This window comes from Tursiops truncatus, chromosome 1 (genome assembly GCF_011762595.2).
Source record: "Tursiops truncatus isolate mTurTru1 chromosome 1, mTurTru1.mat.Y, whole genome shotgun sequence".
NCBI lineage: Eukaryota > Metazoa > Chordata > Mammalia > Artiodactyla > Delphinidae > Tursiops > Tursiops truncatus.
The window spans coordinates 160,781,004-160,852,583 of NC_047034.1; the positions used below are offsets into that span (position 1 = coordinate 160,781,004).

General features: G+C 50.4%; 1 long non-coding RNA gene, 1 other non-coding gene and 1 pseudogene across 2 annotated transcripts; 1 reads left to right on the forward strand and 2 right to left on the reverse strand.

Annotated features, from left to right (window-relative positions):
- Nucleotides 1–22,629: 22,629 nt before the first annotated feature.
- LOC117309972 (small nucleolar RNA SNORA49) lies at nucleotides 22,630–22,757 on the forward strand. The gene has a single exon (XR_004524248.1). It is a non-coding gene; the product is annotated as a small nucleolar RNA SNORA49 (small nucleolar RNA).
- A 21,615-nt stretch (nucleotides 22,758–44,372) lies between these two features.
- LOC101332318 (mpv17-like protein 2) lies at nucleotides 44,373–51,869 on the reverse strand (annotated as a pseudogene).
- Nucleotides 51,870–62,424, reverse strand: LOC141276317 (uncharacterized). Its single transcript, XR_012325657.1, has 4 exons — nucleotides 61,903–62,424; nucleotides 61,317–61,448; nucleotides 61,034–61,119; nucleotides 51,870–52,034 (listed from the first exon to the last, which is right to left on the reverse strand). It is a non-coding gene; the product is annotated as an uncharacterized lncRNA (long non-coding RNA).
- Nucleotides 62,425–71,580: the final 9,156 nt, after the last annotated feature.

Sequence of the window (71,580 nt, forward strand, 5' to 3'; positions counted from 1 at the left end):
CCTCTCCATCCTGCTGGCACAGACGTCAGGTCTAAAATCCCTGCCCCGCGTGCAGCCACTCCCCTGGGCTGCGGGAGCCTTTGACAGCCAGCGCCTGCTTCCCTAAGCCGGAGAGACAGGCTTTGTGCTCTGCAATTTTCTCCCTAAAAAATTGTTTCAAGAAACCAAATGGCTATCATTACACCAGGTGCAATTCTTTGCTGCATTATTTTGTAAGAGACGGAGGACAGGGCACTGGGAGAGGAGGTGGCGGGAGAAGTGAGGAAAACCATTTAGGGTGAACAGGCTGTAAAGTTTCAGCTCCTGGTTTTGCAGGGAAACTGGATTAAAGAATCAAATCAAATGAATTTTGCCATCAGAGTGAGAGATCTGTCTCCCCTAAAATGCTTTAATTTGACAGTTGGCTTCAAGGGGGTTGGCAGAATTCATTTTGTGAGCAGACAAGATCAAAGAAGGAAACAAAGCACAGCCCGCCATGAGAACTTTGTTAACCACTTGACATCACTGTGTTTCACTCAGAGTTGGATTTTTGGCAAAACTGAGAAGTCATTTTCTTTCCACTGACGTCTGATTTTATGGTGTCTGGAAAAGGTCCTGTGGGCGGGGGGAGTCAGCAGACGGGGGGTGGGGGGCCTCCCTGCTCTGCCCTCCCGACCTCAGAGTTGCCCAGGGAAAGGTGGCAAAGGAGAGCCCTGAATAGTAACGAGCTCTGGGCCTCGACCTGTCTCTCCACGTCGGAGCTTCCCCAGGGCCTTGAGCCCATGCCCCCGCCCTCACCGTCTCTCTGCCAGAGGATGGATGTGGAGCTGGACATTGAGCCCCTGACCCCATCCTGGCTGCTCAGATCAGCACCCTTCCCCACCCATGATACATGCACATTCAGCATCTCCCTGGCCGCTGGGCGTCCCAAGTGGGGCCTGAGCCCTGCCCCCACCTTCTCATCATGGCATCTCCAGGCCCATTAAATGGGCGATTTACAGACCTGACACATAGATTTGTATTAGCTGCACCAAGATCAATTTTAATGCCTCCTCTAAGATTATGCCCTCAAACGTCTCCTTCCCCTCGGAGAGATCTGAGTGCTCTCCCCTCACCAATTACCTGGCAGCCACCTCCTCCTATCAGCCTGCCCACCTCCCTGCCAACATACAGAGTGACTGTACTCTGTATTCATTCACTCATCAGTTACCATGGACGTATCAAGACGAATAGAACTCCCTTGCCCTCTGGAGGTTTATAATCTGTTTCTTACTCTACCATAGCCGGTCAGGGTGGAGGAACTGGGTTGGACCTCAAGAAGCACGTCTTGTGGGGAGGGGCAGTGCAGTGCAGTGGTTACAGGCAGAGACTCTGAGGGTGACAGACCTGGGACTGCATCCCAGTTCCACGGCTCACCAGCTGTGTGTCCTCAGGCAAGTAACTTAACCTCCCTGAGCAGCATGTTCCTCACCTGGAAAGTGAAGGTAACCGTATCTGCCTCGCAGGCCCTTGGGGCTGACAGAGACATGGCGAGGGAAGAGCCTGGCACAAGGTGAGCTCTCACTTCAGAGCAGCCTTTATCCTCTTGGAGGGAGTCGCGCTTTGCGGGAAGAACTAGGCAAATCCCAACTCCACTCCTTCTGCCTCATTTGACCTCTCTGAGCCTCGGTTTCCTCATCAGTGAAATGAGGAAAACACAGCCTGACCCTCGGGAGGGGATTGGGGGAGGAGCTGGAGGCACGGGAGGTGAATCGATCTGGACCCTGAAGGTCCAAACCCAACACTACCCTCCACCACGGGAGCCGTCAGCCCCTCCTCCCGCCTTCTTCGTCTCCACCTCGGTGTTGGGGTCGCGTGAAGGGCGGGGTGGGGGAGACGCGCAGGGATGAAGTCCCAGTCATGCCCTGAGCCAGCGTTTGATGCCTCAGTTCCCTGCCAAGTGTTGCCCAGGCTCTGGGGACCCCTCCAGTGATGGGAAGCTCACCACCCCCTGGACTGGGCGGCAAGAATCCCAGGGCACCAGAGGGGATGCGGCAAGGAGCCCTGAGCTGCTGCAGCCTCCAGGCACCAGCCCTGCAGGGCGCAGCCAGCCCAGGGCCACGTCCTGAGAGGTGCCCCCAGCGTCGCAGGAGCAGTTTTCTTCCTTTCTCTATGAAAGAGAGGAAATAAAAGAACCTATACTGTAAACACATTTGGCCCCTGATGTGGCCAAATGTGTTTACAGTACAGATTCCAGGGATGGTGCAGTGGTCTTGGCCACTCGGCAGTCATGTTCAGGCAGCACAGTGTGGTGGGAAGAGCCCTGCTCTGGGATGCCCATCCATCTTGCTGTGTGCTCTTGGGAAATCAAGTTCCCTCTCTGGGCCATTAAAACGTACGATCAGTGGGCAACACATAATTGTATAGGGAGGGGTGGAAAAGACACTGGACAAAAAGGGAAGAAGAAACTTCTTATACCTAGAAGGTGAGGAAGGGAAAGACCAAAGAGGGGTAACCACAGTGACCACGACCTTCCCCCAAACCTGGCTCCCAGGTCCTGACTGCACTGGACCCTCCACCAGGAACCCTGGGGCATCTCGACCCCTCCCACTCCCTCCCTGCAGCCCACATCAAACCCACCTCCAGTTTCATCTCCCTAGACTGCTGCCATCATTCTCTCTCTCCAACTCCATGGCCTCTTCCCACCCCATCATCTCCCGTCATCTCCCATCTGGACCTTTTCTTAGCCTCTTTCCCGCCTCCTGTCCACCGTCCTCTCCTGACCAGAGACTGCAATGCGCGATTCACCACAGTAATCCACTCAGGTCTCCTGAGTTCTGGCAGTCCCCACGGGCTCTCAGGAGGAGGACAGAGCTGCTCCCCGTGGCCGACCTGGTCCAGCAGGGCCCAGTCCAACTCCCCACCTCCAGCCTTACCTCCTTCCTCCTTTCCCATCACACCTCCACCCAGCCTGAAGCACCACCACTCAGGCCCTGAATTCACCACCACCACCACCACCACAGGGCCTTTGCACACACTGTTCCCACGGCCTGGAGCACACCTCCTCCCCATCTCCCCAGAGTTTCCCGTCCTCGCCCCTCAGATCTCAGTGCAAGTGTCCCCTCCTCAGGGAAGCCCTCCTTGACATTCCAGTCAAGGTCAAACCCTGGCGCAGGCTCCCGAGCCCTGGGAACCTCGTCCTGGGCACACTGGTCACAGGGCAGGTTCCAGGTTATTTGGAAACCGTCTGTACCCCCACTGGGCTGTGAGCTCAGGGCCAGGGAGTGTCATTGTTTCGTTCACTGCCGTAGCCCCTAGAACAGGGCCTGGCACATCGTAGGTGCTCAGTAAATACTGGTGGGAGGAAGGCATGGAGGGAGAAGAATCGGTGGAGTTCGCTCTGTTCAGAGGTGCCTGGAAAACAGAACAGAGACACAGGACTATAGGAGGGAGGACCAGGGGCCCCCAAGCCACAGCCGGGGACTCAGGAGATGTCATCTCCAGCCAGGAGCCCCTGAGGACGAGTTGGGGGACAGAGGATGAGAATCACTCTGGGAAGCCCCAGATGGAGGCCAGAGAGGCAGGAGGGCCAGGAGGGACATGGTCTCCCCAGAGGAACATGGTCTCCGCTCAAGGCTCCCATCTGCGGGAGGACCCGCCACTCTGATCACATCCCTCCCCTGCTTCCGAACCATCCATGGCTCCCAGCGCTGCCTGCTCAACCCACCTTCCCTGCCAAACCTCCCTCCATTCATCCCCACAGGCCCTGGGCCTCAGGCCCCCAGACCACACCCTGGTCCCTAATCTACCACATTCTTCAGTTCAAGTGTCACCTCTTCCAGGAGGCCTTCTCTGATTCCCTTTGGTGCTTGTCCCTCCTCCATTCCCAGAAAACCCAGCAGATGTCCCTCCTACAGAGCTTGTCTCAGTCTCACCACTAGATCGTGACCTATTGGAGGTGGCAGGAGGTTTTATTCTTCTCTCCCTCATGCCTGGCACACAGCCCGGCACACAGTGGCTCTCAAACTGGGCGGGACAAATGAATGAATGAGTGAATGAATGAATGAATGGATGGATGAACATTACTAGCCTCCATTTATTCAGGACCTGCTGTGTCCCAGGCACCGTGCTGACATACTACAAGCATTGTTTCATTTAATCCTCCCTACAACTCCTTTGTAGAGTGTACTGATATATGCCCATAGTACAGACGGGGAAACTGAGGATTGGGGGTTGGGTCACTCACCAAGGTCACACAGCCAGTAAGCTAAGGCAGTAGAACCTCCCTGCTCAGCTCCATCCAACGCCTCTCGCTCTCCTCCTAAGCGGAGTACACAGCTCACGGTCGTGTCCGGGGCTTCCCTGCTGATCCCTTCACTCACTGAGGACCCACGATGGCTGCTTTGGCTGAAAGTCATGACCACAGACATCCAGCCTCGGTTCTAGAGCAACAAAGAAGGACCCACCAAGAGTGTGTCTGCAAGAGTGTGTCAGAGAGTCTCTGCATCCACAGGAAACCCTCCCAGTCCCACCCACAGCTCTTCAACTGTCCCCAGCAACAGCGGAAACCCCTCCCAAGCCCACACGGACTCTGGGAGTTCCCTCTCCTCAGTCCTGGGGTGACCTATGGATCACGGGAACACAGGCTGTAAAATCAAGATCTTGTGTGTGTCTGCATTGAGCAGGGGCCACAGAGCCATTCGAATCCCAGAGATTCTGCAGAGGGGAGGAACTATCTCAGAGAAGAAGCAAAGAGAGCAAAGAGGAAACAGAGATGTGTCAGGGAGATTAATCCAGCACTCAGACATGAAAGAAGCATGTTCAGTTATATTCTGTTGCATTTCATTGAAATGTACATGTCGTACTTAGCAGCCTGCAAGCCTCAGATTATCCAGAGAGAAAGCACAAGAAAGACAAGAGAATAAAAACACACACAGAAAATGATCCTGAAATTGGAGAACCACTAAGAGAAAAAAAAAAGCCAGACTTGAGACGAAAACTGCTGCTTGGCACCGAGGCCTCTCAGCAGGTCCCTGTGGCCGTGCAGTCCAGCACCAACCCAGATGCCCTGGTCACCGGTACCAGGGAACGTCCCAGGCAGGAGTCAGGAGGCTCCACTTGCCGTGTGAGAAGCCTGAAGCCTTCAGAGGCCGTCAGAGGGGCGGAAGGATGGAGAAAAGAGCAAGAAGAGATCACACTGGACCCAGCCCAGGACAAAAGGAAACCCCAGTGACCCCTGCTGGGAACTGTGCCCTCCTCCACAGGCCTGCTGATGAACCTGGACCAAGGTGCCTCATGAATCAGACACCTCCTCCCTTCCAGCACCTTCTCTCCCTCAGAGAGAGGGTCTTGGAGAGAAGGGGCTTCCTGCAGCCTCCAGCTTCCTGGCCACTGATTCCATCCCATCATTTGGAAAACCATAGGACGTTGCACCAGGCTGAGAAGCTGGGAAAAGACCCCCCGCTCAGTGCATGCATGTGTGCATGTATGTGGGGGGTGTGTGTGTGTGTGCGTGTGTGTGTCCACTCACAGGCTGCCAGACCAGGCTCTCCCTGACCAACACCAAAGTCTCCAGCCCCAGCTGGGCCCGTGGCTCTGCCAGCCCAAGAGTCCCTCAGGAAACTTCTAGGACCTGGGCCTAAAAAGCGTGTCTGAGCTGTCTCCTGCTGTGCAGTATTACTGAGGTACTGCTCTCTCTCTCTCTCACACACACACACACACACACACACACACACACACGCAACACAGTCCATAGTCCAGGCCACAGGCCAGATTTCACCTTCTCTGCAGGAGTCCCTCCCCGGCCCAGCCCAGGTTCAAATTTCTGCGCCTCCTTACTGTGTAGCCTTGGCAAATTGCTCAACCTCTCTGACTCCAGTGTCCGCTTTCGTGACATGGGAATAACAGTCTGCCTCAGAATGGAATGAGATGGTGCAGGCAGTGCCTAGCATGGAGGAAGCGCTCAGTGAATGTGTGTTGTTGCTAAGATTCTGCACTGGTTCTTCATCCTTCAAAACTCAGCTCAGACATGCCCTCTGGCAGGGCGGCTACCTGCCGGCACAACTCTAGGGGGTGCCATTCACCACATTTGTGGTACATGTGTGAGTTGTACAGTGCACAGCCTGCACAACAGTACACTGTGGCCCTGGGTTCTGGGAAGATTTTCCTGACAGGTCCAACTTGGTCAGAGGCCCCTTCCTCCTCTGTTGTCCCCACCCCACCAGAGTGAGCTTCATGAGGAAACGGACCTGGTCCTGCCCACCCTTGTGTCCCTAGGATCAGCTCAGGACCTGATCTGAAGTAGGGCAAACACCAGCAGCCGTTCTTACAACTAGTAAATGGCTGAACAGGGGTTGACACCTAAGTTTAGGCTCCAAAGCTCTTAAGTGCAGTCCAGAGAGGTCAAGTAACTAAAGTACACCCTACTCTGTATCGACAATGCAAAGCCAGACACCATTAGGTGGACAATTAGACTTGCTCTAATTGTGACTTGCTCTGGCCAATGAGATGTGAGAGGCTACGGCGTCTGTCACTCCCAGGAGGGAGCTTTAATTGCCAGGGCCCAGTTTGCACAGTGATCTCAGAAAGCCCACGTGGAGGTAAAGCCGCGTCAGCCCAGAGCGGCTGCAGGGAGCAGAGCCGGCCACCTGCCCTGGGCAGGTCAGCACAGAGAGGGGGGCCTCCTCTCGAGTTGGGGATGCTACAGTCACTGGTTACCACAGCATAGCCCGGGCCCCCCAGAGTGATGCCACCGCTGGAACCAGGTCACCTGAGAAGTCTGCCCCCAGCCTCCAGGGCCCCATGGATGCTGGTCTCTGTGGGACAGGTCACTCCACGCCACCCTAGTCACATGTCTGGAGGGTCCTGCCAGTATCTGGGAGGCCGGCTCCCCAGGGTCTGACTTACCCAGACCTGGGCCAGACACACACATCCCATAATGATGCGCACATCGCCCGAGAGCATCTGGGCTCCTTGCTCCTCTCTGTTAACTCGTCCCTTCAACAAAGAAGCCCCTGGACACTGAGTCTGTGCCAGGCATGTGCTGGGCGCTGTGAATATCCAGGGAGCAGGACCGATGCAGCCCCTGCCCTCCTGGAGCTCACAGACTAGTGCAGGTGACAGTCGGTACCAGTGAACACCCAAGAAAAGAAATACAGAGTGCTGAGTGGGGCAAGGGGAACAATCAGGGGTGGGGAGAGGGCATGGGGGAGGGGAAGCAAGTCTGCAGCTGGGGTGGGCCAATCATAGTTAAGCTGAGACCCAAGGGTGAGAGGGACCAGCCAAGTGAAGGGAGGACAGGAAAAGGCATTCCAGGTGGAAGGAACTGCATGTGCAAAGGTCCTGTGGTAGGAAAGGCCTTGGGGAGAAACAGCAGAGCAGGAAGAGGGGAGGGAGATGAGGGGTGCACAGGGCCGGACCACATAGGCCTGCTGGCCGCAGGGAGGAGTCTGCACTTGATCCTGGGGTCAAGGAGAAGTCACTGAAGGGGCCAGGAGGGGAGGGTCATGACTAATTCACATTCAGAACATTATCTGGGCCCAGGGCTTAGCACAGGGCCTGGCACACATTAGTGCTCAATGAATGCTGGCTTACAATGGTGACACATGAGTGAAGAAAGGAGACACTCTTTAGGGCACTACTGACTCTCCCTGGTCAGTGTGCGTGCTCCCTACACCCAGCGAGGGGGAGCAGCTGCTGCTTGGGGAGCAGCTGCCGCTGCCTGGAACCCAGGCTTACCATGTGTCAGCTCACATGTCAGCTCATGTGTCTTCAGTGAGGACCCCACAATGGGGGGGTGCACAGACGTCCCCAGAGAGTTACTGATGTTGTTTTTACAACAAAATAGGTCCAAAATGAAAACACCCTAACCCTAATTTGAAGACACGTGAAACAGGATTCTCATTAGAAAGGGTGTCAAGAAATATTTCAATATGGAAATCAATGGACTCTCGAGAAAAGAATTACCAGCTGAATAATGAAGAAGGGCAAGTCAATAGAACTGAGAAAATATGGAGGAGAAAAGCCGCAACTCTTCCCCTGATTATAGGGTCGGAAACACTGAATTGATAAAACAATGGCATTGAATTATGAGGAAACGTGCAACTTCTTAACAGAGGGGGCAGAAACCAGCTAATGTGATAATGAACCACTGAGGGAGCATCAGAGCCTATGGCCAGGTCTGAGCATTTTCTAGGCACATGAGTGATTCCCGAAGCCCAACCTGAATCCCAAAGTGAGGCCTGGGGCTGGACCTCGACCTGGCCCCATCCTCTCTGAGCTGCGTCTCCCCAATACCTTCTCTGGACCACAGGTTGTTCTGTCCTGCCCACCTCTCCACCCTCAGTGTGCAGTCTACCTCTTCCAGGAAGCCTCCCCTGATTACTCCAGACCCCAGTCACCCCAACTCTAACCTCAGCCCATCTTCTCCCTAAACATCAGGTGGTCACAGCAGAATGTGAGATTAACAGATTACAGAACACAAAGGCAGATGGTAGATTCAAGTTCTCTCTCCTGTAGAAGGTAACCACATCTGGCAGTCCAACAGCACTTTTCAGTTGGCAGAGCCCATCCACGCCCTTCGACTTAGTGGACCCTCAGAATCCCAAATTGGAAGGACTTCCCTGGTGGTGCAGTGGTTAAAAATCCGCCTGCCAATGCAGGGGACATGGGTTCATGCCCTGGTCCGGGAAGATCTCACATGCCACGGAGCAACTAAGCCCATGTACCACAACTACTGAGTCTCTGCTCTATAGCCCGCGAGCCACAACTACTGAGCCCACGTGCCACAACTACTGAAGCCCATGTGCCTAGAGCCCGTGCTCCGCAACAAAGTGTAGCCCCTGCTCACCACAACTAGAGAAAGCCCACGCGCAGCAGTGAAGACCCAACGCAGCCAAAATTTAAAAAAAGATAAATAGGGGGCTTCCCTGGTGGTGCAGTGGTTGAGAATCTGCCTGCCAATGCAGGGGACACGGGTTCAAGCCCTGGTCTGGGAAGATCCCACATGCTGCGGAGCAACTGGGCCCATGAGCCACAACTACTGAGCCTGCACGTCTGGAGCCTGTGCTCTGCAATAAGAGAGGCCGCGACAGTAAGAGGCCCGCGCACCGCGATGAAGAGTGGCCCCCGCTTGCCACAACTAGAGAAAGCCCTTGCACAGCAACGAAGACCCAACATAGCCAATAAATTAATTAATTAATTAATTAATTAATTTTTTAAAAAAGATAAATTAATTAATTAATTAAAAAATAAAAAAAGAATCCCAAATTAGAGCTAAGGGTGTGAGTCTGGGGCCAGAATCTCTGGTTTCAAATCCTGCCTCCACCACCTCCTAGCTCCCCTGTGCAAGTTCTTTCCCCCATTTGACCCTCAGTTTCCTCACCTGTAAACTGGGGCTAACAATGCTATCTCTTTGTAAGATTGTTATAAGGTCTATACCTGTAAAGCATGTAGGACAGTGCCTGGCCTGTAAAAGTCCCTCCATCATGTCTGAGATCTTTATCATCCTCCCCGTTTTACAGATGAGCAAACTGAGGCTCTGAGAGGCTAAGGCACTTGTCCAGGACCACAGAGACGACGGCTGTCAGAGCCAACTCTTTAACTCAGATCCGTAGTGTCTGGACACGCATCCCACCTACCATGTGTCAAGGGCTGTGCCCTTTACGCCTCATCTCATCCCACAGCTGTCCTCGGAGGGAAGTCTCCTCATCTCCCATTTCACAGGTGAGGGAACAGAGGTCCGGGATGCACATGGAACTCGCCCAAGGTCCCACAGCCAGTAAGGGAAGAATTCCCCAGAATTCAGATCCAGGGTTCCCTGTTCCCAAACCTGCAGGGAAGGCGGTTTCCTCCTCCCTTCCTTGTTCCCAGGCTGCAGGGCAATCAACAGGCCCCAGCTGAGGGGAGAGGGCTGCAGGGACAGGGGACCAGCTGGGGCCTGTAGGGAGGGCAGGCTGGGCAGCCACCCCTGGAGCTCCAGAGATCGCCCGAGTTCCGAACTTTGTCTGCCGGAAACTCTGCAGACTTCAATCCTTTGCAAAGCCAGAGGGCTTAAGGCAGAGACAGTTCTCTGAGAGCCCCGAAGGGGAGGCGGAAGGTGAAGCTCATTTCTTGGGGTTTATGCTTCCTGTTCCTCTTCTGCAGAGTTGCTCTAAGGGGCCAGCGATAAACCCTGTGAAGATGGATTTGTCATAAACTCATTATCTTTCCCTCCCCGGGGTCGGAGGTCACGTCAATAACTTCCTGCCCACTCTCCGGTGCAGATCTGTGGCGAGGCTACAAGCCTGTTTTAGGAGCTATAAATCCATCCCCCTCCCCCCCTGGAAATCAATTGGAAACCTGTTTGCTAAATCAACCCTAAATGTAAACGCACTCAAACTACAGGCCTATTCTGGGCTAGGCTGGGGCTCCGGAAGGACATGCCCAGAAGAGGCGCCACCCTGGAGTCAGACCCAGGTTCTGTCCAGGGTCGGGGGGCACAGTGGGGACCGACCAAGCCAGGCCCCGTCAGGGACACAGAGAGCAGACGGCAGTGGGGAAACCTCAGCTGGGTGGGGCTCTGTGCTTAGCTCACCCCCTCCTCCCACTCAGAGGCCCATTCCCTCCACAAGTCTCTCTGTCAAAGGGGAGAAGATCTGCTCAGAGAGGGTAGGGGTCTCACCGGCTTCCCCCGAGAGTCAGGCTAGGGATGGGGAATATGGCCTGGTCCCTCAGGCCCACCTCAGTCCCTGAGACGAGGCTTTCTCGCTGCCTTGAACATGGAGTCCCAAACCCAGGCTTTTCCTTAGGGTACGCTGGCTCTGAATTAAACCAGGAGATTCATCCCCATAAGCTGCTCTGGCTGTTTTCAGAGAAGAGAAAACCTTCACATGCAGGGAGAGAACTGACCGTCCTCTCTTCACAGAAACGGGGGCACTATTCCTGTGAGTACTGCTAGGGTTCGCGTCTCCTCTTGGGTTCTAGAACAGAAGGGAACAGGCCACGCGTGTTTGCTGAGTGAATTGACTGATTGATTTAGGTGGGTCAGATCCAGATAGATGGAATTTGGGGATAACCTTTGACCAGATTTCTGCAACAGCAATATTCTCTGTCACCCATGGGGACAATTTTAAAGCAAGATTGCAAATTCTTTGATGTCTCCTCTCACAACCCTTTGATCAACAGTGAATGGTGGAAGCCATATGACGTCCAGGGCTAGATCCCAAAAGCTCCCATGTGAGAAGCCCAACCACCCACGAGGCTGCCATGATGTGAGGAAGCCCAAGCCACAGGGGAAGGCTTTGGTCAACATTCTCAGCCGAGCCCAGCCTTCAAAGCCATCCGGACTCAACCATCAGACACGTGAGTGAACGATTCTCTGGTTGCTCTCAACACCCAGCTGTTCAGGTCACTCCCAGCCATCTGAATCTTTCCTGCTGAGGCCCAGACATTGTGGAATGGGGATCAGACCGACCCCACTGCACCTCGTCCGAATTCTTGACTCACAGACTCTGGTTGTTATTTCACATGACTAAATTCGGGTGGGAGCGGGGTGGAAATTATTATATAACAATGGATAATCAGACTACCAACCTAGGGACAAAACAATATTCAAAGTGGTTTGACTCTGAGGCTCTACCTTAAAGTTCTCAGGAAGTTAGTGTTTTTATCCTGAGAAAGACCACCAATGCTGAGTGTGTTGGGTAGCCTTTGCTGTGTAACAAGGCACCCCAAACCTCAGAAACAAAACAGCAGCAAGATATTGTTTCTTATACACTAGTGGCTGGCTAGGTGATATCTCTGCTAGTTTCACCTGGACTTACCCCTGTGCTGCATTCCATTTGGCCTGGAAAGTCCAATCTGGCCTCCTTCACTCCCCTAGTAGTTGGATGTTGGCCAGAGGGCCTCAGCTCTCCACATGCCCACTCATCCTCCAGCAGACCAGGCCGGCTTCCTTACCTGGCGGTCTCAGAGCAACATTCCAAGAGGGTAAAAACAGAGGCAGCTACGCCCTGAGGCCTGCTCTCAGAAAGAATATAATATCTCTTCTGCTGAGTTCTAGGGTAAAAGCCAGCCACAGGCCTGTGTACATTCAAGGGGTGGGAAAGGAGACTCCATCTCTTGATAGAACAAATGGCAAAGTCATGCTGCAAAAGTGCACGCATAGTATCTGTGGAACCTAGAAAAATGGTACAGATGAACCGGTTTGCAGGGCAGAAATAGAGACACAGATGTAGAGAGCAAACATATGGACACCACGGGGGGAAAGTGGTGGGGACGGGGGGTGGTGTGATGAATTGGGAGATTGGGATTGACATGTATACACTAATATGTACAAAATGGATGACTCATAAGAACCTGCTGTATTAAAAAATAAAATTCAAAAAAAAAAGAAAGAAAAAGCTATTGAAAACAGAAAAAAAAAGTGCATGCACAGGGAGATGGAGGAACTGTGGCCCTATTTTACGACCTATCCCACTGGGGAAGCTCTAGGTGAGTCAGTGGGAGAAGACTGTGTGTTCTGTGTGAAGAGAGAGGCTCAAGGGTAAAGCTAAGGCTCCCAGGGGGCTTAGGACAAGGCAAGTCCAGCTCACCACTGCATCCCCAAGAGGAAAGAGGTACGTGTTCTTTCTGCATGGCCCACGTGTCGTCTGGCCAGTCCTGCCCCCAGTGTCAGGGAGCCAGACACTCCCCTCCCCGGTGTTATGTCTACATTTGCTTTCTATTCCCGGCCCCACGGTCTCCTGCCATGGGTGGGTTTTTGAACACACACAGAGGCAGCCCTGCTGAGCACCTGGGGAGGTGTGGGTGGCAGTGGGGTCTGGAGGGGCTTTGGCTGCCAGGCTGAGGGTGCTGAATGGGTCTCCGTAATAGAGATGAGTGGAGATCCATTCCCAGAGGCATACCAGGAGGAAGGAAGCGGGGGAGATAAAAGCAAAAAGAAAAGCTGGGAGATGGCGGGAGGTTAGGGCAGGTTGAGAAAGGAGATGCTTACGCCCCACTGGAAGCCGCCCATGGTCGGGGGAGAGATCCTTCCTCCCAGCCCCCACCCCAGGTGTCTCCCACCAACAGCAGGTGGAATAGGGATCCAAACCAGTCTTGCCTAAATCTTGAAGATCTGTGAGCCTGGGGACCAGGATCGGCCTCGCTCGGATCAGATACCAAATTCAGACTAAATCATAGTGGCCAGGGGAGGGGACAGGCCAAGCAAGACCAAGGGCACCCCTACTATCACCATTTGGAAAGGGATGGGGGGCAGATGGCTTGAGGAGGGAGTAGAACTCTCTCAATCCTCAGGAGGAAACAGATGAGGAAACTGGCTCAGAGCAGAGGAACTTCCCAAGGTCATCCAGTGATAAAGCAGCCAAGCTGGGACCTGAACTCCAGAGCCTCTGCTCCAACCACTGGGCAGCAGAGCCTCAGGCTGCAGACTTAAGAGACCCCACAAAGGCTGGAGGGACTGCGGAGCCCCAGGGACAAGAGGAAAAGGTCCTGAGTCCCGGGACACCAGGGAAGGCAGGTGCTCTGCCCTTGGTGCCCTCAGCCCCTCTCGGAGGGCTCGGCTGTGTAAGCGCATCCAGGGTGTGGTGGCTGAAATGGGGGCGCATCTCGAAGCTTCCAGTTCTCACAACCAAAGCCGATGCCAGTAAATTACTCCAAATAATGGGGCTGTTTGCTCAGGAAATCGAGAAGGCAGTACACAGTTGCCAAAGTAAACACAAACGGTGAACACGCCAGGCTTCTCAGCACCGCCAGGCCGCTCTGCAGCAGCCTGCCCGCCGCCGGCTGAGACGAAGCCACCAGGTTGTTTGTCTGTTGAGCTGAGCAACTGAGGGTCAGGGAATCAAAGAAAATCCAGAAGGGATAGGATAGGGATCGGATGCCTTGAGAACCACTGAATAGAAAACCCCTGGTTTACAGATAGGGAAACTGAGGCCTAGAGAGGAGGAGAGAACTGCCCAAGGACAGCAGACTAGAAGGCCGAGGTAGGTCAGGAATGTTCCCAGCACACTTGGCTAAGTGCAGGGTCAAGGTCATGGGGATAGGATGGAATCTGACAGATGATGAATAAGGAAACTGAGGCTCAGAGAGGGTAGGTACTTGCTCAAGGGCTCACAGTTAGTGGTGGAACTAGGAGTTGGACTCCAGTCTGTCTGGCATCTTTTAATTGTGCTCTGCTGCCTGCATCTCTTCAGCCTCTGGATCAGGACTTAAAGGGGAGGGGTTGGGAGAGGTCAGGAAGAGATTTCCAGAGGCAACGGATGGCATTCCAAGCTGAGGGAAAAGCACAAGCAAAGGCACGGATGTGAGACCCTGTTTGGTGTACGTACCAGTTAGTCCTCTGGGTGGCCAGTAAAAGTCCCACTCACCCTGCCTTGAACAGTTAAGGGACTCTACAAGCTCACATAACCCAAGATGGTCAGAGGTAAGACTGAATATCTCCCATTTGTCCAACCAGATCCACCCCACCCTGCTCCGTACCCCAGAAGGATGACCTGTATGGACTGCTGTTCCTCTGACTTGTCAACCAGTGGGGAGCACCAAAGGAAGGCTGGAGGCAGGGAGACCAAGATATTCATTGCTTCTCTCCCCACATAGGGCCACCAGGGGCAGTGAACACACACAGCGTCTATGGGCAGCCCTCCCCAAACAGCCCTCTGCCTCCAGGTTCTGATAACTGCTCACTCCCCACTCACCCTTTTCAGGCCCAAGGGTAATAATGGCCCCTCTGTTACTCACCCTGGCATATGCTGAACTATCTCTTGTGGTGTCCCTCCACACTGCCTTCACTCTTGTAAATTGTCCACTTATTAAACTTCCCTCAAATTGCTCAATTTTGTTTCCTACTGAGGCCCAGACTTACAACATTGACTTCAGGTATGGCTTGACCCAGCAGCTCAAATGATGTCAACAGAGACCCAGGCTCCATCCATCTCCCTACTCTGCCTTTTATGATACCAATTTCATCCTCAGGCTACCCATGTAGCCCCCTTCCCCCTTACCTTCCTACCCCATCCCCGCCCCTCACACTCTCATCTCCAGTGACCCACATTCTCCAAGTCTCACCTCCCCACATCACACCATTCAGGGGGAAGAGAGAGTCCCTTTGGATAGCTGAACGGAAAAACCTATTTGTTTCCCTGAAACTGGAACAAACTTCTCTACATCTCATTGGTTCTGATTTGATTATGTTCCCAGGCAAGCCAGCAACTGTGGCCAATGGCTAACTGCCTCAAGCCAATCAGGGCCCACCCTGAAGCTGAGCAGGCCAATCCCACCGAAACCACATGATTGAGGATAGATAAGGTGTCAGATCCATAGAGGGGGATCCAGGAGAGCCTGGAGATACTGGGGTGGGGGAAAGGCAGTGAGGAGGCAGTGGTCTAGGTGAGCGCTGACAGGGTCTGGCCTGCCACAGGGCTGGCAGCAGCGAGAAGCAAAAGGGCTCAGGGAGAGATGTGTAGACATCCATTCCTGCATCTCAAGGGCCCAGGTGCAGAACTGAATTCCAGAGGAGACATCTGGCCCATGTGTCTCAGGACCTGCCTCCCAGGCCTTCCCAGACCGTGTTGATGGACAAACAGCCGCTGTAGGAAGTATGAACACAGAGCCAGGGCCCAGCAGCCACCCACACCTGCAAGTCATGGGGACCAGGCCACAGATGGAGCAAAATTAAGCACCAGATGGACCTCAGACAGGGAAGGATCCTCTAGTGGGGAAAGACTGACAGCCACACAGGACAGGGGAAAGGCCTAGACTCCGGAATCTCACGGACCTTGGCCCTGCCCCTCATTTGCTGTGTAACTTTAGTCAAGTTACTGATCTCTCTGGGTCTTGGGTTTCTTATCTGTACAAAGATGGCTTAGACTTGATTAGAGGGACCAGCTGCCCAAGTCAGACTCTGGAAGCAATGCAGGCTGTAGCTTGAAGATCAGTCCCTGAGTCAGGAAAGGAGAAGTTCCTCTCAGTAGGCCACCACCCCACCACCCCCTGATCTACCAGAGAGGAAGTGCAGCACCTAATTGGACTGTTGAGGTGCTGGAGACATCATGGGCCTCGTTAGGTCTCTTGTTGAGCCTTATGTGTAAATTGACCAGAAAACCTGTCAGAAGTATCTGGGGACCCAAAGAGAGCAGGTGGTACTAGAGGCAGCATGACAGGGTGTCTCAGCAGCCCTACCCTGGGGACTTGCAAACCCAAGGACGCTTGTTAACTCAGGTCTGGCTGCTGATTGGAGCCCCTGGCGACGGGGAGGTAGTCCCCGCCTGCAGGTGCTCCTTGGGGATGCACATGCCTGCCTCCCTGGCTAGCTACCTGGCTGCCCTCCATCTGAGAAACAGCTTCTGGCCTGCTAGGGGGCGCTGTGGAGACTAAACTCCCGATGCAGGACCTCGGTCCACTCAGGGGCTGACCCCAGCGTTGGAAAGACACAGCAAGACTAGCTAATTAAATGGAAATGGAATATTCAAGAGGGAGCCAGTCTGGCCCCACAGTTGTGTCCCCTAAGCTGAATAGGGTATAACCACACCTTTAGGGGCCATTGTACTTCTCAGTCGCCCACACGAGCAGCTTTTGGCTACTTGAAGCTACCAATTTTGGTTCCAGGAAGTCTCTTGGGGTGTTTGGGCTTGGTTTACTGACAGCTCAGCCAGCTGTCCAGCCCTAGCAACTCTGGAAGCCCTTTTCTCAGACAACACTCCTAAGGACAAGACATTATATTTTATATATACATTATAGACATTATATTTTATATATACATTATATTTTCACCAACTCTTGGGCTGTGGCTAATGGCCTAGGTATCTGGTCCAGCACACAGGTGATGCTTGGCTGATATATTAAAGACACCCTTCTGTGGAGCCGTGAACTCTGCAAAGTCATTGCCACAGCCCAATGAGACATTTGTAAACCCGTGTGGATGCCATGCTCACGTGACAGTCGATGGAACAATGAGGCCAATCAGACCTGACAGCCCAGGCAGCCAGCATCACTGCTGGGATCCTTCACTGGACTGGGCACAGCAGCCCTGAACCATAACCTAATGGCTCCAAACATGGGTCTCCATCTGCATGACAAGGAGGGACCGTGGTACCTGTCAGCAGTCACCACTCTAGCTGCTCACTCTTTGCAGGAAGGGGACTGGCTTCTTTAGTGCCTATTACAGTGTTTGCTTCATGCTCGAAAAGTGCTGGAGCCTTAGCCCTGGGTTTCTCCGCTTCACCACAACCCACTACATTGTAACATCCATGTGGGTCCACCACTCTGCCCTGTGGGACTTGGGGCAGGGGAATCAGTGCAACTTTGCTAACGGTCCTACTGTTTGCTCTGTGGAGTAAAAGACGGTCTTGCTCTGGTCTAAGTCTCAAGTCTACTTCTGGCACCTGTGGAGTGGTGGCAGGGTTACAGGGTTACTCCTTCCCATCCTCTGTGAGGTTGGGAATCTTCCAGGGCTGGGGAACAGACAGGGGAGCTCTCAAAACAGAAGTAGAGCTGCAGGAATTGCAGTTTTGGTACCTCCAAGGATTCTTTCTCCACCATCTTTTCATCTCTCTTGTCTCTGCTTCATTCAGCAAAGTGGTCTCACCTGCTCTCATGAGACCCATGAGGACAAGAAATGTGGCCCCAAGCAGCTGTTTGCAGTTCCAGGATCCCCAAAACAAGAGTTTCTCCTACTAGCTCCAGCAGAAAGTCTCAGGGAAGGCTCTGATTGGCCCATCTCTGAGCCATCAATGGGGTCCAGAGCACAATACTCTGATTGGCCAAGCCTGGGTCACACGTCCAACCCTGGGCCAGATGAAGTACAGTTAAGGAATTAAGAATTCTCAGAATCACACGGGTTGATGGAAGTTCTCACAGAGTGAAAGAGGTGCTATTGCTAGAAAGGGGTCAGGGGGGCTGTAAAAAGTTAAACATTCTACTCACCCCTCACGCACTTGCACTCTCAGAGTCTGTTCCATCTGGTTAATTCCTCCTCAGCCTTTAAGACTCAGCCCTGCCTTCCCCTCTGCCAGGAACCTCCCTGGCTAACTTCAGACTCTCTCAGAAGCCCCTCTTCTGTGTCCCTGCAGCTATCACAGCCCCGCCAGCTGGTACAAATGCATCTCCCCCACTGGCCAAGACTCCTGGAGGGCAGGGCCCTGCATAGCCACCCTGGCGTGGCAGAGGTTTCAGAGGCAGCTGTGGGTGGAACAATTTGTTGAACTCCTCCCGACCTTCCCTAGGACTCACTAGTAGAGTAGACTGAAATCCTTCAAATAACTGCTCAGGCTGGGTCAGTCAATCCAAAGCCCAGTCAGTACCAGGAAGGAGAGGGAGGCAGAGCGCATAGAGCTGGCCCTGCAGGTGCCCCACAGGGCGGTTCTGATCACTCTGCCCAAATGGCTACATGGCCAAGAGTTCTGTGTCATCAGGAGCTGGCCAAGAACTTGGCTGCATACAGCAAGCCAGTGGGCAAAGGAAAGATCCCTCCTCTCTTGCCTAGTGCTGGCTGCTTTTCCACAAACAGCCCCACCCAGGACCTGCAGCGCACATCTTCCTCAGCCTCCTGGGAACTCAGACAAGAGCTAGCCAGGCAAACCCTTCAACCCAGCAATTCCACATCTAGGTATCAATACCAGAGGCAAACTTCCACATGCACACAGTAAGGCATGAACAAGGAGGTTCGTTGCAGTCATTTTTATAGAAAGAAAAATAGACACAACCTAAATCTCCTTAGGGGAATGATTTAGGAAGGAAGACAGGGAGGGAGGACATCCAGGCAATCGAACATGACCCACGCCTTGTGCAAAAGGAGGCAGCTCAGTATGTACCGACATGGAAAAAGGTCATTTATTGTAAATGCCGAAAAGCCAGATAACAAAGCTATACATATAGTATGGTACCTCTAATGCTTTTAAAAACACTCAGAGCAAACGGGCATAGCTCAGCGTACATTTTTATGTACAGAGATGCATATTCAAAGGGTCTGCAAGAATTACATACCACGCTGATAACAGTGTCTGTGGGGAAGAGATTGAAAAAACTGGAGGTGATTATGGAGGAGGATAGGACAGAGGCACTTTTCCTTTATCTGAGGGCTTGAATACGAAACAATGAGAATGTCTGTGCACAGCACTTGTGTAATTAAAAATAATTTTAAGTGAATGGGGAAAATGGCAGGATAAGCTTATTGCAACATTGTTATAATAGCAGATATAAAACAACCTAAATACTCATTTATAGGAAACTAACTGAATAAATGCTGGTGCCTATGGCAACAAAACACCAGGCAGCTGGGAAAGAATGGAGCAGGTCCACGTGGGGAGATGTTCGCAAATGGAAAAGCAACTTGAAAACAGTGTGTATTGTGATGATCCCATCTTTGTTAAAGAAAGAAGACTTAGAATATACATAAAAATGTATGCCGTATTATAAAGAGTGGAGCTTTGGAATTGTACAGACCTGGGTTGAAATCTCTGCAGAGTTACTAACAGAGTGGCTTGGGTGGGTCACTCCACATCTCTGAACCACAGCTTACCCAGCTTGTTCATGGAGGATTGATTGAGAAAATGTATCCAAAACGTTTGTCACAGCAAAGACAAGACAGCAAATTTATGATTTTGTTGTTGTTGTTGTCATTTGCGGTGTTTCACCTAGAAAGTGGATTTGGGGCGGAGGGAATATGGTGCTTTTATTCCTTTAAAAAGAATTTTATTGAGGTATAATTGAAATGCAATAAACCGAACGTATTTAAAGTGTAAAACTGGCATGAAACTATCACCGTAATCAAGATAATGAACATATCCATCACCTCCAATAGTTTCTTCATGCCCCTTTGTAATCCACCCTTCGTGGTCCCCAGCCCCAAGCAAGCGCTGGTTTGCTTTCTGACCCTATAGATTAGTTTTCACTTCCTAGAATTTAATGTAAATGAATTCACACCATATATGTGCTTTTTTATCTCCTCCTCCCACTCAGCATAATTGTGTGGTGATTTAGCCACGTTGATAAATGTATCAAGAGTTCATTGCTTTTTACTGCTGAGTAGTATTACATTGTCAGATTTCTATAAATCTTTTGTTAGATTCATCCCTAAGTATTTCATATTTTTATGTCATTGTAAATAGGAGATATGAATTTAAGTTTCTGATTGTTCATTGCTATCAAAATGATATTTTTTAATTTGTTAATGTGGTGAATTACATTTATATACATGTAACCCTATGTCTACTACATATATGATTATTATTACTATATATATTATAGTAGACATAGCGTTGTTCAGATTGTCTATTTCTTCTTGACAGAGTTTTGGTGGTCTGTGTCGTTAAAGGAATTGGCTCATTCCAGCTAACAAATTTATGTGCATAGTTATTCACAGTATTTCCTTATTATACTTATAATGTCTATAGGCTCAATACTGCTGATATTGATGATTTGCATTCTCTCTCTCCCTCTCTGGCCTAACTAGAAATTTACCAATTTTATTTATCTTTTCCAAGAACTAGCTTTTGGTTTCATTAATCCTCTCAATTACCTGTTTTCTATTTCATTGATTTATCCTTCAATTTTTATTATTTTCTTCCTTCTGCTTGCTTTAGATTTAATTTATTCTTCTTTCTCTAATTTCTTAAGGTTATTTTTAAAACATTCTTCTTTTCTAATGTATGTATTCAGTGCTATAAATTTCCCTCCTAAGCATTGCTTTAGCTGCATCCCATCAATTTTGATATGATGTATTTTCATTCTCATTTAGTTCAAAATAGATTTTAATTTTCCATAAGACTTCTGCTCCTTTGATCCATGGGTTATTTAGAAGTATGTTGCTTAATTTCCAAATATTTGGAGATTTTCTAAAAATCTTTCTGTTATTGATTTCTACTTTAATTCCATTTTAGCCAGAGAACATACTTTGTATAATTTATATTCTTTTGAATTAGTTAAGGTTTGTTTTTTGGCCCTAGACACAGTCTATCTTGGTGAATGTTGCACCATACTTGAGAAGAATGTGTTTTCTGCTCTTGTTGGGTAGAATAGTCTATAAATGTCAACTCCTTAAGTTAGTCAATAGCATTGTTCAAATCTTCTATATGTTTACTGGCCTGTGTCAATTGCGGATCAGTTTCACTCGACTTTTTCTCCTCCTTATGAGACCTATTTTCCTGATTGCTTACAAGCCATGTAATTTTTGATTGGGTGCCAGACATTGTGAGTTGTGTCTTCTTGGGTGTTGGACATTTTTGTATTCTTATACATAATTTTGTGCTTTGTTCTGGGATGCAAAGTTACTTTGAAACAGTTTGATCCTTTCAGGCAGTGCTTAACCTTTGTTAGACAGTCCCAGAGGAGTGTTCTATCCAGGGATAGCTATTCCCCATTCTACTTAGTGTCATGTCAGTCATAAGGTTTCCCAGTTTGGCTGGTGGGAGCAGATGCTACTCCTAGCCCTGTGTAAGTATGTGGCACTGTTATCTGGGTGATCTTTTCCCCCAAGCCACAGGCAGATTCCTCACATCTTTGTCCTGATTAGAACTTAGTTGAAAACTCAAGAGACCCCTTTGCAGATCTCTAAAGATCTCTGTGTATCAATATCTCTTTCCTTTCCAGTACTCTGTCTTGTGAACGCTGGCCACATTAGTCTCCCCAAACCCTCAGTTCCATCTCCTCACATCAGGGAGTCCACTGTGCTCTGTCTGGGTTCCCCTGCCCTGCACTACATCCAGATGAAAACTCTCTCAAGGGAGTAAGCTAGTGCTATCATAGGGCTCACCTTGGTTGTTTCCTGCCTCTCAGCGATTACTATTCTTCCTTTCCTGACATCTAGCATCTTGCAAATGGCTGTTTTATATATTTTGCCCATTCTTTGGTTCTTCTAGGAGGCAGGAAAAAAATCCAATCCCTGTTATTCCATCTCGACCAGAAGCCAAGTCCCTCTCTTTTACTTTCACACTGTGTGAATGTTTACAGTATGCGTGTATTATCCTCTAAATTAAAAAAGAAAGACATACTAATTAATGTTAAGATGAGGCGAGGGATTAACCCCAACCCGGCAGCTGCCTGTGATATGTCCCTTCTGCTGGGCTCTATATCCTTGCATCACCCTGAAGTGGGGATCCTGGGGCCAGCGTGCCCGCCATTGCTGGCTCCAGCTTCTAGCAAATGTGCCTGCCCATCTCCACTCTCATCTCAAGAAAATTGCTTTCAATTCTACAAAAGTGATTGTGGGAAAGTGCACATGAAGTAAGCCAGGTCCTTAAAGCATGGTGAGACAGCTTTGTCTGTTGGGTCGAGTGTTTTGCAAATATCAATTAGGTAAAGCTAGTTAATAGCGTCATTCAAGTCTTTTATAGCTTTACAACATTTCTACTTGTTTCATCAATTATTAAGAGAGTGATATCAAAATCTCTGACTATAATTGTGGATTTGCCTATTCCTTCTTGCAGTTCTTTTAGTTTTTGCTTCGTGTATTTTGAAACTCTGTTATTAGGGACATAAAAGCTTAGGATTCTTACGTTTTCTTGGTGAATTGACCACTTTATCATCATGAAATGTCCTTCTTTGCGCCTAGTATAGTCTATGCTCTGATATCTACTTTTTTTAATGTTACTGTGGCCACTGCAGATTTATTTTGATTGGTGTTAGCATGGCATGTATTTTCCCATCCCTTTTACTTTTAAGCTATCCGTTTCTTTCTATTTAAAGTGTACTTCTTGACTCCCTCAGCCTTACTCCAGGGACTTTCGCTGTAAAGTGCCTGGCATTGCTGGAGGGTACATGAACGAGCACACATCCTTCCCTAGGGAGACTGCTGTCCTGTGGGACCTACACGTGGAGCTGACAGCATAGGTCTGACGGTTTCCTTTTTGTACGTGCTGACTGGCAATACTCAAACAGGGTAGAGACATTAGCGATCAGTAAGCAAGAGATGCTGTGCATGCCCGAAAGAGCCAGAATAAAATGCTAAACTCCAGCGTAATTGGAAGACAGGCCACATGTCAAAGGAAACACAAACCGAACAGTTTTGTTATGGAATAATTTCTAACTGATAAGTATCAGAACACGTCAGAGGTTTCCTGTCGTTTTTCGGGAATGCTAACTTGGGGGTATAAATAAATAAATAAATAAATAAAGTGTACTTCTTGGGACGTCCCTGGTGGTCCAGTGATAAAGAATCTGCCTTCCAATGCAGAGAACACAGGTTCAATACCTCGCAGGGAACTAAGATCCCATTTGCCACGGGGAAACTAAGCCCACACGTCACAACTACTGAGCTCGTGTGCCTCAACAAGAGAGCCCGTGTGCCCACAAACTACAGAGCCTAAGTGCTCTGGAGCCCATGCGCCACGATTACAGAGCCCATGTGCCCTAGAGCTCACGTGCAATAACTAGAGAGAGAAAACCCACATGCCACAACTACAGAGAAGTCCGAGGGCTGCAAAGAAGACCCAATATAGCCAAAAAAATAAAGTAAGTAAATAACTTAAATAAATAAGTGTACTTCTTGTAGGTAGCATACGGTTGAATCATGCTTGTTTATCCAATATGACAATCTCTACCTTTTGATCAAGGTGATTAGACCATTTACATTTAATGTGATTATTGATACAGTTAGGTTTAAGTCTCTTATTATGCTGTTTGTTTTCTATTTTTTCCAGCTGTTCTTTGTTCCCTCTTGTCTCTTTTTCTGCCTTCTTTTGGACTGAGTTTTTTTGTGATTCCATTTTATCTTATTTCTTGATGTATTAGATCCATCTCCTCATCACGCTAGTGGTTTGCTTTAGGGTTTATAGTATACATATTCAACTTATCAGTCTGTCTTCAAGCGATGTCACACTACATCATGTATAGTATGAGAAACTTACAGCAATGTACTTTCTTTTTTCCCTTTCTGGCCTCTGTGCTATTTTTTCTCATATATTTTACCCTATGTGTGTTATGCAGTCTGCAAAACATTGTCATTACTTTTGCTTTAGAACCAGTCAATTATCTTTTAAAGAGATTTAAATAATAAGAAAAAAAGTCTTTTATTATTTACCCACGTATTTACCATTTCCAAAGATCATCATTCTTTGTGTGGATCCCGATTTCCATCTGGTATGATTTTCCTTCTGCCTGAAGGACTCCCTTTAACATTTCTCATAGTGTAGGTCTGCTGGCGACAAGTGTTTCCAGAACCTGGTCCTCAGGTCTTTTGCACTCAAAAGTCCAACACCACAATTTCCTAAGGTTAACACTCTCCAAAAATTTAAAGTGAACCAACATTTGCTGTGGGTCTGAAGTGGGGGAATGGAGAGCTGGATATAAACACTACAGGACCACTAAACTTCAGTCATACAAGTTCCTCTACGATTAATTCAGTAGGGGACCCTTCGAGCTGATGCTTAGGGAGTGGGAACGATGCATGTTGAGAATCTACTATGTGCCAGGCACTGTGCTAAGCATGACACACACCTTGTCGGCTTGCGAAGAGGATGAGATGAGCCCAGCACCTGGTACATATCACCCCTCAGCAAAAGGTAGCTGTTAGGATGACCTTCCTCAATAATTTTAACAACGTCGTGGGACAGCCATTTTGATCCCTGAGTTACAGATGAGAAAGCAAGGCTCAGAGAATTGAACCAGTGAGGGAACTGGGATTCAAACCCAAATCTGTGTGACTCCAAAGCCTGGGCTCTATACCACCTGCTCTGTCCTCCAGGGCCAGGAGTTGGCAGGGACAGGGCAGGACTGACCTTCAGGCAATGGAGCCCATGACCAGAGGAAGCATGGGAAAAAAATGTCCAGGAAATGGGGCTGCATTGAGCCAGACCCTGCACAGGAATCCATCTGAAGGGTCCAGGCAGGGGTAAAAAGAGGCCTTGGCAACAGCAGGGGGCGGAGGGAGCACTGAGAACAGGGTCTGGCGCTATTTGCCCAGAAACCCAAAGCACTCCACCTACCCAGATTTGTACCCCGGACACGGAGAGCTTGACAGCACTTTTAACAAATCAGTATGTTTTTGCCTCAGCCGAGCAGTGTGGCCAGTACAATGTGTGCAGGCATAAGAGGCATAAAAACTAAACTCTGAGTCTGCAGGTTTTACTGGTCTCACCCATGGTTGCCCACGGCCCGCAACTCAGGAGTCACCCAGGGACTGGCTGTGTGCTCTCAAAACCCTGTGCTCCAATCTCCCAAACAGTTAACATCTGTTTTCTCTTTATGCCTTTTTGTTTCTTTTTTTCTCTTTTTCTCTCCTTTTTTCTCTCCCTCCTCCTCCCTTGCTGCTTGCCCTCTCTGAGCACAGGGCAATGCCATCTCAGAAGTGTTGCCTTCCTTTAATCAGGACCTAATTCCTTATCACAGAGCTCAGAGATGAAGGTTTCCAGGAAGACAAAAATAAAGCACTAGCAGTGATTAACATTTCCCTGTTCTCTGGAAGACAGGAATTATTCCAGGGTGCAGGTTTTTTTTAAAGAGCTTTAGCATGGGAGACGCTGGGAGGCCAGCCCGTGGATTAGTGGATACCCCATCAAGCAAAGCAAGAATTCAAAGGAAACGAGGGTTGCCAAGCTGAGGCACAAGAGGGTGAGCCTTTAGGAAGAATTAGGGAAACTCCACGATGTGGGGGCTGGAGCCAGTCTGCCCCACCTCCAGCACACCAGGGCAGCTGGGTGTTATGGGTGCAGGAGGAGGGAGGAGGGAGGGAACAAGGGCATCTAGTCACTTCTGCCAAGTTTGCAAGACTGTTTCCAGTTGTAAACCCCTCCTAATTTTCTTTCCCTGCCACCTGCCATCACACTGTGGTAGTTAAAATAGTCTCCGTCCCAGAAGGTGATGAGAGAAGATCCCCATGGCCAGAGTGGAGGGCACATTGGGGAGAATCAGTAAATGAGGCCAAAACAGGCAGCCCCAGGAGAAGCTGTTCCAGTCCTGGGGAGAAAGGATTGGGCTGGGGGGGGAGGGGCGGGGGGAGGGGTAGGGGGAGGGGCGGGGGTGGAGAGAAGACAGATCCCGCCAGGAGGCGGCAGATGGTGTCAGTGAGACTTGGTGACTGTGGCCATGTGGAAAAGCACTTCTGAGAAATGGGTATGAAGACACCCCTACTAAGTGGCAGGACCACATCAGAACCTGGACTGTGCTCAAAAGATGAGTTTCTGAAGGGGATATGACGGTCAGAGGTGGAGGGGGTGGGAGCTGAGGGCAGAGACGCCTGCATGTTCCAGGCCGGGTCGTCTTCCCCATCTCCCACTCATGGTTCACCCTGTCTCCTAAGGGCTGACCTGCAGTCCAGGGCCCAGCCCATCAGCCCCTCCCTAGCTGGTGGCCTTATCTCTGAGCCTCAGTTTCTTCCTCTGTCAAGTGGGTTAATGCCCCCTTCCTCCCACCCTGTTGGGGCTGCAGTGAAATCATGGTAGTATAGGAAGCCGGGGGTGGCCCAGCACTGAGGTGACGGGGACCAGCATCTGTGCCCATCTGTGTGACGGGTCCCTTCCATGCCCTTAGGTAACATTGGGTTTTACCAAATCTGGGGAATTAGAGGGTCCAACACAAACTAGGACCTCAATCAATAAGAATGTCACATGAACACATCCGTTGATGGGTCTGAATTCTTGCTTTGACATTTAATAGCTGCATAACCACCGGCTAGAACATAGAGCTATTCACTCCCTGGATTCCAAGCAAAAAAATCTCAGTAAAACAGACTCAGATTCAGGGATGGGGCTGGGGACTGAATAACAGAAATATTTTTAATAACACAGTCGGGGAGACCGTCAGGTGCACGCAGACACCCAGGACCCAGCATGTTTGATTAAATTCTCTGCTGCCACTATCTTGAAATTCGTCATAACTTTAACTTGTGTTTTGTAAGTGCAGTCTGACAGGATGGTGGAGTACATACGTGTGAGCAGAGGGTACATGCAATGCGTGTGTCCTCTGTTTTTTGCCGCCCGTTCACGTATAATGTCCACGATGCCCCCATGAGTTCAGAATTCCAGGGACGCCTGTGTGGGGCAGCTCAGCGAGACGCACTGTGAGTACAAGGCAAGAGTGTTACGTCTACGGCTGAGTACGGGGGTCCTGACAGCCCCAAAAGGCCAGGCTTCTCACTTGAACGAGGACATTCTACAAGCGCAGAAAGAACTCGGTGGTATTCTAAGAAACATAAATGGTCAGAGAACCTTTCTTTCTTACTTGTGTTACTTCCCTGCACTGACCAACCACTGAAAATTATGACGGGAGGTGAGGAAAAGATAAAACAACTCCTGGTTCCTTTCCTTTCAGCCTTTCCTTCCTCACCAGTGAGCCAAAGGTAGAGGCTGTTGGTAGCATGGACGCATACCAAGAAGTGAAATAAAAGCTGTGGAGCTGGTTTTATGTAGTTTCCACTCTTCTGCGAAGAATGAAATACACACTCAGGAATGAGCTTTGAAATACAAATTGTGTCATTTCAGTGATTCCCTATACGAATGAAATGCTCTTCTATTTGCATTCAAAACTGGCATTGCACAAAATGAAGATGAACGGTAAAGTTCACACTAATAAATTCTAATTTTTCCTTACTTAGAACAACACTAACTAGGAAATAAAAAAACACCATGACAAGCGAGAGAAAGACTGCAGCAGAAAGGAAAAAGCTTTATATTTTCCAATGCTTAATGGCATTTTTTCCAGCTTTCTGAACAAGGGCCCCAAACATTCATTTTTCACTGGGCCCGCAAATGATGTAGCCAGTCCTGCAGTGAAAAGCCAGGCACCAATGCACTTCGCCTGGGCAGAGTGGCTGGGTTTCTGTTATATAACTTTTCAGCTGGTGGGATGCGCTAGTTAAGCGTGGGATTTTAGGAAACGTGAGTCCTGGAGGAAGTTTCTAATTACCTTTGCCCTGAAGGTAGGGAGAAGGTAGGCGGTGGGGAGCCGTGCAGGGGAGAGGAGCCCTGGGTCCCATCAGAGGCCGAGGTGAGACTGGAAGGAAGTGAGGCGGGAGGGAGGGAGGGGGCTGGCGTCTGGGGAGCACGCACTGCCGTGTGCACCCGGCACCGTGCTTTCCGCACGCGGCTCGTTTCATACCACAGCCATCCTGGGGGACGTGAGTTCACCCCCTTTACAGATGAGGACACTGAAGTTTTGAGTGGTCAGGAGACTCATCTAAGGTCTCACAACTAGTGAGGCGCAGAACCAGGTGCTGATGGAGGCAGGCAGGGTGCCAACCAAGGAGACAAAAATATATCACTCCCCGCTGGTCCCCCAGTCCCGTGGGAGACAGACGATGAGGATGCAGTGGGATCTGATGGGGAAGCACAGGCAGTGTGAAAGCAGAGGGAAACCCCAACCAGCCTGGGATGTCAGGGGGCTCCCCCAGGAGGGGCTGTCTGCTCTGGGGCCTGAGGGTGAGCAGGGGTTAATCCTGCCAGGAGGAGGAAGAGGGGACAATTAGTTCACAGGCTTCCCTTGCTGAGCCGCTTTCATTCTCTCCCCGGGGAGGAAGCACCTCAAATTCACTGTCCTGTTGACAAAGGCCCCCCCAGACCCGTGCCCCCATCTCTGGGCTTCCCCTCCTTCTCCTCTGTCTTTCCCCCTTCCCCAAAGCAAAGGCAGCCCCTGGGGTCCCAGAGCAAGGCCTGCTGTGTGTCAGGGGTTGGCGGGGGGGCGGTTCACTTGACCTCTCTGAGTCTCAGTTTCCTCATCAGTGAAGTGAGGGGCTTGGGCAAGGGAAGAGAGTTCACCTCCACGAGCCCTAGTGTGTGCTGGGCCCTGGCCTCCCACCCTCCCCAGAGCCCTGGGCGCCAGGACTACAGTTCAGGGGTTCCCTCTTGAGCCCTGAAGCACAAACTCTGTTCCCGCTCCACCCCTCCCCCTGCCTGACATCAGGGGTCACCAAGCAGGACCACCATCCTCCACATCACCTGCATGGCTTCTCTAGGACCTGCTGTGGCTCCCGCTGTCGGCTGCCTCAGGCCACCAGGCCTCCCTACTCGGCAGCCTCACCACCCGCCATCCCTCCCATCTCTCCCTCCCAGGAAACTCCAGGCAAAGCGGGTCTTCACTGTTTGCCCAACACCCTAACTCCACTCCCACCCTGCCAGGGCTTTGCTTCTGCCAGATCCGCCCTCCTTTCCCCTCCTCCCTCTGAGGAACTCTTATTCATCCTTCAAAGCCCAGAATTCACCTCTGTGGTGAAGCCTCTTCCAGGCAGACTAATCGCTCCTTCAACTGTGCCCCAGAACAGCTGGTAGAGGACATGTCCTGAGCCCACAGCTTGTAGAGAACATATCCTGAGCCCATAACAAGTGCTCACCCGTCACCTGTGTCATCTCGCTTAATCCTCACCCCAACCCTGTGAGGCAGGATCATTATTAACGCTGCTGTACAGATGAGGAAACTGAGCTCAGAGAGGTGTGCAACTTGCCTGAGGCCACACAGCCAAGAAGCAGTGGCATTCCCACCTCTCTGCTTTGGGTGATTAACGGTGTCCCAGGTTGTCTCCCCAACTAGGTGGTGAGCGACTCAAGCGAGAGTCATCCTGAGTCCTCCCTCTGTCCCCAGAACCTGAGAAAGCGGGGCCTGGCTGGGTCGATGAAGGTTTGCTCAGTGAACACATCTGCCCCTGGATTCCCGCCTCCCAGCTGTGCCCTGCAGCGCCCCTCCCCCAACACCCTTCCCAGTCCGTATGTGGCCAGTGCTCTGCGGTCCCCAAAGCCAGCTCTTCAGGGAGGCCTGGGGTTCCCCAAGAAACCCCTGAGCCTCTCTCCCCAGCTGCTTGTTTGGAGGTTGGCCCCTGATGAGGTTCACGTTCCCAGGGGCCCAGGACCTGCCTCTCTCGGACCCTCCTCAGAGCCCGGGCATCACAGGAAATGCTCAACACTCAGCTGAACGGAACATGGGTCAGTGACAAGTCCCACCACTCACGTCTGGGTCCCAGTTCCCCCAATGCACACGTCACCGTGTCCCTCCTCCACGGGGCCAGGGAAAGAGCCGGGACCCCAGGGTCATCCAGGCCTGGGCTCTCATCCCCTGCTGCCACTGGTGAGCCGAGTGACCTGGGACCAGTCAGCTCATCCCTCAGAGCCCAGACTCCCATGCAGAAAAGTGGGAGCAGCAGTGCCCATGGGGTGGGGGGGGGGCGGGCAGTGCGAGGCTGATGGGGTTCAGCATGTGCCCCGCACCGCACACAGTAAGCCCCACCCCCATCCCCTGCAAAGGCAGCAAACTGTAATTTGCATCCAGTTCAGAGCTTCCGAATGAATCCTTTATCCAGCAGCCACCGAACACCCCCAGCTGCGCCCCTCCCTCCCAGGCCCCAGCCCAGCTTCCAGCCCACCTCAGCCCTGCTGCTCTGAACATAATTTGTGTGGTGTCTGCACACTTTACATCCATTATACGGAATAAATCTCCCAGGCTGTTTAAATTTCAACTTTTTATTCCCCCCCCCCCAAAAAAAAAGCAATGGCTGCGTTTGGCAAAGGTCACTCATAAAGCACAGGATACAGGACAGGAAGAGGAGGTCAGGACTCGATCAGGGAGCAGGTGGCATTCGTTAGGGAAATCGCAGCTCTCCTTCCAAGGAGCACGCGCTCTTCCAGGGCTGCAAACCCAGAGAGAAGGCACTTTTCTCCCGAAGCCTCAGAAATGCGCGATGTGGGAGCTCCGAGCTGAGCGGCTGCTACCGCAATACCGTGAGCTCTGGGTGTTGAGCGCCTGCTTCCTTGGGCCCCGAGCCCCGCGCAGCCCGGAGTGCTATCCGCCCTGCACGGTGGGGGCCACGCGACACGGAGAGGAAGAGACTCGCCCAGGATGGCGCAGGGCACTAAGAGTGGGGCTGGGATTGGAACCCAGGTCTGCTGGCTCTCGGGTCCCTGCTCCTGTCCGGATTCTCTGCTCCCTGGGAACGCGGGAGGATCGCGATGGGTAAGGTGAGCAGATAAATCAGCCCAGTCCAGGTGGACGCCCACCAGGCTTTGGGTTTCATCTTGGTACAGAAACCTTAAGTACAGACCCAAAAAACACAGAAACAAAACACCATTGATTAATTAGTGCAGCCAACTGTGTGTTTGGCTGCAGGATGTGCGCAGAGCGCAGTCACAGAATGGATTCTGAAGTGATCCCCCTCTTCACCTCCAGGGGCAGCAGAGCCCACCTCATCTGAGACCAGCCCCATGACCCCCTCCCCACCTCCCTCCCCAGCTCTCTCTCTCCGGGTCAGAGGAGGAATGAAGGGGATGGGAAGCCAGGTCTATCTTTATCCTTGGGGTGTCTGTGCCTTTCCATAGGACGTGAATAACAGGATGACGGCAGCCTCTGTTCACTGCAAACGCCCTAGAGGCAGAACCTTCTCCCGGCCCAGAGCACGTGGGTGCTCGCACACCCTCCTCAGAGGTGAAAGGACTTCCTTGGGCAGAGCGAGGGCAGGTGGTCTGGCCCAGGTCACCCAGAAACCCAGAGGGACAGCAGACACCCCTCCAGATGGGCTGGAGGGACCAGCCTGGAGGGACCAATGAATAAATGCTCTGAAGAGGGGCACATGACCAGATGGGAGAGTAAATCCATGCCTCACTGCTTAGGTGCATGGATCCTGTGCAGACAGTGGAGGGAGGAGGGAGCAAGATTGGATGGACCCCCGAGAGCAGACAGAGGGAAGCCTTGGGGCGGGGGAAGCAGGGGTCTTCCTCGCACTGTCTCCTTCGGTCTGGCTGGCGCGCAATGGAGGAGCTCCATCACCATCACGACCCTCAACCTGACCTCATGAGGGTGAGAGGTGAAGCACAGAGAGGTTAGGTAACTTGTCACACATCACACAGCTCATGGGGGCAGAGCTGAATCCCAGCCCAGACACTCGGCTCCCACAACACGCCTCGGGCTGCTTCCCGAAATCTGCCGTGGGCCGCCAGGCTCGCCAGGAGACTTGGCCTCCTTTATAAACTTAATAAAATCTAGCTCTTTATGTCAGAATAAAACCTTGCCAGATCTTTCTAAATTGCTCCAGTGTTCGGCGCTGGGTTCACCATCAAATCGTTCCATGTGCTTAGGGCTGGGTGTTGGCTGGGAGCTCTTGTCTCTTCTGATGGTTGTTTCTGACATGTTTTAGTTTGTTCAGCTTTCCTGGCCCTGCCGTGCGTTGGGGTCCAAGAAGGCAGCTGCACTCTGTCCCCAGGCTGAGGACGAAAGGAGGGTGGGGCATCTTTGCAGGTGGGCACCTCCCCCTGCCACGGCTCCCAGCGCCCTCACTCCACCCTCCGGGACAGGGGCATCCAGGGCCCCCGTGCCCCCAGACCATGCCTGCAGCTTCCCCTCCGCAAACCCCAACTCTCCAAGAACACGTGCTGCTCCCCAAGTACTCCTGACAGGCCCGTGGCTCCCAGGCCCTTGCATAGGCTGTTCCCTCTCCCGGGAATGCCATTCCACATCTTCATGTGCAGAAATCCTGCTCATCCCCCAAGACACAGGCACGAATGGAGGGTGGGGAGGAGCTAACAAATTTACCCTCCTGCCATGTGCCAAGGGCGCCATGAGAGGTGAGCACCTTCAGCGAGTCCACTGCCACCTGGGCACCGATCACAGAGTGGGCTGCATTAGCCCATTTTACAGATGGAGAAACTGAGGCTCTGAGACACTGAGTAACCTATTCAAAGTCACCCAGTGGTCAGTGGCAGGGCTGGGATAACTCTGACTGGGTCAGCCGACCCACAGACCAGTCTTGCCCACCACCCCTGGCTCTGGGCATCCTCCTGACCCCGGGAAGGGCATCACTCCTTCCTTCGTGTCTCCTGGAGCATTACTGAGCATCCTTTCCTCATGGTCGTTCCCTGTCTGTCTGTCTCTATCCCTGACTGGTCCCTCCTCAAGGAGAGGAGCAGACTGAATTCTTCTCTTGCTCACTCTGTGGGTCAAGGACAGCCAAGTGGCCCCAACACATTCCCATGTCCTGGTGCCCAACTCTGCCCCAGAGGGAGACAGACCCAAGAGGATACAGCTGTACTTGCCTAGGTTAAGCCTCTGTGTTTGTGTCCAGTTCACTTTTCCTCATGTTCAGCTTCTCATGAGGGACTGGGGGGCTCAGGCAGGAAGTGTGGGTGAGTCACGTGAGAGCAGATTTAAGTTCAGCAGCAGCAGCCCGATGTGCCCAATAGTGGGACAGGTTCCCCTGTTTGGTGGTGAGCTCCCCATACCTGCAAGAGTTCAAGTTATTACAGGACAATGAAGAGAGTGTTTCCTGCATTACCAGGGGGAGCTGGACTAAGGCGGCTTCCTGTGCTAAGCTTCTGACTGCAGGGTGTCTATTTCAATGCCACGTTCCTCCAGATTGATTCTGTGATTCCAAGGGTTCGGTAAGTGAGGCTCCAGGTTTTCGCCAGAGTTTCCTTAGTTCTGCAGCTCTCGGGCCTATGAGTCCTTGAATGCTCCTGTGAGTCTAGAATTCTAGGATTCTGTGAAAGGGACCAGATGCTCAGGTTCTGTGATTCAAAGACTGTGTGAAAGCATCTGTGAGTCTGTGAGAGATGCTCTAATTCCAAGATCCCATGCATTGCAGATGCCATGAAAGGGGCTGACAGATCTGAAAATCCTGGGCTGGGAGAGAAGGAAGGTTCCCGGACGCTCCCCTCCCTGGTTTCAGCGTCTGCAGGGCGAGGACACTGGGAGCTCCTCTCAGCAATAACATGCGGGGTCCCCGGGAGCCCTCATCTCCATACTCCCCCTCCTCACCTGGCTCGCCCCCTCAGGTCCCTCCATGCTGAGGGGGTGACACGGGTCCTGAAGCCCCAGGGGCAGAGCCCATGTGACCAAACATTGATGGATGTGCCCCAGATGAGCCCTTTGCTGTTCTGTCCTTGTTTTCCTGTTGCTTTAATTATGAGAAACAGCCTTTGCTGAGTGGAATTTTCTGGTGTATCTTCCTCTGTATAAGCAGCTGAGGAAAGGAAGCCAGGAGCCCACTTTCATTTCTGTTCTGTTTTTTTGTTTCCTGGTCCTCTCGGCCTGCTCCACGGAGCTCTTCTCCTATGTTCACTGTTTAACCTGGGAGCTCTCAGTGGGCTCTGAGCACCGGCTGTCCTGTTGGGTTCACTCTGGCTCCTCTGGAAGGAACTGGATCCCAGGGAGGGAGACATGGGAGACAGGCAGGGAGGAGCCGGAATTCTGGAGGCTGGGTCCACAGTCGGTCCTCCAGGACGTCCCAGGGCGGCCCCCTCCCACCCACCCCGACCTCAGCGGGCAGGTGGGTGTCCTGGGCACCTGCGGCAGAGAGGGAACCCGGAGCCCAGAGCCCAGCAGCTTGGCCGTGGAAGAGAGAACCAGGGGTGCTGGGGTTAAATCTACCGCAGCCTGGGTGCAGAGGACTGCGTGTGAGGGAGGGGGAGTCCCTCGGGGCCAGGCGGCGAGGGCCCCCACCCACCTGCTCTCTGTGGTCCAGACGGCAGGAGCATCTCTGGCAGCTGCTGCCCGGGCCCCTCTGGTCAGATGTGAACAGAGGGGAGCCCGCACCCCAGGCCAAGGCAGGACAGGCCTTTGGGTCAAGGACCAGAGACCGGGCTGCCTCCATGTGGAGAGATGCTGTGCGCCCAGAGCATCATGGGACAGATCAGAACCGCGCAGCCTCATTACCCTCTGGCCTGTTTCCCACCTCACGGGGCTGAGGTGGCGGCTACAGTAACCGCACAGACAGCCGGGGTGACACAGGCAGCTGGGGTCAGGGCCGAGGGGAGAGAACCCAGGTCCTGGGGGCCTGAGGGAGGGGCTGGCCTGGGAGAGAAGGGGGAGGGGGGCGGAGGGGGGTTGTGTTCGGAGCCCCCACCCCTCACCTGTGACGGGCACTTCACACACTCCGTCTTCTGTAATCCTCACTCACAACAGCCCTGGGAGCCTCTGTTATTAGCCCCATTTTTCAGATGAGAAAACTGAGTGTCCACAATGATATGACATGTCCAATTCACCAGCCGTTCAGTGACAGGGCCAGAATTCCCACCCAGGCCTGTCTGGCTCCACAGCAGGTGGTTTTCCTTGTGCCCCAATCAAAGCAGACATGGAATACCCAACATTGACAGGCTCCATCAGGCACAGGCGTCAGGCCAGCAGGTGTAAGCTCCAGGAAGGGCCCTGGACTGAGAGTGGGGAAACTGAAGCTCAAACCGTGGTCTGCTCACTTCCTAGATGCATGCCTTGGGCCTCCCTCAGCCTCAGTTTCCTCATCTGTAAAATGGGAGTGATGACTCTAACTGTGGGGATAGCATGAGGGTTAGAATGAGACCTGTGTGCCTGGCACACAGTGGGCTGTCAATAAACATCAGCTGAGGCAGGATCTGAGGCTGGGCTCTGAGCTCTCTGCTGGCTCCTTTCCTGGAGCTCTCTGGTTCCTAACTCTTTGTGAATCCATTCATCTGTCCATCCATCTACCCATCCACCCATCCATCCATCCACCCATCCACCCATCCATCTCTCCACCCATCCATCCACACATCCATCCACCCATCCATCTACCCATCCACCCATCCACCCATCCACCCATCCATCTATCCACTCATCTACCCATCCACCCATCCATCCATCCACCCATCCACCCATCCATCTCTCCACCCATCCATCCACACATCCATCCACCCATCCATCTACCCATCCACCCATCCACCCATCCACCCATCCATCTATCCACTCATCCACCCACCCATCCATCCATCCAGTTGTTCTCTTGCTGACTTACAGCATGAACCTAGAACTGCTTTGTGCAGGAGGGAGACACTATGAGGGATAAGACTGTCACTGATGCCCGAAGGCCCTTCCAGCCCCATGAGAATGACCACAGGTAGAGGTCTGGTGGAGTCCCGAGGGAGCACTGCAGGAGGGAGGGGCGAAGTCACCACCAGCCTCAGCAGAGGAGGAAGGGCATCCTGGGCAGAGGCACGGCACGCGTAGAGGAAAGGAGGAACAGAAGAGCCTGGCTTATGTGAGGAAGAGCTCACTGCGGCTGGATCCCAGGTCCAGCACCCGGTGGGTGTGTCATGGGGGAGCAGGGAGAAGACACAGCCTGAAAGGAGGCAGGGCCAGACTCAGAGAAGCCTTGAATTCCAGGCCAAGAAGGTTGAACTTGAGCCCACAGGCAGTCAGGAGCCACTGAAGGTTCTTGAGCTGGGGCATGGCAGGAAAATTCACATATCAGAAAGCACCTTCCAGCAGCAGGACAGGAGTGAGGGGACCAGCTGGGAGGCTGGTGCGTCTCCTGGGCCCAGTACTTTAGGGCCTTCCTCTCACAGAGGGTTTCCTGGCACACAGGGACCACAGGTTGGATGACTCGGGTGCAAATAGCAGGGCGGATGGGCTGAGCAGTGGTTCAGGGTCAGTTCAAACCAGAGCCCAGCGCGTGACCCAACCCACAAACGCACAGCTCACACAGCCCCACGAGGTCCAAGGGACTCCTGGAGTCCGCGCCTACCCCAGTTCCCACCCACCCACCGCAACGGCCTCATCACCAAGGGGACTGTTCCAGCCCGTCCCCCTCCCCGTCCTTGTCAGCAGGTGCGCTCACTCCTCTGCCCAGAGAAACCCCAAGCCTCAAAACAGAAACTCCCTAGATTTCCTGACACCAAACATACAAAGCCCCTGGCACCCACACCGCCCTCCTCCTCCTTCTCCTGGAGATGGAGATGGTCCCCTCCCTCTGCCTGGGCTCAGACGTGCTGTCAGGCCCCTCCCACCCACCTCCTCAATCTGTCCAGGGGAAGAGGGAGGGGCAGCTTTAATCTCTTCGTCTATCTGTCTGTCTGTCTGTCTATCTATATTTATGTCTCTCTAGCTCTATCGGCTCCTTCCCTCACACCTGATTCATATTTGGTTATATTCAAGTCTCTCTCTCCTTATAACAAACAGCAAACAAACCTGAACCCCATGTCCCTGCCAGCTGTGTCCCTCTCTTTCCCCTCACAACCTAAATTCCTGAACCAGTCGTCCACACTGGTTGTCTCCCTGCCACACTCCTGTGCCCACCACAGACCCCATGCGGCCCCTGTGACACTGCTCTTGTTGAGGCCACTCTGACCTCCATGCTGGTTCAGCCAGTAGCCACCTCCAACCTGCAGCCACCACCACGTGACTGGCTTCTTCCCACCCTTAGCCCTGTCCATAACCACACAGAGGCCAGAGGGACCTTCGGACTCAAATCTGCTTGGGTCCCTCCCCTGCTCACACCCTGCATAGCAATGCCATTCTCAGGATAACATCCCAACTCCCTGGCATAGCTCTGCTGCCCCCACCACCATTTACTGGATGGATGGATAGATGGATGACGGATGAGTGTGGTGGACAGATGACTGGATGGTTGGATGGATAGATGTATGGGAATGGCTGGATAGGGGGATGATAAATGGATGGATGGATGGAGGATGAATAGAGGCTGGGTGGATGATGGATGGTGGATACATGAGCGTGTCAAGGACAACACATCTAACACTCAGAGCTGGTTCAGAACCCCCCAGATTGCACCAAACTATCCTGCGTGACCAGCAGATCCTCACCCAACGAGAAGATAAAATGTCACACAGGATGAAGCCATGCTGCTCCGGGAACTTCACCTGCCTTTTTCGCTGCTCCTCTCAGCCACACCCCTGTGAGGTGGGTCTCTTGAGCTCAGTCTACAATCAAAGATATGGTGGCTCCCAGTGGCTCCATCACTTCCCCGGTGGGCGGACGAACTACCCAGGCGGCCTGGCCCAGAGCTGTGAATGCAAGGAGGGCGCCCCTGGGGTTGTGCTGAAGATTGGGTGACAGCTCTCTTCCTGGCTGAAAGCCACCGGGTCACCTCACCCAGAATAAGCTCCGATGCTCACGGTGACACTAATACTAATACTAATACCACCATCCGTTGCTGCCGCATCTCCGGGCCAGCCCTCCACCCGCTTCACCTGCTTCGACCCCCGCCACTGACCCGCGAGCCGCTTGCTACTGCTCATCCCACATTACAGAGGAGGAAACTGAGGCTCACGAGGTGCAGTGAGCTGCCCAAGGTCCCCCGTCCCACCACCAGCAGAGCCAGGCTGGACCCCAGGGATCTCGCTCAGGCCCGTGGGCCCCCTCAGTGCCTCCCGAGCTCCAGTAGCTTCTCTGACCCTCCCGTGCATTCGCCGCCTCCACCCTCCACCTGCCCGATATTGATTTTGATTCAACCAGTCCCTTTAAATTGACTTGAAATGACCTCCCTTTTTCAAGTTGCCTCACCCTGAGCAATAACGTCCATGAAATCAAGGGTTTAATGCATTAATTACGTGTGAGTATTTTTTCTGATACCCATTAAAATAAATACATGACTGGTAAGATATAAAATACTAATGTTTGTCCATGCAGCACCCGCAGTCACCTCTCACACCCCCACTCCCTGGGAGACCCCGGGGCTGCTGCTGGAGAGGCCGGGAGGAGGGGGAGAAGGTGGCATCTGGGCAGTGGACGTGGCCTGGCCGCTCCCAGCCCAGCCCGGCCCAGGGCAGCGGCCGTTTCTTTCTCCTGGGGAGGCCCCACCCTCATCTGCCGCCCCAGGCTGGGTCTTGGAAAGGGAAACACCGTGGCAGCTGGATGGGGCCCACTGACCACAAGACCCAGGAGGGAGGACCCTGGGAGAAGGGACCAAAAGGCCGTGATGGCCTTAGCGGCCCTTTAGAATAAGATGCATGCGGGACGCTCATCACACCCCTCCTTCCTCCCAAAGGAAACCCCAGGCACCGAGATCAGAATTCCCCGCTCTGCACCACCGCAGGGAGAGGAGCCTGGAGGTGCCTTCTGTTCCTGTGCAAAGGGTCCTGCCAGAAATGAAGACAGGAAACGACAAAGGAAAATCTGACAGCAAGAAAAGGGAACAGAACCTTCCAGAAAGGCAGCCACATCCCCAAGCAGCTGCAGCAAACATGGTGGGGTGGGGAACGGGCAGAAGAGCTTCCAGGCTGGAGTTGGGGCTACAGGGATGGGAAAAGTGTGCTGAGATGGGGTGTCTGCTCTGGGCCCATGAGAGGGGATGTGGTCGAACTGAAGGAAGTCCAGATGTAGCACCGGCGGGAGCAGGGACCCCAATTCAACTGCCCCAAAGAGTTTGTTGGGGAAGGAAGGTTTTCCACTGGGAAAGAGAAGCATCAGGGGCCACGTGGGGCAGACAGGCCTGAGTTCAAGTCCCAGCTGGGTGCTGGGTGTGGGTACAGGGCAGGGTTGGACCCATCTGGGAAGCAGGGTTGAGGTCAAACTGGGCATGAATTTATCTGCAGACATGTTCTCCCAGTGGGGCAGCTAGAAAGGGCTGATGCTGGCACTGGAGTTTCGGGGACGGTCACAGTGAAAAAATGCCTACTGTGTGCTGAGCACGGGCCAAGGCACATTCCACAGCAGCATCTCAGCAAGCCCGCAGTAGAAACAGCCGAGGACACAGGAAGCACCAATCCCCCCCTCACAGAGGGACGGGATGCCTCAGAGAAGGGGAGGGACTCATCCAGCGTCTCGTGTGCCAGAGGCCAGAGCCGGCCTCCCACCCAGGCCTGGACAGAAGCAGGGTCTCCTTGGACGGCAGGTTCCAGGGCCCCCACCCACTTGAAGATCTGCCAGATGGAGGCAAAGAGGGAGTGAAAATAGCAGGAAATTTGGAGGTCATGGGCCTGGCTTCCAATTCCATTTCCAGCTCAAGTGCCTTGAGCAAATCCTGCACATCTCTGAGTCTCCACTGAACACCTTCAAAATCCTCCCTGCTCCTCACTTGTAGCCCAGTGCCCTGCACACGCCCGTCTGTAAAATGGGTCTGTCAAATGATCACTGTCAAGTTAGAAAACCCATGGAAAGCTTCCGGCATACGGTAGGTACCCAAGAAATGGTAGCTCAGTAGAGGACCAAGGCTGCCCGGACCCAAATCCCCAGAGATTGCAGCCCCATGAGCAGAGCAGCCCTTCCCCAGGCCAGCACACCTGATGCCAGTCGGGCTCCAGTGACCCAGCCTCCCAACCACGAGGCAGCTCTGAAGAGGGGGGAGGCATCTCCTCCTAGCACAGAAGTCCCCTCCCCATGTCTGTCTTCTCCCACATAATTATATTTGCAACTGGGACAGATGAGGTGTTGTAATTTTCATCCCATTTTTCACAGACCTTTGAGCTAGGATATACCCACGCAACTGAAATTCAAAGCCATCCTCTGAGTGGGAGTTAACCATCTTCCCTCCCTTGTAAATCTACTAATGAACTGTAATTGCAAAGGTAGACCCTTTATTGAAATCTGATAACCAATTCACTTTGGGGCAAAGCTGTACCCAAGACTTGAAGAAGGAAAGAAGTGTATATTAATTAGCTTAATTCTTTATCTATATAAAAATCAAGAAAACAAAAATATTGACTAGAGAACAACTTGCCAATTAGACAGTCGCTGCCCTGAGGAGATGCTGATTTTCCTTTTTTCTGGGACTTGTTTATAACGTTCTGTTGATCAAACCTGGATCGGAGAGAACGTGGGAATTACATGGAGAGGGTGGATGGAATGAGGCCCTGGAGCAGACGTGGGGAGAATTGGGATGAGTTCACAGCAGGAGTTTGGGTTAAAAAGACCTCAAGATGCCAGCCCCTCTCTTTCTCCGAGTCTGACAAGATGGTCCTTTTACACTCATCCCCTCTCAGGGAAGAATGTGTTCCTCAGGAGGGTGGCCGTGTAGGTGAGGCTGTGCGAGTCAGGGATCCAGTGTAGGCTGGGTTCCTAGAAGCAGAGTAGGATGGGGACCTGTGGGCAAGTGGCTTGTGGAGGGGGCTCTCAGGAGGGGGTGCGAGGGAAACAGGGGAGGAAGGAGAGGAGCTAGGCAAGGTTGAGGGCTCAGCTCGAGTCTGGCCCCAGCCTGAGCCCACAGGGAGCCCTGGAGCATGGTGCCCCTCCAGCAATGAGCTGGGCCTTTTGTACCTGTGTCCACTGGTCATTAATTGGAGGTCACCAACTGGGGAGAATGTAACCTCAGCTTTTTCAGGGTGAGCTGGAAGTCAGCTGCCTTCGGCTGAGGTTAATACTCACCTCCACTAGAGCACGGGTGCACTGGCCCAGGAAAGAGAATCTTGCATGGCAGCCCCCATACCTGTTGTGGGTTGAAAAAATTCATGTGTTGTGGGACTTCCCTGGTGGTCCAGTGGTTAAGACTCCTCATGTCCACCTCAGGGGGTGCGGGTTCGATCCCTGGTCAGAGAACTAAGATCCCACATGTCGCAGGGCACAGCTAAAAAAAAAAAAATCACATGTTGAATTGTCCTCCAAGAATTCATATGTTGAAGTCCTAACCCCAAGTAACTCAGAATGTGACCTCATTTGGAGATAGGGTATTTACACAGGTAACAAGTTAAAATGCGGTCATTAGGGTGGGCCCTAATTCAATATCACTAAGGTCCTAATAAAAACAAGAAATTTAGACACAGACATGCACGCAGGGAGAAGGACGTGTGAAGATGAAGGCAGAGACCAGGTTGATGTTTCTTCACAACAAGGAATGCCGAAGATTGCCAGCAACCCACCACAAGCGAGGAGAGAGGCGAGGAACAGATGCTTCCTCACAGCCCTTGAAGGAAACAACCTTGCCAACACCTTGATCTGGGACTTCTAGCCTCTTGGAACTGGGAGACAATGAATTTCTGATGTTTAAGCCACCCAGTCCACTTTGTTATGGCAGCCCGAGAAAAGAAATATAAGGCTCAACTCTGACTCTGAACATGATTCTGCCCATGCAGCATCCAGGCCTTGCCTTTGATATCAGCTTCCTAATCTTCCTTGAGAAAACTCTGGGCAGCCCTCTAAGTCCTTGGGGGTCCTGCAGAAATCACTCCACCCTCATATCAACCTGGCCAACCAGAGTCCTCTATCTCCCTGGCCAGTTATTGGTTCAGAAATGAGCACGTGACCCAGCCTGAGCCAATGAGGCTGAATTCTGGGACTTTCTGTGGACTTGGAGACAGCAGGGTGTAAGCATGGTCCCAGCTGTGGGACCACCTAGAAGAAAGGGCCTGCAGGAATGTGAGGCCTCCATGACAGAGACTCAGCCAGGAATGGAGACCTGATGACATAATTTATTTAACTAATAGGATTTCGTTTCCCCCATCATCCTAATTTCTATCTATGTGTATATATTGCATCAAATGTATAGCTGTTTCAGATCAATTTGGGAACATAAATTTTAAAACTACAAAAAATGGGTAGATTCAGACTGTAGTCCAGGGTGATCTTGAACTGGGAAGTAAGACTGCGTTATTAAGGAAAAATTAGAGTGATCATTTATTGGAGCTGAATTATATACTGCATGTGCTGAGCACCAATGCATTTGTTTTACATGCATTACCTTAAGCCCCACAGTCATCCCTCTGAAGTAGGTCCTGTTATTCCTTCACTTTTTCAGTTGAAGAAACTTGTGTTACTTTCAACCAGCCGTTTCGCTACCCTGATACCAAAAACAAAGATAAAACACAAAAAGAAAACTACAGACCAATATTCCTTGTTTATGTCTCCTGCTTTCCTGTGCATTATCTGAACAATTTTTAGACTTCAGTTTTCATTTATCTATGGTGTTCTTAGTATATCTCTTTTTATAGCTTCTTTAGTATTTGTTCTAGGTGTTACATTATATCTACATCACTTATTACAGTCTCCTGGTGGCATAATTTTACCAGTTTGAGTAAATATAGAAAACTTACCTCCCTTTACCCTCCCCCATTTAAAACATAAATGTCTTAACTATTTCTTCTATATACATTTTGAACCATTTCAAATAGGGTTATAATTCTTGTTTCAACCATCAAAAATAATTTAGAAAACTTAAGAGGAAAAGTCTATTGTATTTACCCATGTTTTTGCTTACTGTGTTCTTTCTTCTTCTTGGTATTCCAAGATTCCTTCTTTTATTGTTTCCTTTCCATTTAGAGAATTTTTTAACCATTCTTTTAGGGTAGGACTGCTGGCAACAAATTATCTTAGTCTCCCTTCATTTGAGAATGTTATGGCTTCCTCTTCATTTATGAAGGATGTTTTCACTGAATATAGGATTCTAGGTTGACAGTTCTTTTATTTCAGCACTTAAATATATCTGCCACTTCTTCCTAGCCTCTGCAGTTCCTGAAGAAAACTAAACTGTCGTTCTAATATTTATCCCTATTGATAAGGTATCAGTTCTCTCTCTCCACTTTCAAGATATTTTGTTTAATTTTTAGAAGTTTGACTATAATGTGTCTTGGTGTGGATTTCTTTGGTTTTTCTTATTTGAGATTCGTTCAGCTTCTTGAATGTCTAGGTTTATGTCTTTTGCCAAATTTTGGAATTTTTCAGCCATTATTTCTTGGACTACTTTTTCAGATCACCACCCACACTTCTCTTCTCCTCTGGGATTCTAATGATGCAAATGATAGATCTTTAGTTATAGTTCCATAGGTCCTTGAGGCTCTGGTTTTTTTTCCTCCAAGTATATTTTTTCTTTGTTATTCAGTTTGGGTAATTTCTACTGCCCTGTCTCCAAGTTGACTGACTCTTTTGTCTCCTCCATTCAGCTATTGAACACATACATTGACTTTTTTATTTTGGTTATTGTTATTTATGACACAGAATATAGTCTATCTTGGAGAATGGTCCATGGGCATTTGAAAATTAATGTGTGTTTTGGATGGAGCATTCTGTATATGTCAATTAGATCCTCTTGATTGTTTGCTCTGCTCTAGATTTTTGCTGATTTTCTGTATATTAGTGGTATCAATTGCTGAAACTATGGTTTTGAAGTCACCAGCTATAATGTTGGATTTGTCCGTTTCTCCTTTCAACTTTATCAGTTTTTGCTTCACGTGTTTTGAGGCTCTATTATTTGGTGCATATATGTTTAGGATTGTTATGTCTTCTTGGTGAGTTGATTCTTTTAACATTATGTAATGTCCCTCTTTCCTCTCTGTCTAGTAATTTTCTTTGCTCTGAATTCTACATTATCTGATATTAATATGACCACTCCAGGGTTTTTTTTTTTTTAATTACCAAGAGAATTTAATGGAATCTCTATAGTCCATGACCAGAGAAAGATGAAACCCTGCCTAAGGTTCCAGATTCTGGGAACCAACTCCAGGCTGGACACTGCTTTTGGGGGATGGATGATGTCCCTACCCTAGTCCCAGGGCTTGAGGGAGCTCAGTGCAGCTGCTCAGACCAGAGCCCTGCCCACAGCAGTTTTGAAGACTTGGGGGTTGGAACTGGCTGACTGGCTGGGACCCAGTGCTGAGGATGTGACATCTCAGTCACCAGTCACTGAGGCTCCTGGTGAGAAGGGCTGGGTGATGCCTGTCCATCTTCATGGTTTTGTTCCAGGTAAGGAAACTGAGGCCAGGCAGAGGGTTTCGAAGGGGCAGCCCAGCTAGATGCTCAGAAGTTGGGTGAGGCTAGGATTCAGCCCAGGACCCTGGCCTGGCCTGCCATGGGAGCCCATTCCCCTTCCCTCTCAGGAGGATAGTCAGCTGAGGGGGTTAGCCTTGCCCTGTCTGACATCATGTTGGGGGGTGAGGCAGTTCAGTCTGCATGGTACACAGGACCACAAAGCCTGGGAGCATCACAAGGCCTAGGATCTTGTACTTCAGGTAGGAGAGGTACCTGTCCCAGCCCAGTATCAGGCTGTTGGTGTAGGTGACTCAGAACCGGGGGTAGGTAGGAGCCATGAATAGAAATTCACCAGCTGCTCAGCTGGCCTCACATACCAGTCAGCCTTGAAGAATTCCCAGAACTTGTCCCACAGCTCCTGGCAGCTCTCAGCCAGCATCCAGCCCTCCAAGAAGTACCAGAGACCCAGCACAGGGAAAACCATCAACTGGTTGACAAGGACCTTCCTGAGGATGTTTAGGAGGCCACAGCAGTTGGACACAGGGAGCAGGTAGTCCAGGCAAAGGTATCAGCATTGTATGAAGGGGCCCATGCTGTAGGTCACCACAAACGTGCTTGATGAGCACCTTGGGTCAAACTTCTGTCAAGGCCAGGCACAAATCTCCCAGGCCTGGTATGTATTGTCCCCAGCCTCCATGAGAGTGCCACAGCCCAGATTATTGGCGATGAACAGTGCATGGCCTTGGAACAAGGGCTGCCCTCTAGCCTACAGGCCACACAGCCAGTTCCAACCACCATATACCATCACCTGTCCCTACTTCTTTAATCAATATTTTCATGGTGTATCTTTTTCCATTCTTATAATTTCACCCCATCTACGTTGTTGTATTTGAAGTGAGTTACTTGTACATAGCATATTGTTGGATCATGTGTTCTTGGGGTAATTGTTTATTTTATTTTGTTTTTGGTCTACTCTGCCAATCTCTGCCTTTTAATTAGTGTATTTAGCCCATTTACATTTAATTAGTGCTATGTTAGGGCTTAGGGCTATGATGTTATTTTTTATTTTCTGTTTGGTTTCTTTGTTTCCTATTCCTCTTTATCTTTCTACCTTCCTGTGCATTACCTGAACATATTTTTAGGATTCCATGTTGATTTATTTAGTGTTTTGAGTCTATCATAGTTTTATTGGTGTTTGCTCTAAGTATTATGAGATATGTACATAACTTATTGTACTCTACTGGTATTGATGTTTTACCACTAAGAGTTAAGTGTTAACACCTTACTTCCATTGAGATCCCTTTACCCTTCACACTTTTTAAGTATCATAGACTTAAACACTCCCCTTAGAGATACTGAATACCACAGTAGATGGTTTTTAAATTTTGCCTCTACCACAAAATATGTAAGAAAACTCATGAGAGAAAGGATTGCGTATTCTATTTACCCCTATCCATTCTGATAGTCTTCATTCCTTTTTGAATTTCCAAGCCTCCTTCTGCTACCATTTTCTTTCTGTTTAGACAATTTCTTTTCATCCATTCTCTAAGGATACATTTTCTAGCAATAAATTCTCTTAGCTTTTCTTCATCTGAAAATGTCTTTACTTTCCCCTAATTCTTGAAGGATATTTTCACCAGATATAGAATTCATGGTTGACAGTTCTTTTCTCTCTGTACCTGAAAAACTGTTGTACCACTTAACCTGAGCCTCCACAGTTTCAAAAGAGATATCCACTGTCATTCAAACTAATGTAACTTATAAGTAACAAGTAGTTTCTTTCTGGATGCTTTCAAGACTTTTTCATTGTCTTTAGTTTTTGAACATTTAATTAAAATGACTTGGCATCAGTTTCTCTGAGTTTATCCTATTTGGAATTTGCTCAGCTTCTTGAATCTGTAGGTGTACGTATTTCATTAAATTGGGGAGGTTTTAGCCATTATTTCTTCAAATACTACTACTTCAAATACTACTACATTATTTCTTCAAATACTACTACTTCAAATACTACTACTACTACTACTACTATTTCTTCAAATACTACTCTCTCTCCTCTCCTTCTGAGACTCTAATGATATCATTGTTAGTTCTTTTGCTATTGTCCCTCTGGTCTCTGAAACTCTGTTTATTTGTTTGTTTGTTTGTTTCAGTCTATTTTCTCTCTGTTGCTCAGATTGGGTAAGTCTGTTGATCCATCCTCAAGTTCACTGATTCTATCTTCTATCATCTTCACTCTACTGTCAAGCCATTCACTGAGTTTTTTATTTTTGTTATTGTATATTTTAGTACTATAATTTCCATTTGGTTCTTTTTTATAACTTAGATTTCTTTGCTGAGATGTTTTTCATTTGTTTCCAGAGAATTCATAATTGTTTATTGAATCATTTTTGTGATGGCTGCTTTAAATCCTTGTCAGATTACTCCAACATTTGACTCATCTCAGTGTTGACATCTGTTGATTATCTTTCTCATTCAAGTTGTGACTTTCCTGGTTCCTGGTATGATGAGTTGTCTTTTGTTTTGTTTTGTTTTGTTTTTGTATCCTGGACATTTTGTATATTATAAGACTCTGGATTCTATTTAATCTTTTATTTCTTTTGGTCTGTGTGTGTGTGGCTTTTTGGGTTTTATGGAGGGGGGTCGTTTGTTTGTTTCGGCAGCTGTTATAGCAAGAGGCCAGATGGGTGTATATGCTCAGCTCCCCCCAGCATGCCTGGAAATTGGACACCAACTCTACCCTCTTGTTGCTGCTGAATGCAGATATTAAGCTCAGCTTCCCAGTGCCCTACTGACACCAGGGATGGGAAAGCCGAGGGCTGACTCATGCCGCTTTGTTGCTGCAGGGTGGAGGCAGGAGCTGAGCTTCCCATTGGGTCCTGCTGACACCAAGGGAGGGGAAGAAGAGAAGAAGAGTGTCAACTAGCCCTGCCACCACCCCCTCATTCTGCCTCATTGTTGCCAGGTGGGGAGACTCTTTTCTCTGGGTCCCACTGATACCAGCTGGATGATGGATGGGGGCATTGAGTGTGAATAGCTGCACCTTCTATCACCATAAGTCTCATTGCTGCCAGGTGGGAGCAGATGCTTAGCTCATGACTAGACCCATCTGACACTACTCTGGCAGGGGAATCAGAGCATCTACGCTTCCTTGCAAAGGGGGTGGGGCAGGGGGGGACTTCAGCTTCCTGCTCAGTCCCACTGAAAATGCAGAGGGGTGGGGGAAGAGAATTCTTCTGTTGCTTTTTGACTGGAGTAAAGGCAGATTTTGACAAGAAGTTTTTCTGCTATTAGGCCACCCTTTCCCCGGTAATTGGCTAGAGTGGCAGCTTTTTCTTGGAGCTTTTTTAGTCTGTGTCTATTTGTGTTCTGGGTTGGAGGCTTCTGCAGCACTCTGTCGGGATACATGGGAGGCAATAAGGAAACCACCTCGTCATTCCTCTGAGATTCCCAAGGCAGGCTACCTTCTTCTTTCCATCTTTCAGAGTCTTCCCATGCTTGTTGTTGTGTTATGTCCAGGGTTATTAGTTGTAAGTGGGAAGACCTGGGAGGCCTGGGGCTACTCCATCTTGGAAGAAACGGAAGTCCCATCCTTTATATACGTGTTGTCATTCTTAGATATGAACACAGAAGCCCTCCCAAACCCCTACAATAGGTCAGCCCCCTTACGTGTTTCCATGGCAACCCATGTGCTTCCTGTGTGGCACCATCAATTGCATGTGCATATTTATGTGTGGGGTGGGGGGAGTCTTCAACTAATATCGATTCCCATCCTTCCACCTTCAATAGAGCCCACAAGGGTCCAAGGACAAAGACAGGTCCTGCTCACTGCTGTGTCCTGTGTGCATAGAACAGAGCCTGGAAAGGAAATGGAGAGATGCACTGAAGCACAGGGATTTGGGTGGTGGTGGGGACTCCTTTAGATAGGAGTTCAGAAAAGGCCTCTATGAGGTGGTGACCTTTAGGCTAAGACCAGAAAGACACAACAACAGAGCCATGCAGGTGAAACCCTGAGCTCCCCAGTGACAAAGCCTTGCGGTGGGGATGAGTTTGATGTACTCCCAGAGCAGCAAGGAGGTCAATGGCTGTAGAAGGAAATAGATCATCCTAAGGAAATAGATCATCCAGGTCTCTGTAGGCCAGTGGAGAAGGGGGAGGAGAGGTCATTAAAGGATCAGTGGAGGAATAAGGGGACACAATTTGACTTGGGTCTCAGAGATGTCCTCTGTCTACTGTGATCTGTGGGAACATAACAGGCTCCCAGTGCAGAGGCTGTTGAAACACTGGATGAGAGATGGGATGGGGTGGGGTTGGGGAGGGGGGCCTGAGTTAGGTTAAGAGAGGAAGTTATGGGGTGGTTGGATTTGGGAATGGACAACTTTCCATCTGCAGCGGGATGTGAGGGATAAAAATGGAACAGAGTATGGAAAGCATCAGGCATATGGTAGGTGCCCCCCTATTAGAATCTGGTTTCCACCCCTCTCAGCTCAAGGCTTTCACCCCATCCCAGGGCCTCTGTAGCCAGCAGGGTTTGCACAGGCAGCTCCAGCTCTGAAGGGGATACTGTCAGCTGGCTCCTGCAGAAGCCAATGGTGTTCCTGAACCTTCTGCCTGTGACTTGTGGTAGCAAGTACCAGTTGGAGCCCAACTTTTCTGTCCCGTTGCATTCCAACACTGGGGGTCCCCCAGAAGCACCTCCTCCAAAGCTTCACCTGCTGAATCCAGCCCACCTCACTTCAGGCCAACCTGCCAGCCACTGCCTGCCAGAAATCTGGTACGTCATCCAGGCGCTGTGGCCAAGATCCTGGTTTGAATGTACAAAAGGAGCTCATGGGTTTTGAAGCCTGCTCCGAGTCTGAACTCTCCACCGAGAATCATAGAGGCAACGAGTATTAGCACTTGGACCCCAGGCATCACGCACTCCAGCCCCTTCAACTTACAGATGGGGAAACTGAGACTCACGAAGGCAAAGGTCCTGAGGCTTAGTTACTAAAAGTACTTTAGGGTCAGGTAGCTCTTGGATTCACATTCTAACTCTACCGCCTCGTTGCTGAGATCTTGGGCAAGTGACTTTCCTCCTCTGTTGGCTTCCTCATCTGTAAAATGGGACGATGCTAACAGCCAGCGCTGACTCTGTGACAGGCATTGTTTTAAGCCATATACATTATATGAACTCCTCTTTAAATCCTCATAGCAACTCCATGAGGCAGGTGCCATCGTTACTCACCCCATCCTACCTGAGGAAACTGAGGCACAGCAAGCTTATGTAACTCCATAAAGATTTCTCCAGCCAGTAAATGCAGAGGCAGGTTCAAGTCCAGCAGGCCTGGCCTTCAAGCCTGTGCTCCCAGACCCGATGCTGTCCTGTGTCCTTGAAGATGACTTTGAAGGTTAATTGATATATGCCTGTAAAGGCTGAGCATGGTCCCCAGCACACAGTCAGCGCTCAATAAATGCTGGCTAAGGTGTCAGGGACCTCCCCCTACACAGTGGGGAGATAGCAGTAACTGAGCCAGACACAGATCCCAAGGGGCTTCCGGTGCCATGGGAGGATGGAGGCGTAAACAGTCACTTGCAGCGCAGAGGAGAGCCGACTGGAGAAGCTCGGGGGCCACGGGAGCCCAAGGAGGGGCAGTGGAGACAGAGGAGGGAACAGCATGTGCAAAGGCCTGGTGGTGAGGAGGACGGGCCTGGTCCCGGGCCCGGAAAGCAGCAGGGGGAGCCATTGTAGGCCCCATGGGGTCCAGGAAGGGACACAGTGAGACCTGAGGGGTTTTTCAGACTCACTCTGGGGCAGACAGGGATTAGATGGGGAGGGGGTTGAGCCTAGAGTTGGGGAGGCCAGTGAGCAGCTGCTGGGCGTAGGCTGCGCTCACATTCAGGTCCTCACTTCACGGGCAGGGGACTTTCACAAGAAGAGTAGGGCGTGCCCTTCACTCCCCTCTACTGATTGCTCTAGACTGGGGAGAGTGACTCTGCAGACTCTGGAGCTGCCAGGCCGTGGTGAGCCAGCCTCCCCCTCTACCCTGTCCTCCCCCGACCCCGTCCCCTCTCCCTCTAAGGCTGTTCCAGTGCATTAAATGGTGAAGCAGCCTCATTACTGAAGCCTCTGGCTCATTAGCAGGCAGCTGGAGGGGCTGGGAGACCACCGAGGAGAGACCCGACGGGGTGGGGAGGGGAAGCAGCAGAGCCCGGGCAGTAATAACCATCTGCACTGCACCTTCTGCTGAGTTCCGTGTATTCCGATCGGTACACAGACATCCTGGGCTTTTTTTAAATCACTGACAATCCCATTTGATCTTCACCACCTGTGTCTCTGTGCTGTTATTACAATGGACCCCGTTTCAGGCTGGGCTGGAGACACAGAGAGGGGAAATGACTTCCTCAAGGTCAGACAGCTGCAGGTGGCAAACCTGGCCCCAATGCCAGCAGCCCACATGGATGGAGCTCCTCCTGTGTACCAGGCTGTTACCTGCAGTACAGGCGAGATGCTTACAACCCTACCAGGGAGGCAGCATTATTATCCCATTTTACAGACAAAGAAACTGAGGCACAGAGAGGTCAAGGTACTTGCCCAGAGTCACACAGCTCCATCTTTCTTACCCTCAGACCCTGTTCCTTCCACACTGAGATGGAGTTGGGGTCTTCTGGGGAAAGGACCAAGCCTCACAGGGGTCGCAGGTGATGGCATCTTCCCCCTCCTCACATCACCCCTCCACACCAGGAGTTCTGGGATCAATGAGGGGCCAGGGTATGGAACTGATGGTGCTGCTGAGATTGACACAGACCCACAGTGAGCCCTTCAGAGGCATGAGAGAAGAGGCCCCTCCTCTGACCCAGAGCCCCCCAACCCAGGTCAGCTCACCCTGTCCTCCTTCAGTCTCCCACTCAGGGCTAAGAATGTCTGAGGACTTCTGTGATCCTGGGCAGGCGGGAAGCCCACGGTCACCTCCCCCTCTGAGGCCATGGGTATCTGATGGTGACTGTCATGACATCATTGGAGCATGTCCAGCCAGGAGAGGGGACGGGCCAGGCCCATCCAGAGCATCCCAACTCAGACCACGATAGAGATGGAGGTCATGCTTCTTCCCAGCTTTTCTCCTGGAAGGTCCTGCCCAGGGAGACATGAGGATGGGCTTTCCAGAAGCTAGGGCAGCCGGCGAGAGAGGATGATCTCTCTGGAATGGCCAAAACATGGTTCCTCATCTGAACCTTTGCCTCCTATGGGACCTGATAGCACCGTGGGGTTGCCTCTGCTGGGGAGGAAGTGCTGGAAGCAGGAGGGTCATGGGAGAGCAGAGGTGTGTATGAGAGTAGGGTCGGGGGCACAGGTCGGGGTGTACGTGCAGATGGGCGTGGTGTGTGCATGGGGGGTGGGGAGGGAACTGGGGGTATGTGACCAGTCGAGTGTTTGCCAGCATGGGTGTGACACTGGGTGTGACCCAGGAAAGGGAGGAGGTGGGAAACACAAACTTCTCCTTTCTTTGACCACTCAGGGAGCCTATGAGCAGAAGTCAGGGGTATGGTAAGGGCCAGAGAGGGCGTTGGTGGGGGAAGCCACATGACAAGCAGTCAATGAAAGATCTGGGAGTTCCAGTCTCCAGAGGACCTTGCTGTGTGACCTTGGGCACATCCCTTGCCCTCTCTGAGCTCCCTGTCCTTACCTGCATAACGGGGATCATCCCAGATCAAGATGCGCTTTGCTCATGCCCATGTCGATTATTATCATCTCCTGCTGGGACGGGGGTGGCCAGGGCCTGGGCTGGTATTCACAACAGGCTAGTGACAGACGACGAATGGGCTGGTGACCAGGACACCGGGGCGATTCCCTGCAACTTAAAAGCACGGAAGAAAGAGCTGGACAGCACGCAAAGGTGTTCCTATACCTCCCAGAGCACAGGCTGTCAGTACGGGGTGTCCCCTGTCAAGGCTGTGACAGGATGTACCTCAGTTTGTCAGCGTTCATTATCTACTCTCGGCTCTGGTCCACAGAAGATTTAGAGGAGCTCACAGCAAAAGGCCATTCAGTAAAGTGATAAAAATAGAGAGAAACACACAAGTCAGGACCAGAAGACACAAGTCTGCCATCAGCACCTGGATGTCAGGCTCAAGGCCACAGGGGATCTCAGAGCATCCTGGTGTCCCAGGGGAAAGGGCACAGAGTCCTTCCCTTCCATCCCATTTCTAGCTTTTCTTTTCTTTACCTCAAAATCCAGTATTGTAGCTTCTGAGTCATTCTGCCTGGGCCTCTGAAAGGGCTCTTGTCATGGGCGCCCCAGGACCAAGAACCAGGGCCCAGGGGTGGCATTTGGAGCCTCAGCTATTTCACCTAGGGATAGGTCCAGGGGATGGAAGGGAGGACTGCCAGTGCCCTCGTCATCCGCTCCCAGAGTCCCCTGCGCTTCTGCATTAAGGCGTTCCCGCACCTTGCAGCCCCAGAATTAGGGATTTGTGATACTTTGGGATGAAGGGGCCAGATGACAGAGGGCCTCGTAGGCCATAGGACAGAGTGCGGGTTTTATTCTAGACTCCCCGGGAATCCAGTGAGGGGTTTTAGGCAAGGGAAGAGGGGCAGGATCTGGGTTTATTGTTTACAAAATAGCTTGTCTATAACAAGAGGCGGAACCAGGATTGACCCAGGTCTGCCTAATTTCCAAACTCACACCCAGCCCACATGACATGCTGCCCTCCTCCACCCACCCCACGCTCTGTGACCAGCTCAGGGCCCTGGACGGCACCCTCTGTCCCTGGGGTGGGTGACATGCTGTGTGACCTCGAGCCAATCTCCTGCCCTGGCTGGGCCTCAGTCTTCCCCTCCGCTCTCCATCCCTTCCCTCCCCCATGATGGGTGATGTGGGGCAGGTAAGTGGAGGACCGTGGAGTGGGCCTGGACAGGGCCGCAGGGGGAGCTGGCTCTGAGGGCAGGGTCCTGGGCCTGCTCTGGACTCTCGCTGACGCCCAAGAGCCCCAGGCAGACCGTGACTCTCCGGGACCGGCTTCCCCACCTGGGAGCTGGGAATCAGACCTGCCCCCACTCCTCGCTGCTGGTACCTGGCGGTCAGGTCAGGGCTCTTGAGCCCCCTGTGCTCTGGGTGCCCGTGAGGGGGTGACCCGGCTCCTTTCATGGACCCCACACCCAGGGGCAGTCTGGGTGGGTGACGAGGCCGCAGTGTCCCCTGCCCTGGCCACTTGTTCCCTCCCAGGCACAGGTGCATGCAGAGGGCTGTCCTGTCAGGGGCAGAGGGGCCTGCAGGGGTGGGCGGCACGGGGACCGCAGTGGGGACTGTCTGCAGGGGAGAGTGCGGCAGTTACCTTGAGTGTGTGAGTGGGGGTGTCCGTGTGTGTGAGCGCAGGCGTCTGTGTGTGAGTGTGTGTTTGTGTATGTACCTGTGTGTCAGCGTGTGTGTTTGAATACATGTGTATGAGTGTCTGCATGTGTGTAAATATCTGTGTTTGTAAGTGCATGAGTGTGTCATTGTGTTTCTGTGTATGAGCGTGTGTGTCCAGATGAGTGTGTCTGCATATGTGAGCGTGCAGTGCGTTTCTCTTTGTGAACGCACGTGTGTATGACTGTGTGTGAAAGCTCTGCTTCCCTCCAGGCCCTTTCCCCACCTCCTTCTCACTCCAGCAGTGGGCTTGGGGAAGGTTCTAGAAGGGACCTTGGGTCCTGGTCCTCAGAGACTGAGCCCGGCCAGCCCTTGGGTCAAGGAAGGCCCTTCTGACCTGTCGGTTCCCGGCCATCCCCGTCCCCGGCACGGAAAGCACCAGGCCCCTCCCTGCTGGGGGTGCTGCCCTGGGCCCGGCCTGGGGAAGGACCGTGGCCCACCTGTGCTGTTCTCTTTGCACGCTGCCAGGAGAGACCACTATGCCTACTCCTACTACCCGTAAGTAGCGAACCTGCCTCAGAGCCCCGCCCCTCCTGGGGAGCCCCTGCCCCCACCCCGGCCTGGCCTGGCGTCAGCCCCTCCTCCACGGCCACCCTGTCTCTGAGCTTCCCTCCTCTGCTCTGTCTCTCCTCCCTCCATCGTCCTCCTGCGTGGAGGTTACAAGGGCTGGCTTTGTGGTCAGTCTCAGGTTCAGACCTGGCTCTCCTCCAGTATCAGCACGGGTCCTAAGTCCTTTCCCCTTTGTCTGGTCTGGCACCTCAGTCATGGAGCTGTGCCCCCTGTTGCCCCACCCCGGCCCCTTTGCCCGTTCTTCCTGGCCTCCAGGCTCCCCTCCTCCACTCTCCTGAGTGAATAAAATCAAGCCCTTCCATGGTCTTCACCATATCAGATGATTTCTGTGTTACCCCTAACCAACATTGAAGCACCTGTTGTGCTCCTACTGGGTACCAGTACTCACACTTAAAATACAAAGAAGACACAGGTATTATCCGGGTACTGAAGAAGCTTTCGGAAAATTTAGGATGTAGACACAGACTGACACAGAGTTATAAAAGGAGTGAAGAATAATTAACCCTCTACTGGGCACTGCCCTGGTCCCACCTAACAAATATTAAAAGCAAGACCCAGCAGGATCAAACTGTCTCCAAGTAACTTAACCGTATCCCAGAACAAAGCTCAAGAATATTTATAGGAACACAAAAACATCTGGCCTCCAGCCAGGTGAAATAGACAATGTCTGGCACCCAATCAAAAGATACCAGACGCTCAAAGAAGCAGAAAAATATGCCTACAAATGAGGAGAAAAATCATTCATTTGAAACTGGTCCAGAGTGCAGAGCATGGTCAAAGGTCGGGTGGAAGTTCAAGCTGTGCTCAGGAGGCTGGAAGGGGGTCTTAGTACTTTCTATGTCCGTTCCCCACTCACCGCCCACTGGCCCAGTCTCCACCTCTGTCCTTTCTTCTCCAAGGAGTAGGAACCTAACTCCTGTGGTTTATATCCTAAAGCCATGTTCATTTTGACACTTTCTTAACATGCAAGTTGTTTTTTTTTTTAATGGACTGAGGGAACACACATAGCATCAAGATTTGGTTTCTAATACCTTTTCCCAACAAAAGGAACGAAGAATCCTTGGGGAGATGGCTGATTCTAGGAACTAAGTCAGGAAGTGTACTAGAGGAGCCTGGAGTAGCTTGTGGTGCCAGAAAGTAAACAGGAAGTATGAAACACATACACATACGATGACGGGAAAATGTCAAAGGAACACAGGAGCCCAGGGGAGAAGCCCCCAATGGCCAAAGCCAGAAACAGTTGAGCAACAAAGTAAATAAAGTAGTATCAGATTATAAAACCCCAAGTAGAAAATAAATATTCATGAGTCCACAGTAATTTAAATAAATGATTAAATAAATTAATAAATGGAGGAGATTAGACAAATCTCCCATGCAGAAGAATTCAAAATAATTTAGGTAGATTCTCGGCACTCAAGGAGATGGAACCTAACTCCTCCTTAAGTGTGGGCTACACATCATGACTTCCTTTCAACAAGTGCAGTATGAAAAGTGGAAAAGAGTAACTTTTGTAGAAAAACCTGACAAATACTACCTTAGCCAGGTGATTGGCTAACATCATCACTGATAAGTCACGCTGATAGCATGTACCCTTAATATCATGGGATGCAAATGGTACTTTCCACCCAAACACTCATAACCCCACTATAACCATGAGAAAAAAAACCATACAAAACCAGCTGGGGTTCAACAAACGATGCTGGGACAACTGGATATCCACAGGCAAAAGAAAGCATTTGGACCTCACCCCACATGCAAAACTAACTCACAATGGATCCAAATGTTAAAAGCAAAAACTAAAACTATAAAATTCTCAGAAGAAAACAGCATAAATCTTTAGGACCTTGGACTAGGCAATGGTTTCTTAGATATGACACCTAAAGCACAAGCAACTAATTTTTACTTCACTGAAATTAAAAGCTTTTGTGATTCAAAGGACACTCGCGAGAAAATGAAAATACAGCCCACAGAATGGGGGAAAATATTTGCAAATCATACATCTGATAAGGGCCTAGTATCCAATACATATGAAGACCTCTTACAACTCAACAATAAAAGGACAAATAATTCAATATTTAAATGGGCAAAGGATTTGTATAGACATTTCTCCAAAGGAGATATACAAGTGGCCAATAAGCACATGAAAATATAATTAACGTTATTAACCATGGGAGAAATGCAAATCAAAACCACAATAAAATATCACCTCACCCACTGGCATAGTTACAATTTTTAAAATGAACACTAACAAGTATTGGTAAGGATGTGGAGAAACTGGAACCCTCATATTACTGTGGGAATGTAAAATGGTCCAGCTGCTTTGGAAGACAATTTGACAGTTCCTCAAAAAGTTAAATGAGAAATTTGAAAACATATATTCAAGCAAAAATCTTACACACAGGGGCTTCCCTGGTGGCGCAGTGGTTGAGAGTCTGCCTGCTGACGCAGGGGGCACGGGTTCGTGCCCCGGTCCGGGAGGATCCCACATGCCGCGGAGCGGCTGGGCCCGTGAGCCATGGCCGCTGAGCCTGCGCGTCCGGAGCCTGTGCTCTGCAACGGGAGAGGCCACAACAGTGAGAGGCCCGCGTACCGCAAAAAAAAAAAAAAAACTTACACACAAAAGTTCATATCAGCATTATTCATAACAGCAAAAAAGAGAAACAACCCAAAAATGTCCATCAAGTAGTGAATAGATAAACAAAATGTGATACATTCATACAATTGAATATTATTCTCCATAAACAGTAATGAAGACCTTACATTAATTAGGATGGCCACTATTTTTTTTTTAATGGAAAATAAGTCTTGGTGAGGATGTGGAGAAGTTGGAACCCTTTTGCACCGTTGGTGAGAATGCAAAATGGTACAGCCACTGTGAAAAACAGTATGGCAGTTCCTCAAAAAAATAAAAATATGAATTTTTCATATTCTTATGAGATTACCATGTGATCCAGCAATTCCACTTCTAGATATAGATCCAAAAGAATTGAAGGCAGGATCTTGAAGAAATCTTTGTACATCCATATAACAGCATTATTCATGATAGCCAAGAGGTGGAAGCAACCCAAGGGTCCACTGACAGATGAATGATAAGCAAAGTGTGGTATATCCATGCCATGGAATATTATTCAGCCAGAAAAAGGAATGAAATTCTGAGCGACGCTACAACATGGATGAACCTTGAGGACATTATTCTAAATGAAATAAGCCAGTCACAGAAAGACAAATACCGTATGATTCCGCTTATGTGAAGCATCTAGAGTAGTTAAATTCACAGAGACAGAAAGTAGAAGGGTGGTTGCTAGGAGCTGGAGGGTAGGGAAGATGGGAGCTGTTTAATGAGGCTCTAATTTCAGATTAAAAAGCTTTGGAAATTGGTTGCATAACAATGTGCATATATATGTACTGTTCAATTCTTGAACAGCACACTTAAAAACGGTAAGTTAAAGATGGTAAATTTTATGTTATGTGTGTTTAACCACAATTAACAATTTTTCAATTTTTTTTTAATTTTTAATTTTTTTTCAAAAGGAATGAAGTACTGATCCATGCTACAACATGAATAAACCTGAAAAACATTATGCTAAGGGAAAGAAGTCAGTCACAAAAGGCGACATGTTGTAGGATCCACTTTATGTGAAATGCCCAGAACATAGAACTCCATAGAAACAGAAAATGAATCAGTGGTTGCCAGAGGGTTGGAGGAAGGAGGGTTTGGGGGGTGACTGCTAATGGCCACTGGATTTCTTTCTGGGGTGATGAAAATGTTCTGGAATTACATAGTGATAATGGTTGCACAACCTTGTGAAACACTAAAAAACCACTGAATTGTATACTTTAGAAGGGTACGTTTTATGGCATGTGAATTACATCTCAATTTTTTAAAATCTCAACTGAGAAACATTCCACAAATTATCTGACCCGTAATCCTCAAAACTGTTAAGTCCATCAAAAAAAGAAAAGTCTAAGAAACTGTGACAGCCAAGAGGAACCTAAGGAGACATGACACTAAGTCCTGTGTGGGATCCTGGAACAGAAAAAGGATATTAGGTAAAAACTAAGGAAATCCAAAAATGGCATAGACTTTAGTTAATAATAATGTATCAATATTGATTCATTATTTATAGCAAACTCAGATAAGATGTGAATTATAGGAGAAACTGGGTCTGGAATATATGAGAACTCTCTGTACTATCTTTGCAACTTTTCTGCAAATCTAAATCTATTCTGAAATAAAAGTTTTATTAATTTCAAAAGAAATCGACTTAACATATCAAGGCAAGTTGTGGCAGGCTGGTGGGAGGGGACGTGATGGGAGCTTCCCTTTCTATTGAAATTTGAGCCCCACTGACTTCAAAGCATTGCCTGGAAAAACCCCCAGATCCCGCTGGGCCCCATCCATCCTGAGCTCTTGATCCTGCTGGGTGCCAATAGATTCCACCCAGACGGTTTGCCAGGTAAGTGGGTTTCTATCATAGTCACCTGATAAATGTTTCTTTACCAGAAGAGGGACAATAGGGGAAGACTGATGGACAACAGAACCCCAGAGTCCGACAGGCCTGGGTGTGAATCCTGGTGCTGCCACCTCCCCACTGTGTGGCTGGGGAGAGCCCATCTTCCTGGGCTCAGGGTACACAGGGCTGAGAGCATCACTCACTGCCCTGTCCCCGCCCACCAGCTGTATTTACAGAACATCTTGTGTCGTCCTTCTACTCAGCCAGGAGGCTGCCCTGATTCGTTCTGGCCCTGCTATCACCCTGATCAGGTGGTGCTATTTGCTCGTCCTCAGCCAGCCAGGAGCTCCTCCTGTGTGTGCCCCCCACACACACCCTGCTCTCTGAGTCCCTGAGGGCGGCCAGCCCTTCACGGAGCCCTCTCATACTTCCTCCTACACCTGGAGAGTTCTCTGTTGTCAGCACAGATTCCATAAAGAGCATGAGTAATCCTTTGTCCCCAGTACCCCCTTTCGGAGCTCCTGAGAGCTCCTCGAGCAGCAGAAAATTCTCTCTTGAAATCCGACCGCATGTGTGTTAGCTGCAGCTGCCTCTAAGAATCATCTCTCGAAAGCTACAGTTCAAGTCCTGGTCCAAATCCTTACACTAAGGCAGATTAAAGGCAGGTCAAGCTGAAAAGACAATCCTCAGAATGGGAGAAAATATTTGCAAACAAATCAACAGACAAAGGATTAATCTCTAAAATATATAAACAGCTCATGCAGCTCAATATTAAAAAAACAAACAACCCAGTCCAAAAATGGGCAGAAGACCTAAATAGACATTTCTCCAAAGAAGACACACAGATGGCCAAGAAGCACATGAAAAGCTACTCAACATCACTAATTATTAGAGAAATGCAAATCAAAACTACAGTGAGGTATCACCTCACACCAGTTAGAATGGGCATCATCAGAAATCTACAAACAACAAATGCTGGAGAGGGTGTGGAGAGAATGGAACCCTCTTGCACTGTTGGTGGGAATGTAAATTAATACAGCCACTATGGAGAACAGTATGGAGGTTCCTTAAAGAACTAAAAATAGAATTACCATATGACCCAGCAATTCCAGTACTGGGCATATACCCTGAGAAAATCATTATTCAAAAGAGACATGTACCACAATGTTCATTGCAGCACTTTTTGCAATAGCCAGGTCATGGAAGCAACCTAAGTGTCCATCGACAGATGAATGGATAAAGGAGATGTGGCACATATATACAATGGAATATTACTCAGCCATAAAAAGAAACGAAATTGAGCTATTTGTAATGAGGTGGGTGGACCTAGAGTCTGTCATACAGAGTGAAGTAAGTCAGAAAGAGAAAAACAAATACCGTGTGCTAACACATATACATGGAATCTAAAAAAAAAAAAAATGGTTCTGATGAACCTAGGGTCAGGACAGGAATAAAGACACAGACGTAGAGAATGGACTTGAGAACACAGGGAGGGGAGGGGGGAGCTGGGATGAAGTGAGAGTAGCATCCACATATATACACTACCGAATGTAAAATAGTTGGCTGGTGGGAAGCAGCCGCATAGCACAGAGAGATCAGCTCAGTGCTTTGCGAGGACCTAGAGGGGTGGGATAGAGAGGGTGGGAGGGAGGCTCAAGAGGGAGGGGATGTGGGGATATATGTATGCATATGGCTGATTCACTTTGTTGTACAACAGAAACTAACACAGTATTGTGAAGCAATTATACTCCAATAAAGACCTATTTGAGAAATAAAAAGGAGGTCAAGCACCACTCTTGTCGGCTCCTTCTTTCCTCTGAGAAGCTGCCCTCAGCTTTCTGGGACTCAGTGGGTGTCTGACTTCACAGTAAATTCTAATAATACCAACAGCTGCTGTCTGTGGGCATTCACCAGTTGCCAACAATGGACTGGGTATTTTTCATGCATCATCTCACTTAATAATCACAATACCTCTATTGGATAGTAGTGACTTTATCCTCATTTGGCGCTTGAAAACTGAGGTTCAGAAAGGGCTAGGAATTTCCCCAAGGATACACAGCCACTTAGTGGCATAACTGGGATTCAAACTCAGGCTGTCTTAACAGAGTCCTTGCTCTTAATCACCCCATTACACTTTTTATCTAAAGATGTTTAGTGAAATAAGCAAACAAGAAAAACCTCCTTGGAAAAAAAAAGAAATCAGGAAAGTGTTGCTACCTCTGCTCTCCTCCTGGAGAGTCACAATGCATGTTAGTTTGTTGCAAGTCCTGAGATGTCCTGCAGGGAACAGACCTATTTAATTTTGTTTCAACCAAAATTTTCCAGATTCATTTTAAAAAGTTGTATGTTTATTTTGTAAATGGACTACCACTTAATGACCTTGCACAACTGGTGTTCTCTGAAACACACTTTGGGAAATATTACCTGTGGCAAATCACTTCTCTCCAAGCCTCAGTGGAGTTTCTGGCCATGATGGAGTCACGGCGGGGCTTCCCTCCCACTGTAAGCAACTATAAAACAGGGCAAAATACTTGCGACAACTGTTTTTAGAGGCGGGGGGTGGGGGTGGGGGATGTTTCTCAATCCCAGGACTGAGATGCTGACCAGGAGAGCCGGGGAGGGGTGGTCTGGAGGGAGGGGATAATTTCCCGGGGCCTGTGGGGCACTGTGAACCTCTCCACCTCCGGCTGACAATGGAAATGCTTACGCGGGAGAAACGCCTCTATTCAGGTGCTTCCTGTTAATCTGCAGAAGGGGTGGCAGCAGCAGCTAATTTCGGGACTTGCTTGTCTTTGAATGGGGGTAATTGCTGGGAGTTGTCAATGTTCCAGATTGTTCCCTGGAAGAGGGGAAGGAAGGAGGGATGTCATGGGCTCTGCTGAGCACATCCTCCTGCAGGCAGCACGTGAAGTCACAGAGGGGTGTGCCCTGCAGGGGAGTCCAGGAGGGTGAGGGGACCACGGGATCACAGCAGGCAGGGCCGAACCAGAAGGGCCCTGCGAGTTCATATGAACCAATCCCCTCAGTTTACAGATGGCAAAACTGAGATGCAGCAGGGAAGGGGCCACCCAGGGTCACACAGGGTGGGCCCAGCCAGCTGCTTGGCTCCAGCAAACAGCCCAGGCGTCCTCCACGCTGGCCGTGCTCCCTTCCCTCCCTCGGCCCCCTGAGTCCATCTGGGGTTCCCCAGGCTGGGGCCCGTGTGTATCAGAAACCCCTTTCCCTTCCTCTGACTACAGGAGACCAGCGCAGTGGTGGGGTCACTGAGGCCAGCAGCCTCCTGGGGGGCTCACCGCGGCATCCGTGTGGCCGGAAGGGCTCCCCGTACCACACGGGGCAGCTGCATCCCGTGGTGCGTGTGGCCGACCTCTTGCAGCACATCAACCAGGTGAAGACGGCCGAGGGCTACGGCTTCAAGCAGGAGTATGAGGTGCACGGCCCCAGTCCAGCCAGGACCCCTCGCCAGGGCCTCCCGTGGCTCCTTCCTTCCAAACCCTGCCACAGGGCTGTCATGAAGGAAATAGGAGATAGTGGCTGTAAAGCACCGGCAAGCACCAGGGACGCAGTGGGCCGCAGCTGTCAGCACGCCTGCTGTTATCATCATTCCCACCTCTGGGGGCAGGTTGGGTGCAGTAGGGCCCGTCTAACCCGCCATCACCCTAGTTGGGCTCCACCTCAGAGCAGCACCCCTGCCCCAACCTTGAGCTTATACCATCCTCTTCATGACCCCCTGTGCCCTCCCGGGAAACCTCAGGCTCCAGTCCCCTCCCCCAGCCTCCCATTCTCCCCTCCCGTTCCAGGAACTGCACATCTTCACCCACTCTGCAAACCTGGAGGCCTGCCTGTAAGAAGAGACCACCATCCCTGCCAGCAGGTGCCCAGCCCCCTACAAGGAGGTACCAGTCGCCGACACTGACCTTCCCAATAACTCCTCTGTCGTGGAGAGTCAGTTCCAAGGGTTGGGTTTGTGTGCATGTGTGTGTATGTGTGTGACACATGCGTGAGGGTGGCATTTGCGTGTCTACATGCCTGTGTATGTGTGTGTACCTGCCTGCGTGTGAATGTGTCTGTGAGAGGTATGTGCACGGTGTGTGTGTGTCTGTTTGTGAAGGTACAGGGGGCATGTGCTGTGTGCTCTGTGTGTGTGTTGGGGAAATTCTCAATGCTCTGGGGGCCCCTGTGTGCCAAGCAAGAAGGCCCTGTCTGTGACCTCAGCTGGAGGGGCCGGGTTGCAGTACTAGGACAGACTTCTAGACAGCAGAGGACGTGGCACCGCAAAGCAGTTAAAAGGACAGGCTTTGAAGTTAGATAAATCTGGGGTCGCATCCTGACTTGCCTTGAGAGACCTTCAGCAATTCACATGGCCTCTCCTAGCCTCAGTTTTCATATGCATAAAATAAAGTTAGTGGTGTTTAACCCTCACTACGGTCTCAGGGCATAGGCACATTATTATCCCATTTTATAGGTGGATAAAACTGAGGCTGAGAGATACAGGAACTTGTCTAAGGTAAGCAAGGAGGCTGCCTCCAGTCTCCAGGGCTCCATCCAGGCCCTGGGCAACCTTGCACAGGGAGAAGTGCTGAGCACCACCCAGCCATGTGGGGCCATTGGACCAGATGACCGCTAGGGTCCTTGAGAAACTCTGATTCCAGAAGGGGAGCAGCAGACCCAGAAGGGAGCGGGGCAGCCTGGGTGTCTGCCCTGTGTCGGTCACTCTCACAGTGTAAGCTTGGCCAGGGCCTCTCTTTCTGGCCTTTGATTTCTCCATCCATGAGACAAAGCTAACAGCCCTGGCCAAGAGACCCTCATGAGGCTGTTAAGAGACCCACGTGCCTCGTTCCTCCCCCAGCTCCTGGGAGATACTCAGTCACACCAGCCCTGGACGTGGAAGAGCAAAGTGGTCCTGCTGCCCCAGAACTATGACAAGGACACAGCTTGGCTGTCCTGCCACCCAACCACTGCCCCCCCTTCCTTATCTCCACCAGTGGGGACCCCAACATTTACATCCCTGTGGCCCTGACTGATGTGAGGGCTGGGGGCAAAGCACACCCTAGAAACCCCCCAAACTCATCTGGGAAAATCCCAGGGACTAAAGAAGCAGGGCTGTGGACTGCGGGGGTGTCCCTCTGTGCCTCTGTCCATCTCCCTGGGGACAGGGCCTATGGGGGTGATCCCCTCCCCTCCAACACTCCTCCTTTCTGGGCATCAAGGCCAGCGCTCCCTCAGTGTGCTCTTCTGCACACGGGGGCCCTGCACTTCTCTGAGCTGGAGAGGGTCATGCTGGGGCTCCCTGGTGCTGGGTGGAGAAGCTGCTGGGACAACCCTGCCCCTTCCAGCGGTCCTTGGTCCCTGATTTCCAAGGGAAATCCCAGAAGCCAGGAAGCCCTGACTCTCAGATCACACTGAACTTGTCAGGAAGGGGCCAGCTGGCGTCTGTTTGGGGTGGTCAAGTCTGCAGGGAGCTCCATCGGGTGCCCAGGCCTAAGTTTTGGAGTCTGGCCAGCCCTGACCTCGAGGAGACTGTCAGTCAGCCTGCATCAGCACCTTCAGAAAGTCCCGGGGAAGGGGAGCTGGTGAATTAGCGAGAGGTCCCTCGTTTCTCTGTCCTGCCCCTTACAAGATTACAAAGGGCAAGACAAGGTTTGGTCAGGGTACAAATCAGGGTCAAGTCCAGAAGAAGCCAGACAAGCGCCAAGGCTCCAGGAGCCTGTGCTAGCCTCTTGGGTCAGGAGGAAAGCTGGGGTCAGGTCTGGGAATGGGGTTTTAGGAGAAAAGCATCAGGAGAGGGAGGGAGACATGGACAGGTGGGGCAAGGCAGGACACCAGGAGGAGACTTGGGGCTGGAACACTGATGGGGAGAAGGCCGGATGCCAACCCACCCAGCAGGACAAGGTCAGGAGTGGGGAGCAGAGTCAGTGCCTGTCACTGTCGGGGAGCCTGGCTCGAGGTCTCAGATCTTCCCAGTCATGGAGTTGGCAGGAACCCAAGAGATTCGTTCATTTATTTAAATATATTTTTTATTTATCCCTGGGCACCAGGGATACTGAAATGAACAAGACAGGCAGAGAGCCCTCTTTCCTAGACCTTACGTGGGAGGTGGGCCTATCAGCGGCTGGTCAGTGCTGCAAAGAGCCATCAGGCAGGAGACAGGGCTGATAGGGCGCCCACCCATGAGCTGCAAGACTCTGCGTGAGTCAACTGCCCTCTCTGGGCCTCAGTTTCTCACCTGTAAAATGGGAACAATCATATTAGGATCAGATGAGGTTGTGATCACGTGCCTTGCGTGGTGCCAGGTGTGCTGAAGGGGCTGCATCCACAAACACGCAGCGGAGATGCAACACAGCCCTACTGGGGACGATATTCCAGTGGCCTGAGCCCAGCTCTTTCCCAGCCCCAGGCTTCCTCAAGGGGTGCAGTGGGAGGAGGAGTGGGCTGGCTGGCAGGGACCCGAGTCACTCCTGGCTCTGTCACAGACTTGCTGTGTGGCCCTGGGTAAGACACTTCCTCTTCCTGGGCCTCAGTTTCTTCAATGAAAACTGGCTCTATGAGGTACTGATTCTGTTTGCACACCAGCTGACACTCTGTGCCTCAGTTTCTCCATTGGCCAGAGGATTCAACCTATTCTAGTGACTTTAGGATCCAACATCCTTTCATCTGAATCAAGAATTTATGGGACAGTGCGAACCCCCAGCTCATTTCATTGATGCCATCACTTCCCACCAGCCCTCAGTCCTGGCAAGCCCCTCCGGACCAGGCTCAGGTTTATGGGAGAATGTCAGCTGCAGTCCCTGCCTCCCAGCAGCCTTCAGTCCACGCAGATCCACAGCATCACTAGCAATCACCCCCCTGGGGAGGCAGCCTCTTCAGCTCTGCAGATGACAGGCTCTTGAAAGAAAAGCAAGTGCGTTGGATCAGGGCGGGAAAGAAAACCCCTACAGGCCAGAGCCACAGATTGAGACTCACACGATGGGATTTAATAGTCGCGTGTGAGTTAACTGTGCAGCGCCAACTAAATCAACAGCTCAGGGACAGAGGTGGGAGACAGGCCTGGAGATGAGACCGGCAGGGAGCTCAGTGTGAATCCACAAGGTGACATGTCTCTCGTGTCACCTGTCCCTTATCTGCTCTCCCCATCCACCCTACCCCACCCATCCAGCCCAGTCCCAACCAAGGCTTTTCCCATGAGATGGAAGGCCCCAAACCTGGTTAGTTTAATAATAACAACATGGGGCTTCCCTGGTGGCGCAGTGGTTGAGAGTCCGCCTGCCGATGCAGGGGACACGGGTTCGTGCCCCGGTCCGGGAGGATCCCACATGCTGCGGAGCGGCTGGGCCCGTGAGCCATGGCCGCTAAGCCTGCACACCCGGAGCCTGTGCTCCGCAACGGGAGAGGCCACAGCAGTGAGAGGCCCACGCATCGCAAAAAAAAATAAAATAAAATAAATAATAACAACAGTAATAGCTACCAGTTTTCAAATGCTTACCCTACACTATGTACTCACATTCTCTCTCTCCTCACAAGTTCACAAGGTTGGTATTAATAACATTTTACACAAGAGAAAACTGAGGATCAGAAAAGCTAATTAATACAGAGCTAGGAAGTGGCAGAGCTGAGATTTGAGCCTTATTCTAACTGACTCCAAAGCCAAAATACTTCTGTGCACATCCTGCCACTCTTTAGGCCATGTAAATAGAGATATGGAGTCTAAAAAAAGGGAGGAGAGAATCCTGTTCAACTCATGAATAAGCTGAACTTTGCCTAAAGGCAGGGCCTCCAGGCTTAGAAGGGCATGCGATCAAGGTCACATTGATTAATTAATTAATTTAAGAAGCATTTATTAGAATCTGACTAAGTACTAAGCTCCCTTCTAAACACTGGAGATATACAGGTGAAGCAGAAGGACAAAGTTCCTGCTCTCCTGGAGCTTGCTTTCCAGTAGGGGAAACAGATAATAACCAAATAAATAGATATTAGGAAGTGGTAAGTTCTGAATTGAAGGAAAAAAAGTGAATGGAAAGAGACCAGAGACGAGGGAGCTGCATTAGAGAAGCTGGTCAGGAAGGCCTCTCTGAGGAGGTGATATATGAACAGAGATCTGAATTAAGTGAGGGAATGAGCTTTGTGATAATTGTCAAGGGAGGAGCAGGTGCAAAGGCCCTGAGGCGGGAATGAACATGATGTGCTCAAGGACAGTAGAGAGCCAGTGTAGCTGGAGCACAGCAAGTGGGGGAAGAGGGCTAGGAGATAAGGTGTGAGGAGTCAGCGGAAGGAAGATCATTTAGAGTCAATAGGCCATGGCAGAGTTTGGATTTTACTTTTAGAGTTGAAGGAATTCACTGCAGAGTTTTGAGCAGGAGAGTGATGTGATCTGATTTGTTTTGGGAAGATCACTATGGCTGCTGGGGAGAAAAATTTCTGCTGGGGTGAGAATGGAAGCAGGAAGCCCAGGGAGCAGGGATCACAAAAGTCCAGAAGGACCAGGGTGGGAGGGGGCAATGAGAAGTGGTCATTCACAAGAGGAATTATTGAAGGAATGGAATGTTCATCCTCAAAAGGAAGAGGCTCAGATGGACCCAAGAGCTGACCTGTAACTTCAGAAAGGCCATCACATGGACCAGAAGTTGAGCCCATTCTGCAGTCCCCAAATGTCAGAACCAGGACCTATGGGTGAGGCCATGGGAAAGCTGTCAGTGCTGTCAAAGATGAAGCAGCTTTCTGGCAAGGTCATGCTCCCCCTGCTGGAGGAGCACAGCAGAGGTCAGCTCTCAGGGCTGCCGCGTGGAGTGGACAGAGGTCAGCTTTTGGAACCAGAAAAATCTGAATTCAGATCATTTTCCTTTTTCTGATTATTATCTGTGCTGCCTTAGGCCACTTTACCTTTTCAAATTTCAGCTTCCTCATCTGTAAATTAGAACCAATACCCATCTTATTGGATTGTTCAATAGAGAATATAAAGTACCCAGCACTGTGCCTGACACAGAGTGCTCAATAGGTGGCAGTGATTATGAGGGTGACTGTGCTGGTGATGATGATGATGATGATGGTGATGGTGATGATGGTGGTGGTGCTGATGGTAATGGTGATGGTGATGAGAAGAAGGAGAAGAGTGCTGGTGATGATGATGCTGGTGATGAATATGATGGTAGTGATGAGGATGATAATGGTCATGATGAGAAGGAGGAGGATGGTGATGATGATGAAGATGATGATGAGGATGACGAAAGGTTGATGAGAATGTTACTGATGGCAAAATTATATTTTGTTTGGCAGTGGTTTTTGTGGAAGGAATCCAAGCACCAAGCAGGGGATAGAACTAGAAGACCACTCAGGTTCTCTTCAAATAGTAAGATTTGACGAGAAAATGCTCTGCAAGGCAGCTCACTCCCTCTGTGGACGTCATCACTCCCTCTGCTGACTCTCCCTCCCTGGGAGTACTAGAGTGAGTTGGAGACGCCTGTGCCACCAGACTCATCCTCTGAACAGGGAAGTTTTGACCCATCTAGGGCTTGACACTGTGCTGCCCATGTTCTGGGTACAAAAGTCCCTCCATGTCCCCCATTTCGTATTTGTAGAAAAAGTTTTTAGTCTCCTAAACCTTCCAAAGAACAGACTGAAGCAGTTAACGATGAGGATAATAGAGTCACTGGACTCCTAGCTCCTCCTGAAGGGATATACATAACAACCTGATGCATCTCTGTGAGTTGTCCTACAGAAACTATGACCCCCACCCAGTGGAGGATGGTGACTACATGCTGACCACAAGCATGTAGACCCCAGACTGGTTGGAACCAGAAGGTTGATGACTGAGATTCCCAACCAATCAGAAGAAGGTTCACGAGCTGATCAGGCATCCTACACCCTCTCCCTCATACTCTTTAAAAACCTTTGCCTGAAAGCCATCAGGGAGTTCAGGTCTTTTGAGCATGAGCTGCCTATTCTCCTTGCTTGGCACCCTACAAATAAATGCTATACTTTTCCTTCACCACAACTCAGTGTCAGTTGATTGGCTTTGCTGTGCATCAGGCTAGCAGAACCCAAATTCAGTACAATGATAACTTTACCCTAAAGGTTACCTCATGGTTACATGATGACTGCTGGAGTTCCAGCCCATGAGAGCTGCATTCTAGGCAGAAAAAAAAAAAAAGGACAGAAGGAGAAAGAGGCTCCTTCCTCCTGAATAAACTCCCATCGAAGTACTTTCCTGGAAACTGCATCCACCACCTCCGCTCATATTTCATTGCCACCCCTACCTGCAAGGAAGATTTGGGGCACAAAGCCACCCACAACAGTACTGGCCTCTTGCTACTAAAGGAGAAGGGGAGACTGGATTGTGAGTAGACAAGGACCAGCAACCTCTCCCATAACCAGCAACCAGGAAATTTAAATACAGACAGAGAGAGCCTGAAACTGGAGCTCCAACAACAGAATTTCCTCCAGGAATTCCCCTGAGGGGGAGGAGAAAAGAATCCCTTCTCACTTAAATCTGCTGTAAAAATAGTTAAACACGCTAACATAGCAGTAAATTCTCATTGCAGACAATATTTTTAAACAAAAGATAGAAAAGAAAATCAAAAACCCCCCTAATTTCATCATCCAGTGTGATTTTCTGATTTTACATATATACATATACATGTATATCTATATATACATGTACATGTATGTATTTGGTCTTCATCCACTGTTCCTGGCACAGAGCTCCTAAAACCCTTGTAATTTCATATATATGCCATAGGGGCTTTTTTATAATATTTTTTCATAATCTTTTGTTATAATATTTACTTTTGCTCCTAGTCCCTTAAATAGCTTCAGAATATAAAGGTAAAATGAGTGTCTTTTGTTATTCATAACAAGCCCCTATCAACCACACCTGAGTTTATGTTAATGAGGTGACTTTTGGAAAGCCCCTAAGGATGAGGGCTGGTTGCCAGGGGAACCAATCATGTGATTAGAAAGTTGGAACTTTAAGCCCCAGCCCCAACCTCCTGGGGGGGGAGAGGGTTAGAGATTGACTTGATCACTAATGACCAATAATTTAATTAATCATTTCTACATAATGAAGCCTCCATAAAAATCCCTGAACTACAGGGTTCTGGGCTGGTGAACAAGAACTCAACCCTGTGCTGGGAGGCTGGCTGCCCTAAACGCCACAGGAACAGACATTTCTGTGCTTGAGACCCCAAGGAACCTCAAACCTCGCCCTAGGTACTTCTTCATCTGGCTGCTTAATTCATATCCTTTGCAATTCACCAGTGATCTAATAAACCAGTTGTTTTCCTGAGTTCTGTGAGCTGCTCTGGTAAATTAATCAAACCCAGGAGGCGGTCGTTGCAACCTCCAATTTATAGCCAGTCGTCAGGAGCACAAGTGACAACCTGAACATGCGGTTGGCGTGGGTGAGCGGTGCAGTTTTGTGGGACTGAGGCTTGAACCTATAGGATCCGACAATATCTCCAGGTAGGCAGTGTCAGAATTGAGTTAAATTGTAGGTGATCCAGCTGGTGTTGCAGAATTGCTTGATGTGGGAAAAACCCACACATCGATGGGGTGTCAGGAGTGATGCAATGTTGCAACAGAGTATTGAGACAAAGGAAACTCACAGGACTGCGCTTTCCCTTTACATTAAAAATTAATTAAAAACTGTTAGTATTTGTGCACACTTCCTCCTGGGATTTCTTTTTCTCTGGGTATATTTAGAATATACTTTATATCCAGATCTATATGTTGCTTGTTTTTCTTCTCACTCCTATTTTATGTGCATCTTCCCCAGTGAATTACTTTTTGACTGTCTGGTTTTTACAGGCTACATTACATTCCCTCACATGTTTGTCCCATAACTGAGATAGCTAATCCCCCACTGTTAGGCATATACATGGTTCACCTAAATGTGTTTGTTATAAAAGATGCTGAGATGACTGACTCTTCACGTAGATCTTTGTCTCCATCTGATTATTTCCTTATGATTGATTTGTGGACTCATCAAAACAATAAGTACAGATATTTTTAAGGCTTTGGATATGTTTGGCCAAATTGCTCTCCCAGAGGCTGGCCTGGGACCCACTTCCCATGCAAGTCTAAGAACATCCTCAGGTGGGTTTCTGAGGCCTCCCTCCCCCCTCATTCAGCATCGTCTCTCTGCCACCCACCTCAGCCTCCTCTCCTCCAGTTTCTTTCAGGAAACACAATGGGAAAGTTTATTTTCTGAAATATCTAATCATGTATTTATCTCTAAGTAGTTTTTAAAGTCAACATAATTACTCTAGTCCCATTAAGTTTAATTTGCAGCAAATTATGCCTTTAACATGAAGCTGGGGTTGCTTTGCTGGTTGGAGTGGAGATAGGGTTTGACTATTTATAACAGGAGCCAGTGATGAAAAGAGCTCAGCTGGGTAAACAGCTTCAGGTCCTTTCTCAGGAAGGTATTATTCCTGGGTGGGAGTCTCGATGCCCTGGCTATCCCACCCCATGTCCCCTGGGCCAGCTCCGCTCTCCCCGCTCTCCCCAGCAACAGATGAACATAGTGGTGGGCGGTTTCCAGTGAGCTGACCACTCCCTCCTCAGGCCCTGCTTTTCTCTGCTTCTCCACGTGGGGGTTCTCTAGTGCCCTGGGCCAAGAACAGGGCAGCCCCAAAGTGCCAGGGATTTAACACCCCAGGGAGGGATGGGACAGGGTGGATAAGTAGATAAATACCCAGCTTCCCTCTGAGGGACAAGCCTGAGGCACTTCCTCAGAGGGTCCCCAGCAGGGCTGAGCCCACATCTGATTCAGCCTTTAGGGCTTTCCTCCCTCCCTCCCCTGTCCCCTCCTCACTGTGCCTCCTGGGATCACCTCCCACATAAACCAGCTGCTGTTTTGGAGGAACCCAAACTCAGCACTGATCCCTCGAGAACAGCAGCAGTGGGATGGATAGAATGGAGGATCTGAGAGATACTCAGGGAGGGCAGAGCTGTGATGGGCAGAATGGCAAATGGTA